Source organism: Bos indicus x Bos taurus, chromosome 19 (genome assembly GCF_003369695.1).
Source record: "Bos indicus x Bos taurus breed Angus x Brahman F1 hybrid chromosome 19, Bos_hybrid_MaternalHap_v2.0, whole genome shotgun sequence".
NCBI lineage: Eukaryota > Metazoa > Chordata > Mammalia > Artiodactyla > Bovidae > Bos > Bos indicus x Bos taurus.
In genome coordinates, this window is record NC_040094.1 from 15,362,922 (window position 1) to 15,433,788 (window position 70,867).

The 70,867-nt window shown below is 43.8% G+C and overlaps 4 protein-coding genes and 1 pseudogene across 5 annotated transcripts; 3 read left to right on the plus strand and 2 right to left on the minus strand.

Moving 5' to 3' along the window:
- Positions 1-2,541: 2,541 nt before the first annotated feature.
- Positions 2,542-4,588, plus strand: LOC113877311 (WAP four-disulfide core domain protein 18-like). Its single transcript, XM_027517340.1, has 3 exons — positions 2,542-2,747; positions 3,367-3,515; positions 4,343-4,588. Exons 1-3 carry the CDS (start codon positions 2,663-2,665, stop codon positions 4,388-4,390), a joined length of 282 nt encoding a protein of 93 aa, XP_027373141.1. The 5' UTR covers positions 2,542-2,662; the 3' UTR covers positions 4,391-4,588.
- An 11,551-nt stretch (positions 4,589-16,139) lies between these two features.
- LOC113878291 (WAP four-disulfide core domain protein 18-like) lies at positions 16,140-18,038 on the minus strand. Its single transcript, XM_027519315.1, has 3 exons — positions 17,924-18,038; positions 17,218-17,366; positions 16,140-16,385 (listed from the first exon to the last, which is right to left on the minus strand). The coding sequence occupies exons 1-3, from the start codon at positions 18,006-18,008 to the stop codon at positions 16,338-16,340; spliced, it is 282 nt and encodes a 93-aa protein (XP_027375116.1). The 5' UTR covers positions 18,009-18,038; the 3' UTR covers positions 16,140-16,337.
- Positions 18,039-29,738: 11,700 nt separating this feature from the next.
- Positions 29,739-31,404, minus strand: LOC113878185 (C-C motif chemokine 4). Its single transcript, XM_027519097.1, has 3 exons — positions 31,156-31,404; positions 30,540-30,654; positions 29,739-30,141 (listed from the first exon to the last, which is right to left on the minus strand). Exons 1-3 carry the CDS (start codon positions 31,229-31,231, stop codon positions 30,054-30,056), a joined length of 279 nt encoding a protein of 92 aa, XP_027374898.1. The 5' UTR covers positions 31,232-31,404; the 3' UTR covers positions 29,739-30,053.
- Positions 31,405-36,910: 5,506 nt separating this feature from the next.
- LOC113877510 lies at positions 36,911-39,502 on the plus strand (annotated as a pseudogene). Its single transcript, XR_003506755.1, has one exon. The product of XR_003506755.1 is annotated as a protein RUFY3 pseudogene (transcript).
- A 10,617-nt stretch (positions 39,503-50,119) lies between these two features.
- On the plus strand, positions 50,120-52,183 carry LOC113878195 (C-C motif chemokine 3). Its single transcript, XM_027519109.1, has 3 exons — positions 50,120-50,384; positions 51,240-51,354; positions 51,657-52,183. The coding sequence occupies exons 1-3, from the start codon at positions 50,213-50,215 to the stop codon at positions 51,745-51,747; spliced, it is 378 nt and encodes a 125-aa protein (XP_027374910.1). The 5' UTR covers positions 50,120-50,212; the 3' UTR covers positions 51,748-52,183.
- The last annotated feature ends 18,684 nt before the right edge of the window (positions 52,184-70,867 follow it).

The window sequence follows — 70,867 nt, forward strand, 5'->3', positions numbered from 1 at the left end:
GCAGTCCTTATTATGTTCCAAATTAAACTTAACTCACAACTCTCAAGTTGTACATCTTTCTTAGGTTGGTGGTCCATAAAGTGTCAATAGAATAAATTAATGAAAAATAAATAGTCACACATGGACACACATAGAGAAATACAATAATGATTTTAAAAAAAATAAATAAATAGTAAGTTCTAAAAGTTTCAGAGAGAAAACCACGACTGCCTATGAAAGAATCAGATGAAGTTCAGAATTCTCAGCAGCAATTCTAACCATCAAGGTAATGAAAATATATTCTCAAAGCATAAAGAAAATATTTATGCATAGAATATTATATCCAGGTAAGTGATCACTTAAGTGTGAAAACAAAATTAAGATAATCCTCAGGCATCCAAGGCCAAAAAGTCCTTTTTTGAAAACATTCTTGGAATAAATATTTCAGCAAGGAAAGGAGAAAAAGTCAGAAGGATGATTCAGATTTATGGGGAGTAAGGGTGAGTTTACAGCTTACTAATAAACGGAAATTTTTTTAAGGTACAAGCATAAAACCCAGAACTAAAATTCTATATGTTATCTACGTGGCGATTGAGTAGGATGGTGTTGGGGGCACAAGCACAAAGAGAAATGAGGGCAAGCTAAGGTTCCCTTGTTCTGGAAAAGGTGCAAACATTAATAATGCTTAAAAAATCAACACAAAAGAACTGTACAAAAAAGATCTTCACAACCCAGATAATCATGATGGTGTGATCACTCACCTAGAGCCAGACATCCTGGAATGTGAAGTCAAGTGGGCCTTCGAAAGCATCACTACAAACAAAGCTAGTGGAGGTGATGGAATTCCAGTTGAGCTCTTTCAAATCCTGAAAGATGATGCTGTGAAAGTGCTGCACTCAATATGCCAGCAAATTTGGAAAACTCCTGGCCACAGGACTGGAAAAGGTCAGTTTTCATTCCAATCCTAAATAAAGGCAACGCCAAAGAATGCTCAAACTACTGCACAGTTGCACTCATCTCACACGCTAGTAAAGTAATGCTCAAAATTCTCCAAGCCAGGCTTCAGCAATACGTGAACGGTGAACTTCCAGATGTTCAAGCTGGTTTTAGAAAAGGAGGAGGAGCCAGAGATCAAATTGTCAACATCTGCTGGATCATGGAAAAAGCAAGAGAGTTCCAGAATAACATCTATTTCTGCTTTATTGACTATGCCAAAGCCTTTGACTGTGTGGATCACAATAAACTGTGGAAAATTCAGAAAGAGATGGGAATACCAGACCACCTGACCTGCCTCTTGAGAAACCTATATGCAGGTCAGGAAGCAACAGTTAGAACTGGACATGGAACAACAGACTGGTTCCAAATAGGAAAAGTAGTACGTCAAGGCTGTATATTGTCACCCTGCTTATTTAACTTCTATGCAGAGTACATCATGAGAAAAGCTGGGCTGGAAGGAGCACAAGCTTGAATCAAGATGGCCGGGAGAAAAGTCAATAACCTCAGATATGCAGGTTATGCAGATATGCACACCACCCTTATGGCAGAAAGTTAAGAGGAACTCAAAAGCCTCTTGATGAAAGTGAAAGTGGAGAGTGAAAAAGTTGGCTTAAAGCTCAACATTCAGAAAATGAAGATCATGGCATCTGGTCCCATCACTTCATGGGACATAGATGGGGAAACAGTGGAAACAGTGTCAGACTACTTTTTTGGTCTCCAAAATCACTGCAGATGGTGATTGCAGCCATGAAATTAAAAGACATGCTGAGATTCCCAGATGCTAACGTGAGCTCTCTGCCTGAGATGGACAGCCTGAGTCCTCCTTTCTTGGCTTGCTTAGTCTTTCTCTGCTCTTGGGTAGCGGGCTTCCCCACAGGAGGTCCTAAGGTGCTTACCTGAGCTCTGACCATCAACGATAAAGTCGCTTTCTCTTCATTCCCACGGTCATTCAGCTTTTACCTGCATATGCCTCTCTCAGAGATTTTGTAATTGGGATGGGAAAGTGGGCAGGCTCCTTCCACAGACCCCTGAGGAGGCTTTCGTGTCTTTCTCCTGTAGTTCTGCTCATGTAGGTCACCCACTCAGCCTTCTCTCCAGGAATTTCTTGGTATGGAGCAGGGTAGCCTCAGAGACCACCAGTCATCAAGATAGACCAGGGCTCCAGCCAGCTTGTGATCTTGCAACATCCATCCCCTTAGATGACTGATTTCACTACCATTGTGGTTCCACCCTCATGCCTAGCTGAGGCTCCAAAGCACACGTTTACCATCCTTGTGTAACTGGACCTGCTGGAGACCCCAGAAGGGCCCTGATAATGCCTAGCTTCAAAATTTCAGCTCTCACTGAGAAATTCTAAGTTACATGGAGAGAATTCTTTTCTTTGACCGTGGTTCCTAAAGGCACCAGAGAAACCAGAGCCAAGTTGTGATGGAGCAAGGAAAGAAAGGGTAAAAAAGTTTCCAGACTCTCCGGTTTTGTATTTGCATATCCAAGAAACCATTTCCTAGTCTGAGAAAACAGTTGTGAAATAGAACAAAGAAACTAGAATATCCTGGGACACTCCCTGGAGAGCTTACATTTTAGTACTCTTCCTGTTCTACTGCCTCTCACCTCACCCTCTTTTCTGGTGACACTGAGAGTATAAATTGGGGCTGGGCTCTGCCCCTGCACCACACCAGAGGCCAACATGAAGACAGGCACCGTCTTTGTTCTGCTGGCTTTCCTCGTCATGGGGCTGGAGATGGCCAGGACTCAGGTGTCTCTTGTCGAAGGTGAGGGTGCTGAGGGGACCCCAGCTGATAGCAGAGAAGGCTCAGAGCCCAGTGTTAGACCTGAGGGTGGTTTTGCCTGGAAGCAACCAGGTCCCCACAGCAGAGTGGGGATTGGCATTGATTAGATGCCTTTTCTTTGATCTAAATGAGCACTCATCCTGTGTGTCCCATTCTCCCTATCAGACTGTGTTGGGTCTGCTTAGAAATTGGGGGTAAAGGGTACGTTTTCTCTCTAGTTAGGACCTGGGCCTTGTGAGTGGGACCCCAGAGGAAGTTGGGGGACAAACCGAGTGTGTGATGCAAGGGATGGTGATCTCTGTAAACAGAGGCTTTTCTAGAATCTTCTTATAAAGTGGGAGGAAGAGGGTTATGACTGTGCAGGTTTCTTATCTTCTGAGACCCGTGCAGCCTTCAGAGAAAGGGGAGCATTCTCCTAAGACCCAGACTGTGGGCTCCATGGCAGAGGAGCAGTGGAGGCTCAGGGAGGAGTCCAGAGCACAAAGGAAGCAACGGAAGAGGTAGCAGTCCTGCCTGTGATGGAGGCATCAGGCCTCCAGCGTCTGTCCTCAGGCCTGTCTTAGTGACTGCGCCACACGCCAAACACCATCCTGTGTTTCAGGACAACAGGAACTTGGATTCTGCCCAGAGTTGCCCGAAGGTACTGTGGGAATTTGTGTTGAAATGTGCTCAGGTGATGATTCCTGTCCTGAGGGAATGAAATGCTGCAGCAATGGGTGTGGTCATGTCTGCAAAACTGCTGTCTTCAGAGTGAGTACAAATCAGGCAAGAGCTGGCCAAGGGGTGCACCCAACTCTCAAGTGGACTGTGCTTACATGTCCACCACATGGGAGAGTCTGGAAAACTCCCAGAGAAGGGGGTTGGAAACATGGCCAAAAGACAGCTGGCCCACATTATCTGAGGCCTCATCCTAAACGAGGAGCCCTGTCCCAGGACAATGCTGATCGGTTCAGTTGAGACAAGTATCCATGATACAGATTCACAGGTCATTCTTAACCAAGGTTTTCTCACTTTATTTCTCCTTCCTCACCAAAGGGATTTAACTCTTCCTGAAAAATGGAACACCCCGGGAGGAGGAAGGAAGGGAAAGGGAATCCCTAGGGATTGAGTATCTCCTGTGTCAGGCATGCATTGTTCAGGAATTGAAACAAAAAGACAGATACAACAGGATAAATGAGACAGACATAGATAAATAATCTAAACGTAGGGTGACCAGTGCCTTGTACAGATTTCTCGTACAATCTGTGGGAGAAAGAGAGGGGTTATGGGCTTTACCTCAAGGGAGAGAGATTGGGAAAGTTGTCAGAGAGTAGAGAACATATTGAGCGAGAGAATACAGGGTGCAGAAAGTTAGCAGGAGGAAGGCAGGGCAGTTGAGAGGGTGGGAGGAGTATGGGTCTTCCATTGGAGACGAGGAAGTGGTGGTAGCAGGAAGGGGTTGCAGCATCTCAGGGGGATGGTGGAGGGCCATCCATGCCAGAGTCCAGTGAGGAGAGAGAGCCTCCTGCTGAAGGGTTTGGTAAAGTGCTGGATGTTTCTAAGCACAGTTAATGTCATGATCAAATTTGTATTTTTAGAAGGTTGGCTCTGGTGGCCTTGGGAAAGCTGGACTGAACAGTGATTGAGCATGCCTGAAGAACAGCACCTGAAGATTTTTTATGAATCCACAAATTCGATGCTTGGCATAACAAGGCTTCCATATCCATTCCTTGCTCTTTCCTTTGCCTGGAATTGTAGCCCTGGAGGATAAAGATCTAAAATGGTGCAGTGGCTGCTTTCTAAAAACACTTGTGTTCAAAATAAACTAAATCTGTGGCATAGTTTGGGCTGTGTCTGTCTTTCCATTTAGGCATTCTGGTGGATCTTCTTTGGCTAGCAGGACCATATGTGTGCTCTGCAGTGGGTGCATGAATACAGGGCACTCAGAAAACCAATAGATCAGACTCAAGTTCCTCCCAGCTAGCTCCTTTCCTCCTTCCACATCTCTGTCTCTAGACAGGGCAGAAGGCTCGAGAATATTTTCTCAAGTGTCCTGTGAAGATGACTTTGTCAAACAACAAAATGAATGAGTATGTAGCACGTAGTAGGCCTATTGCAGCGGCTTGTATTAGGGCAAGACTCCAGAGGAGTAGGAGTGTGAGCAAGGGTGGGGATACCCCATTCTAAGGCAGCACACCGACATCTAGCAGGAAGCCTACCTCCGGGAGAGCCATCCTGTTCCCTGGGATGTGGGTGACAGGAATTGGAAAGTGCCAGCTGCTATCTTCAAGTGATTTGAAGTTAGGATACAGTTAGGAGATGAACTCTGAGGATGTAACCTTCCATTGAGACTTCCCTGAGACATAAGCTAAATCTTAGTCTCCCAAAGATTCTGACAAAAATGATGGATGGGGTTGACTTTATCTCTCCCGAGAATCGAGTTCTCAGTTTACTTCTTTCCATCAAGATTCCTCCAGTTAGCCTGATGAGTGTGAAATGTGGTCTTCCATATCTGTGTCTCGCTGTCACCAACACTGCTCTTGTACATCTCATAAGCCCAGTGTCATGTGGCCTCACCTGTCTGTGCAGAGGAATGAAGGAATATTAGCATTGAAATCTTCTGTCACTGTCTGGTCATCCTCATCCCAAACCCTTCCAGTCTCCTTTGGTTCATGAGTATACCTCTAAAAAGTTTCCAATCAATTTCACCATTTACCTGCCATTCTGATTGCCAAAGTATGACCTTCCCTGGCAAAGATACTGGAGGATGGCCTCCTACAACTTCCACTTATGTTTCTCCCCTTCAGGTAGTGTTCAGTTCAGTTCAGTTCAGTCGTGTCCGATTCTTTGCGACCCCATGAATCGCAGCACGCCAGGCCTCCCTGTCCATCACCAGCTCCCGGAGTTCACTCAGACTCAGGTCCATCGAGTCATTGATGCCAACCAGCCATCTCATCCTCTGTTGTCCCCTTCTCCTCCTGCCCCCAATCCCTCCCAGCATCAGAGTCTTTTCCAATGAGTCAACTCCTCGCATGAGGTGGCCAGAGTACTGGAGTTTCAGCTTTAGCATCATTCCTTCCAAAGAAATCCCAGGGCTGCTCTCCTTCAGAAAGGACTGGTTGGATCTCCTTGCAGGGACCAAGGGACTCTCCAGAGTCTTCTCCAACACCACAGTTCAAAAGCATCAATTCTTCGGTGCTCAGCCTTCTACACAGTCCAACTCTCACATCCATACGTGACCACAGGAAAAACCATTGCCTTGACTAGATTGACCTTTATTGGCAAAGTAATGTCTCTGCTTTTGAATATGCTATCTGGGTTGGTCATAACTTTCCTTCCAAGGGGTAAGCGTCTTTTAATTTCATGGCTGCAGTCACCATCTGCAGTGATTTTGGAGCCCAGAAAAATAAAGTCTGACACTGTTTCCACTGTTTCCCCATCTATTTCCCATGAAGTGATGGGACTGGATGCCATGATCTTCGTTTTCTGAATGTTGAGCTTTAAGCCAACTTTTTCACTCTCCACTTTCACTTTCATCAAGAGGCTTTTTAGTTCCTCTTCACTTTCTGCCATAAGGGTGGTGTCATCTGCATATCTGAGGTTATTGAGATTTCTCCCGGCAATCTTGATTCCAGCTTGTGTTTCTTCCAGTCCAGCGTTTCTCATGATGTACTCTGCATATAAGTTAAATAAACAGGGTGACAATATACAGCCTTGACGAACTCGTTTTCCTATTTGGAACCAGTCTGTTTACAGCGTACTAATAAACAGAAATTTTTTAAAAGTACAAACATAACATCCAGAACTAAAATTCTATAGTTATCTACACGGTGATTCAGTAGGATGGGGTTGGGGGCACAAGCACAAAGAGAAATGAGGGCAAGCTAAGGTAATGCCCTTGTTCTGGAAAAGGTGCAAACATTAATAATGTTTAAAAAATCAACACAGAAGAACTGTACAAAAAAGATCTTCACGACCCAGATAATCATGATGGTGTGATCACTCACCTAGAGCCAGACATCCTGGAATGTGAAGTCAAGTGGGCCTTCAAAAGCATCACTACAAACAAAGCTAGTGGAGGTGATGGAATTCCAGTTGAGCTCTTTCAAATCCTGAAAGATGATGCTGTGAAAGTGCTGCACTCAATATGCCAGCAAATTTGGAAAACTCAGCAGTGGCCACAGGACTGGAAAAGGTCAGTTTTCATTCCAATCCTAAAGAAAGGCAATGCTAAGGAATGTTCAAACTACTGCACAGTTGCACTCATCTCATACACTAGTAAAGTAATGCTCAAAATTCTCCAAGCCAGGCTTCAGCAATACGTGAACTGTGAACTTCCAGATGTTCAAGCTGGATTTAGAAAAGGCAGGGGAACCAGAGATCAAATTGTCAACATCTGCTGGATCATCAAAAAAGCAAGAGAGTTCCAGAAAAACATCTATTTCTGCTTTATTGACTATGCCAAAGCCTTTGACTGTGTGGATCACAATCAACTGTGGAAAATTCTGAAAGAGATGGGAACACCAGACCACCTGAACTGCCTCTTGAGAAACCTATATGCAGGTCAGGAAGCAACAGTTAGAACTGGACATGGAACAACAGACTGGTTCCAAATAGGAAAAGGAGTATGTCAAGGCTGTATATTGTCACCCTGTTTGTTTAACTTATATGCAAAGTACATCATGAGAAACACTGGGCTGGAAGAAGCACAAGCTGGAATCAAGATTGCCGGGAGAAATATCAATAACCTCAGATATGCAGATGACACCATCCTTATGGCAGAAAGTGAAGAGGAACTAAAAAGCCTCTTGATGAAAGTGAAAGTGGAGGGTGAAAAAGTTGGCTTAAAGCTCAACATTCAGAAAACGAAGATCATGGCATCCGGTCCCACCACTTCATGGGAAATAGATGGGGAAACAGTGGAAACAGTGTCAGACTTTATTTTTCTGGGCTCCAAAATCACTGCAGATGGTGACTGCAGCCATGAAATTAAAAGACGCTTACTCCTTGGAAGGAAAGTTATGACCAACCTAGATAGCATATTCAAAAGCAGAGACTACTTTGCCAACAAAGTCCGTCTAGTCAAGGCTATGGTTTTTCCTGTGGTCATGTATAGATGTGAGAGTTGGACTGTGAAGAAGGCTGAGCACCGAAGAATTGATGCTTTTGAACTGTGGTATTGGAGAAGACTCTTGAGAGTCCCTTGGACTGTAAGGCGATCCAACCAGTCCATTCTAAAGGAGATCAGTCCTAGGTGTTCATTGGAAGGAATGATGCTAAAGCTGAAACTCCAGTACTTTGGCCACCTCATGCAAAGAGTTGACTCATTGGAAAAGACTCTGATGCTGGGAGGGATTGGGGGCAGGAGGAGAAGGGGACGACAGAGGATGAGATGGCTGGATGGCATCACTGACTTGATGGACATAAGTTTGAGTGAACTCTGGGCATTGGTGATGGACAGGGAGGCCTGGCGTGCTGCAATTCATGGGGTCTCAGAGTCGGACACGACTGAGCGACTGAACTGGCTGACTGAAAAAATCAACAGGGGTAAATTCCTGAAGAATAAAATTAGAAGTATGAATTTTAAAGTACTAGATGAAAAATTTAACCTAGTTAATGGAAAGAGTAAAGAATAGCAAACTAGAAAACGCAGTAAGAAAGTATGATAAATAAGAAACAAGAAATATGGTGACAGGATAAATCCTAGTTTAACAGTTAGGGCCATAAACATAAATAGGTTAAACTCTCTGATCAGAACATAGGCAATATGCTAAGTACAGGCCTGTTCTATAGTTAACAGGGCTTCTTTGAAAAATAAGAACGACTTTCTCATTACCCCCAGGCGAAGGGCTGGGAGCAGTAAAAAGTACATAGTGGAAAAACATCTTGAAAACAAGATGTTGAAGTACTGATGTGACTGATGGAAAACCATTAGTGACTGTTCTCGTAATCAGAGCCTTGAGGGAGTTGTTAAGAAAGGTCGTCACTAGCTGAAGTGCTAAACACAATCATGAATGGCCTGAAGGTTTGACATTGAGGACTGTGCATTGTATATCTTTATCCCCCGATCTGAGATAGTAAAAAACAGATATCTCTAGAGCTCAAGGAAGTAGATGTTAGCAATAAAAGGCATGCAAGGATTAGGATCGGGCTTTTGCCTGCCAATGAGTCTTATTTTTCCTTATTCTTCTGTGGCACTGCTCCCTCGGGTTGGTTCGTTGTTGGGCTGGTCCTGATACAGAAGACCTCTCAAACTGAGTTTAAGTCAAGCAAAATACTGCTTTAAGAAATATATGAAAAAGGTCTAATAGTATGTCTTATAGAGATGGAAATTTTACTAGACAAATATGAACTAAAAGAATGCTGAATTATCAATTTTGATATTTAGCAAAAATATTTTAATATCAAATATATAAAGGGAAAAGGATATTATTTAATGTTAAAAGGAATGATAAATTAAGAGATGATTGTGAACACAAACACATATACTCTTAAAATTATTACTTGACATATATACAAAGAAATAACTGATAAAAGTAAAAGAAATACATGAATAAATTATTTTAGTTGGATATTTTATCAAATCCCTCTCAGAAATTAATGAATAATACAGACAAAAATAATGAAAAAAAAGACAAATTAAATCATAAAGATTAACAAATTCAAACTGTCACGCGAGTGTATGTTCCTCAGTTCTTTGTCTCGTCACAACAAAGAATTGGAGCAACGGACATTAAAGCCCTCGGCACGTCACAGCTCTCAGGTCTTGGACAAACCGTGTTATAGCTCTTAGGCAAATCAGTGTTACAGCTCTATTTTATTTAGAAGATAGCAGGAGAATCCATCCTTGAAGTGTGAGGGCATGCCAGCCCAAGGACTCGAAGAGAAGAGAGTGGAGGAGTGAGGGGGGGGGGGGGGGGGGGGGGCGGGGCACGGGGAGTGAGAGAGAGAGAGCGCGCGCGCTTTGGCTCCTCCTTTTATATGTTTTTTTCTCCACCTGGGCTTGCCCTATGCAAATTGGGCTTAGCCAGGAGTGCTGTTTGTTCTGCCTGAAGTCTTCACTCTGGTCCTCAGACCTTCCTTTGACCTTCCTTGTCTTTTAGCCACCGCCATTTTGGACTCCTTTTCCCTATTCTACCTACCTAACAAAACTAATGGATAATAGACAACTTTACACTCAACAACAGAGAAGACAATTTTTTTTTCTTTTTTAGTGTTTATAGGACATTCACAAAAATCAAACAAGTACTAGGCCACAAAGAAATTAAAAACCTATTCCTGATATTATAAACTATATTATCTAGCTGCAATGCAAAAAAATAAAAATTCTTAACAATTCTTAGAGTCTTCCAGAAAATAGAAGAGGAAACACTTCCTAATTCATTCTAGGAAGTCAATATTATGCTAATATCAAAGCCAGATAAAGACATTACAAGAAAAGAAAATTAAAGGCCAATATCCCTTATAAAAATACGTGCAAAAATCCTAAAAAAAAAAAAAACTAGCCAGGTGATTTCAATAACATAGCAAAAGGATTATACATCATGACCTGGTAGGATTTATCTTAAGAAGGCATTGGTGGTGAAAATCAATAAATATAATGCAGAACATTAATAGAATAAAGGAAGAAAAAACACATCAACATCTAAACTGATACACAAAAAGGATTTGACAAAACCTAACACTCTTTAATGATAAAAATACTAAGAAAACTAGAAATAGAAGTGAATTTTCTCAACGCAATAGATGGAATTCATGAAAAATTCATAGCTAACGTCATATTCAATAGTAAAAGACTAAAAGCTTTCCTTCTAAGACCAGGAAAAGACAAGGTTTCCTGCTTTCACTGTTGCTATTCAACTGGAGCTTCTAACCACAGAAATCATGCAAGAAAAAGAAATAAAAGGTATGAAAGTTGGGAAAAAAAGAAGTAAAACTACCTCTATTTGAAGATGACATGATTCTATACACAGAAAATCATAAAGAATTTACAAAAATTCTACAAGAGGCAAAAAATAGATTCAGTGAAGTTCAGGTCAGTACACAATGCAATTCATCAGCAATGAAAAATCCATAAAAGAAACTAAGCAAACAATTCCATCTACAATAGCAAACAAAAGAATAAAATACCTAGAAATATTTAACATAGGAGGTTATTACCTGTTTTATCATCGAATGCCAGATTTCCATCCTAGGAGACTAACAACATTCTCATTGCCTTTGGCTTCTAACTGGATCAATTCATGAAACCCAGATTCCTTCCATTTCCCTGAGCACAGTTGTCCTCTATCACTCCTGACACCAGTTTCCACCCACATTAAGCCCTTTTAGATACAGACAAAAGAAGGCAATTCTGCCTAAAGTTGAGACAACAGGAATTTTGTTATTACACAGCTCATAGAAAAAACAGACTGGTGAATCAGGTTTAGGAATGGATTAAGAAACAATGTAAGGCAGGTAGCAGAGGACATAACCAAGTTCAGCTCACAGCCACAATCTGGTTGCTGGCACTTCTGCTGCCGTGAATTGTTTTGGACTATCCCTAAGTCAGGAGGAGCAACCCTACATCCAAGGAGCAGTGGCTGCATGGGTGCAGGAGGGCTGAGAGGAGCTACTCCACGTTCAAGGTCGGGAGGGGCAGTGGTGAGGAGATATCCTTCGTCCAAGGTAAGAGAAACCCAAGTAAAATGGTAGGTGTTACGAGAGGGCATGAGAGGGCAGACACACTGAAACCATAACCACAGAAAACTAGCCAATCTAATCACACTAGAACCACAGCCTTGTCTAACTCAATGAAACTAAGCCATGCCATGTGGGGCCACACAAAATGGGTGGGTCATGGTGAAGAAGTCTGACAGAATGGGGTCCACTGGAGAAGGGAATGGCAAACCACTTCAGTATTCCTGCCTTGAGAACCCCATGAACAGTATGAAAAGGCAAAATGATAGGATACTGAAAGAGGAACTCCCCAGGTCAGTAGGTGCCCAATATGCTACTGGGGATCAGTGGAGAAATAACTCCAGAAAGAATGAAGGGATGGAGCCAAAGCAAAAAGAATACCCAGCTGTGGACGTGACTGGTGATAGAAGCAAGGTCCGATGCTGTAAAGACCAATATTGCATAGGAACCTGGAATGTCAGGTCCATGAATCAAGTGGTCAAACAGGAGATGGCAAGAGTGAACGTCGACATTCTAGGAATCAGCAAACTAAAATGGACTGGAATGGGTGAATTTAACTCAGATGACCATTGTATCTACTACTGTGGGCAGGAATCCCTTAGAAGAAATGGAGTGGCCATCATGGTCAACAAAAGAGTCCAAAATGCAGTACTTGGATGCAATCTCAAAAAAGACAGAATGATCTCTGTTCGTTTCCAAGGCAAACCATTCAATATCACAGTAATCCAAGTCTATGCCCCAACCAGTAACACTGAAGAAGCTGAAGTTGAACGGTTCTATGAAGAGCTACAAGGCCTTTTAGAACTAACACCCAAAAAAGATGTCCTTTTCTTTATAAGGAACTGGAATGCAAAAGTAGGAAGTCAAGAAACACCTGGGGTAACAGGCAAATTTGGCCTTGAAATATGGAATGAAGCTGGGCAAAGGCTAATAGAGTTTTGCCAAGAGAACACACTGGTCATAGCAAAATCCCTCTTCCAACAACACAAGAGAAGACTCTACACATGGACATCACTAGATGGTCAACACAGTAATCAGACTGATTATATTCTTTGCAGCCAAAGATGGAGAAGCTCTATACAGTCAGCAAAAACAAGACTGTGAGATGACTGTGGCTCAGATCATGAAGTCCTTATTGCCAAATTCAGACTTAAATTGAAGAAAGTAGGGAAAACCACTAGACCATTCAGGTACGACCTAAATCAAATCCCTTATGATTATACAGTGGAAGTGAGAAATAGATTTAAGGGCCTAGATCTGATAGATGTGCCTGATGAACTATGGACGGAGGTTCATGACATTGTACAGGAGACAGGGATCAAGACCATCCCCATGGAAAAGAAATGCAAAAAAGCAAAATGGCTGTCTGAGGATGCCTCACAAATAGCTGTGAAAAGAAGAGAAGTGAAAAGCAAAGGAGAAAAGGAAAGATATAAGCATCTGAATGCAGAGTTCCAAAGAATAGCAAGGAGAGATAAGAAAGCCTTCCTCAGTGATCAATGCAAAGAAATAGAGGAAAACAACAGAATGGGAAAGACTAGAGATCTCTTCAAGAAAATTAGAGATACCAAGGGAACATTTCATGCAAAGATGGGCTCGATAAAGGACAGAAATTGTAGGGACCTAACAGAAGCAGAAGATATTAAGAAGAGATGGCAAGAATACACAGAAGAACTGTACAAAAAAGATCTTCACGACCCAGATAATCACGATGGTGTGATCACTCACCTAGAGCCAGACATCCTGGAATGTGAAGTCAAGTGGGCCTTCGAAAGCATCACTACAAACAAAGCTAGTGGAGGTGATGGAATTCCAGTTGAGCTCTTTCAAATCCTGAAAGATGATGCTGTGAAAGTGCTGCACTCAATATGCCAGCAAATTTGGAAAACTCAGCAGTGGCCACAGGACTGGAAAAGGTCAGTTTTCATTCCAATCCTAAAGAAAGGCAATGCTAAGGAATGTTCAAACTACCACACAATTGCACTCATTTCACACGCTAGTAAAGTAATGCTCAAAATTCTCCAAGCCAGGCTTCAGCAATACGTGAACTGTGAACTTCCAGATGTTCAAGCTGGATTTAGAAAAGGCAGGGGAACCAGAGATCAAATTGTCAACATCTGCTGGATCACCGAAAAAGCAAGAGAGTTCCAGAAAAACCTCTATTTCTGCTTTATTGACTATGCCAAAGCCTTTGACTGTGCGGATCACAATCAACTGTGGAAAATTCAGAAAGAGATGGGAACACCAGACCACCTGAACTGCCTCTTGAGAAACCTATATGCAGGTCAGGAAACAACAGTTAGAACTGGACATGGAACAACAGACTGGTTCCAAATATGAAAAGGAGTATATCAAGGCTGTATATTGTCACCCTGCTTATTTAACTTATATGCAGAGTACATCATGAGAAACACTGGACTGGAAGAAGCACAAGCTGGAATCAAGATGGACAGGAGAAATATCAATAACCTCAGATATGCAGATGACACCACCCTTATGGCAGAAAGTGAAGAGGAACTAAAAAGCCTCTTGATGAAAGTGAAAGTGAAGAGTGAAAAAGTTGGCTTAAAGCTCAACATTCAGAAAATGAAGATCATGGCATCTGGTGCCATCATTTCATGGGAAATAGATGGGGAAACAGTGGAAACAGTGTCAGACTTTATTTTTTTGGGCTCCAAAATCACTGCAGATGGTGACTGCAGCCATGAAATTAAAAGACGCTTACTCCCTGGAAGGAAAGTTATGACCAACCTAGATAGCATATCGAAAAGCAGAGACATTACTTTGCCAACAAACGTCCATCTAGTCAAGGCTATGGTTTTTCCAGTGGTCATGTATGGATGTGAGAGTTGGACTGTGAAGAAAGCTGAGCACCGAAGAATTGATGGTGCTGAACTGTGGTGTTGGAGAAGACTCTTGAGAGTCCCTTGGTCCCTGCAAGGAGATCCAACCAGTCCATTCTAAAGGAGATCAGTCCTAGGTGTTCATTGGAAAGACTGATGCTAAAGCTGAAACTCCAGTACTTTGGCCACCTCATGTGAAGAGTTGACTCATTGGAAAAGACTCTGATGCTGGGAGGCATTGGGGGCAGGAAGAGAAGGGAACGACAGAGGATGAGATGGCTGGATGGCATCACCAACTCAGTGAACATGAGTTTGAGTGAACTCCGGGAGTTGGTGATGGACAGGGAGCCCTGGTGTGCTGTGATTCATGGGGTCACAAAGAGTCAGACACGACTGAGCAGCTGAACTGAACTGAACTGATCCCTAAGTCACAGTGCCATTCCCTGTAGATCCACATCATCAGAGAGAAGCAATACAATTCCAAGCCCTATTTTTCAGGGAGTAGGAAGGAAGTATCTGGGCCTTGCCAATCTCCAGAGGGAGAAACAGAGTTTCTCTTAAATATAAAGGCAGTTTAAATGCAGGTGAGGGACTTTCCTTGTGGTCCCATGGTTAAGACTTCGTGCCTGCAGTGCAGGAGGAACAAGCTCAATCCGTAGTAGGGGAACTAAGATCTCACATGCTGCAGAGCACACACCCCCAGCCCCTGCCAAAAAAGAAAAAATAAATGCCGGTGAGAAAAATGAGAAGTTTACTAAAAAGTAAAAAACTTTCTAGGGACATCTGGACTACCTGGAAGGGAGAAACCTAAGAGGAAGTTATAGGATGCCATCCTCAAATATCTTTGCAGTGGAAGGTCATTCAGTATGGCAGATAAATGTTTAAGAACATTTTAGTGGTATGGTCATGAACTTCCCTGAATGACCAAGGGAGACAGGGGCATGGAATCCTTTGAAATGGGAATGGCCAGCCATTCCATCACTGAAAGATGATTTCAGGGCTAATATCCCCTCATTCCGGTGCACAGACTGCTGAGGCCATGGGGCATTGGGATTCTACGATGTGCTATATGAGAAGCAAGAGCAGTGTTGGTGACAAGGACATACAGATATGGAAGAGCAGGCAAAGTAGGGGGATTCAGTAGGAAGAAGTGAACAGAGAGCTGGAAGAGAGAAAGCTCACAAGCAGACCGTCCAGACTATCATTTTTGCCAGAATCTTTGGGAGACCAAGTTTTATCCTCTTCCTCAGGGAAAATCTGAATCCAAAGCTCCATCCACAAAGCCTTTCTCATAACTGTATCCTGACTCCAAATCACTCCAAGACAAGAGCTGGCATTTCCCAACGCATGCCAGCCCAAGTTCCACATGCCAAGGATCAGGTTCCCTCTCCTAGAATTAGGCATCAAGTCCCGATAGATGTTGGCGCCTTGCCTTAGAATAGGGTATCCCCGCACTGTCCCTTCCAAGTCTTGTCTTAATGAAGTCTGCTGTAACAGGCCTGCTATGTGCTCCATAGTCATAGTTATTTATGTTTTATGCTCGACCAAAATCATTCACAGAGCACTTGAAAAAACATTCTCAGACCTTCTACCTTGTCTAGGTACATAGAGATAAAAGTGAAAGTGTTTGTTGCTCAGTCGTGACTAACTCACTGCAACCCTGTGGACTGTGGCTCACCAGGCTCCTCTGGAGGAATGAAACTAAGTGGGAGGGGACTAAAATTAGGTGGGGGGTGGCGGGAGGGGGACTTGCCTCTGGTCTATTTGTATCCTGAGTGTCCTGTATTCATGGGCGCATGTATACACATGTGGTCCTGTTAAGCCACAGAGGGGCCACCAGAATGCCTACATGGAAAGAAGGACACAGCCCAAACTATGCCACAAATTTAGTTTATTTTCCACACAGGCTCTTTAGAAAGCAGACATCCCACCATTTTAGATCTTCATCTTCCAGGGCTACAATTCCAGGCATAGAAAAGAGTCTGGAATGGATGTGAAAATCTTGTAGTTATGACAAGCATCAAATTCATTGATTCGTGAGAAATCTTCTGGGGCTGGTCTCCAGGCATGCTCAATAAACCTTCTGTCCAACTTTCCCATGGCCACCAGAGCCACCTTTCTAAAATACAAATTTGATCATGACATTAATTGTGCTTAGAAGCATCCAGCAGTTTACCAAACTCTTCAGCAGGAAGCTCATTCCTCTCTGGGCTCTGGTATGGATTTCCCTCCACCACCCTCTGAGATATTACAATCCCTTCCTACCACCATCGCTTTCTCTTCTCTTACTGGGGCAGGTCGACACTCCTCCCACTCTCTCAGCTGCCCTGCCTTCCTCCTGCTGACTTCATGCATCCTTTATGCTCTCCCTTGACGTTCTCTACTCTCTGACAACTTTCCCAATCTCTCTCCTCCCAGGCAAAGTCAATAACTCCTCTCTTTGATCCCACAGATCTCAGGCGAACTCTCTTTGGGGCACTCCTCACACTAGGTTGCAATTATTTATCGAGATCTGTCTCCTGACCCATGTTGTTCTTGTCTTTTTACTTCAATTCCAGCACAATGTGTACCCAACACAGGAGATACTTGGGGTTCCCTTTCCCTTTCTTCCTCCTCCCAGGATGACCTATTTTCCAGGAAGCATTAAGCCCCTTTGGTGAGGGAGGAGAAGGAAAGTGAGAAACTCCTGGTAAAGAGTGACCTGTGCTTCTAGGGTCACGGCTACTTTTCTCAACTGAACCCATCAGGGCTGTCTTGGGATAGGGCTCCTCTTCTAAGAGAAGACCTCAGATAGTGCAACCAGCTGTCCTTTTGCCATATTTCTAGCCCCTTTCTCCCAGAATCTTCCAGACTCTCACATGCAGCGGACATGTGAGCAGCCCTCTTCACCAGCAAAGTGCCCTGGGGAGTCATGTGCATCCTTGGCCAGTGCATGGTTGATTTGTACTCACTCGGAAGACAGGAGTTGTGCAGGAATGACCACATCCATTGCTGCAGCATTTCATTCCCCTGGGACAGGAATCATCACCGGAGCACATTTCAACACAAGCTCCCAAAATACCTCTGGGCACCTCTGGGCAGAATCCAGGTCTCTGTCGTCCTGAAACACAGGATGGTTTTGTGCAGTCTGGAATAGTCACCAAGACAGGCTTGAGAACGGCTGCTGGAGCCCTGAAGCCCTCATCGCTGGCAAGACTCCTCCCTCAGCCTTGACTTCTCCACTCTCAGTCTTCAGCCCACAGTCTGGCCTTAGCAGAAAGTTCTCCCTGCTCCAAAGTCTGCACGGTCTCAGAGGACAAGAAACCTTCCCAGTCATAAGCCTCTTTTTCCCGATTATAAGAAGATCTTAGAGAAGTCTCTGCTCACAGAGGTCTCCAGCTCCCCGTTCATGTGTGTAAGTCCACATGTGCTTGTCCCATAGCTCCCTGTGGAGTCCCACATCTGGGCAAAGTCCTAATAGAGAGAACACTACACTTGACTTCCAATCAGACCCAACCCAATCTGATAAGGACAATGGGAAACGCAGGGTGAACTCTCATTTAGATCAAGGGAAATGCATGAGGGGATGTGGTTGCTTCCAGGCCAAACCATTCCCACATTTAGCACTGGGCTCTGAGCCTTCTCTGCGGTCAGCTGGGGTCCCCTCAGCACCCTCACCTTTGACAGGAGACTTCTGAGCCCAGGTCACCTCCAGCCCCATGATGATGAAAGCCAGCAGAACAAAGATAGTGCCTGTCTTCATGTTGGCTTCTGGTGTGGTGAAGGGGCAGAGCCCAGCTATAATTTATACTCTCACTGTCACCAGAAAGGAGGGTGGGGTGGGAAGCAGTAGAGCAGGAAGAGTATTAAAATGTAAGCTCTCAAGGGAGTGTCCTTGTTCTAATTTCCTTGTTCTATTTCACAACTGGTTTCTCAGGCTAGGTAATGGGTTCTAGGAGAGGCGAATATTAAACTGGAAAGCTCGGGAACATGTTTAAGCTCTTCATTCATTGCTCCATTACTTCTTAGCCCTGATTTCCCCCGTGCCTCTAGGAACCATAGCCAAATAAAAGAATTTTCTCCTTGTACATTATATTATCAGAGTAAGAGCTTAAGCTAGGTGTTGTTTGTAAGGGCCCATCTGGGGTCTCCTGCTGCTCCAGTTACACAAGGATGGTGAACGTGTGCTTTGGAGCTGCCCCCATGGCTGAGGGTGGAACCACAGTGAGCGTGAAAAAGTCACTCATCTAAGGGGATGGATGTTCAAGACCACGAGCTGGGCAGGGGCCTTGAGAGTGGAGAGGCATGGTCGATCTTGGTGTCTGGTGGTCTCTGAGGCTACCCTGCTTCATACCAAGAAGTTTCTGGAGAGAAGGTTGTGTGGGTGCCCTACATGAGCAGAACTACAGGAGAAAGACACAAAAGGGTCCTCAGGGGCTTGTGTAAGGAGCCTAGCCCACTTTCCCATCTCAATTACGAAATCTCTGAGAAAGGTGCGTGCAGATACACCCCCAATGACAGTGGGAGTGAAGAGAAAGTCTGCTTTGTCCTTGGTGGTCAGAGGTCAGACAAGCACCTTAAGACCTCCTGTGGGTGAGGCCTGGGCAGAGAAAGGCGAAGTCAGCCAAGAGGGGGCTCAGCCTGTCCATGTCAGGCGGTGAGCTCACATTAGCATCTCAGAATCTCTGCAGACTCAAAGGGCAAAAGCATTTTTGAATGCTAAGAATGACTCCTTAGTCTGAAGGAGGGACCAGGGTCCCTAGAGAGAGAGCTCAGTCCAGGGTGGAGATCAATGGTGCCACGCAGCACAGACCAAAGCAAAGGGCAAGCCCAGATCCAAACCCATGATGGCTGGCTGGACCCCAGGCTGCTGCGTATTGTGGCCTCAATCGTGGGGCCAGGGCTGGACAGCTCCAAAGAGCTTGCAGGAGCATTCTCTGGAGCAGCACTGTTGGCAAGGAGAGGGCTTGCCGAGAATATCTCCCCAAAAGTGACTGAGATACGATGACTATCCCTGAGTTAACATCATCTGTCAAAGTTCATTTTCACACAACACACGATTGTGGTAAATAATTCCAACAATACAGATATATCCCGAGTAACCTTCCAGGAAGCAATCAATATTACCAGTTTGCTTTGTATTTTTCAAAGCTCTTTTCCTATGTTTTTGCATATATTTATGTGTGTATATAAACACATAATATTTTTGTAGAAATGAAGTTATATGCATTATTTTGCTTTATTCAGTTAATGTGATGTCTTGGAGAGCTTTCCAGGTTAGTATCTTCTCTTTTAAAAAAAAATAATAGCTACTATCTAAAATTCCATTTTATGAATGGTTTATAATTTATTTGGCCAGACTTTAATTGTTAAGACATTTAGCAGGTTTGGGGTTTTTCCTATGGTCATGTATGGATGTGAGAGTTGGACTGTGAAGAAAGCTGAGTGCTGAAGAATTGATGCTTTTGAACTGTGGTGTTGGAGAAGACTCTTGAGAGTCCCTTGGACTGCAAGGAGATCCAACCAGTCCATTCTGAAGGAGATCAGCTCTGGGATTTCTTTGGAAGGAATGATGCTAAAGCTGAAACTCCAGTACTTTGGCCACCTCATGCGAAGAGTTGACTCATTGGAAAAGACTCATGCTGGGAGGGATTGGGGGCAGGAGGAGAAGGGGACAACAGAGGATGAGATGGCTGGATGGTATCACTGACTCGATGGATGTGAGTCTGAGTGAACTCCAGGAGTTGGTGATGGACAGGGAGGCCTGGCGTGCTGCAATTCATGGGGTCGCAAAGAGTTGGACAGGACTGGGCGACTGATCTGATCTGATCTGAGCCTATCCCTTCTCCAGCGGATCTTCCCTATCCCGGAATTGAACTGGGGTCTCCTGCATTGCAGGCGGATTCTTTACCAACTGAGCTATCAGGGAAGGCTTAAGTACAGGTGATTTATAATGTTGCATGAATTTGCTGAATCACGGCAAAGTGATTCAGTTATACATTGCTGTTGTTTTAGTCTCTAGGTGCTGTCCAACTCTTTGTGACCCCATGGATTGTAGCCTACTGCTTCTCTGTCCTTGGGATTTCCCAAGAAAGAGTACAGGAGTGGGTTGCCATTTCTTTATCCAGGTATCTTCCTGACCCAGGGATTGAACCTGGGCCTCCTGCATTTGCAGGTGGGTTCTTTACCACTAAGCCATCAGGCAAGCCATTATACATATACATACGTATCTGTTCTTTTCAAATGCTTTTCCATTATAGGTTATTACAAGATATGGAACATAGTTCCCTGTGCTATACAGTAGGTCTTTGTTATCTATTTTCTATATAATAGTAATTATCAAACTCCTAATTTATCCCTCCTCCCTTAAATTTTTAATGGACTATCTCAAGCTATGTAGTCCTTTACTCCCCTTGGGATATATCCAAATTGGGAATATGAGGCAAAGAATTCTCACTCCAGTAAAAGAACTTAATTGGCAGAAATTATATAACACAATATAATTTGCTTGCTACTCTAGCACGTCAAGTTCCCAGTATGAAGCAAAGGATAATCATGGTCTACAATGTCTTGTTGACTACTCATTGTAATAACAGGTGTTGCAAGGTTATGAAGGAGGGACTTTCTCCAAGAATTATAACAATACTTGATCTTTGTTAAGCACATGATTGTCTGGTAGGTTCTGAGTTTATACTTTATACCCATCATCTCAATGAAGGCTCACAAGCCTGTGGGGTTGCTTCCACCAATATCTCCATGTCCCAGATGAAGAAATGAAACTCAAAGAAATGATGCCTTGTGAACACTTCAAACCCACCCCAGACTCACTGCTGTGGAATCTCCAAGGGTGGGGTCCAGAAAACCTCCCCAGATGCTGTTCATGAACCTGAAAACGAGGAGCATTTTACCTACCTGATTAAAATCTTGATTTCTTTGTGGAAAACAAAACAAAATGATGTTCCTATAAAAAGTGGATTTCTAGGACTCAAGTGACAGTCACAAATTTGGGGATTTGCTAAGTTCTCATGACATATTGTCATTTGAAAAGACCAGGTGTCTGCAGCCTTTGTAAGACACAAATGAACAATTAAAGGAGAAGACTGAGTGGAAACCTTGGGAATTCCTAGATGTCCTCCTGTGTCTGAGCCAGGACCCCGTGGGGGCTTCCCTAGACAAACCCTTCCCCCATATCCTCTGCTTTAGCTCCTCTCCAAGTAAGTGAGTGCTTAGTCACGTCCGACTCTTTGGGACACCATGGACTGTAGCCCACCAGGCTCCTCTGTCCATGGGATTTCCCAGGCAAGAATACTGGAGTAAGGTTGCTATTTCCTTCTCCTGGGGATCTCTCCAACCCAGGCATCAAACCTGTGTCTCCCGCATTGGCAGGCAGATTCTTTACCACTGCGCCACCTGGGAAGCCCCATCTCCTCTTCAAAGTACACAGATAATAGTATCTGACGCACATTTACTGAGTTGCTTTACACATGCTAAAATCACCACCAATGGGAAAAAATTAGCTACTTAATGACCGTGAGCACATAGTCCCCAGGCCTATGGGAGCCTCAGGGTTGTTATTAACCTCTGTAACACCCTCACCATTGACCAATGAATTGTGCACGAGCTGCTCACAACTCCACCCCTGGGACCCCCCTCCTCACCTTGCCTTTTAAAAGGCTTTGCTGATACCCATCGGGGAGTTCAGACTTTTTGAGCACTTGTTGTTCTGTCCTTGTATGGCACCTCACATTAAACACTGCACTTTCCCTTCCCTGTAACCTGGTGTCTGTAGATTCGCTTTACTACATGCAAGGGAGCCACCCAAGTTTTGGTTCACTTACTCTCAGTCTGTAAAACATGTTTGGGGAACCACTGACCAAAACCACTGCCCTGGCCAGGCACTACAGTAACCACTTACATAAGTGGTTGTTTTTTTTTTTAACTTTTTATTTTGTATTGGGCTATAGCCGATTAACAGGGCTGTGATAGTTTCAGGTGAACAGCAAAGGGACTCAGCCAGTCATACACTTGTATCCATTCTGCGTGAGTTATCTTAAACAGGAGATCTTGATGAGGAATGTGGAACTAACAAGTTACCACCAAACGGAAACATTTAAGAACAGTAAAGGAAGGGAGGAGATGTCAGTCCAAATGTCCTGCCAACTTCCCAGAATCCTTCTCACTGGAATCCATCTTGGCTGAGTGATATGCGTGCCACTAAGGACCTTGAGTCAGAGTGATTGGCCAGCAACAACCCAGAAATTAACGCAATTACCATAAAACCTGAGACTTCGAGCCATGTGGCAGAGAAATTCTCCTGGGTCCCTTACCCTGCTGCTCTCTGCCCAAAAAATCTCTCACTTTGTCAGCAGGTGTCTCCTTAGATAGTTCATTTCTGAGTGTTAGACAAGAGCCCAATGTCAGGCCCTGAAAGGGGTCTGCCTTTCCGGCAACAAATCTACCTGTTGTACTTGCAGCTATCAAAGTTGTGTTTCATTTTTCTTTTTTTTTTTTTCAGGATGACACGAGAGACCTTGAGACTGCAGCAGCTTCTTTGTTCAGTCTCCTGAATTTCCTGGAATTCTATTTTTCCTGCAATTTCATATTCCAGAGAGTCATTTCCCAATGCTGCCAAATCCTTTAAACACCCAACTGCACACTCAGCCCCCCAGCCCCAGATCTTGTTCATGTTATATCTTTGTCATCTTTATCCTGTTTCATGAAGAGCCAAGAAAGAAGAAAGAACACCAAGGCATTGTGTAACAGAGCATGAGACCTTGTTAAGTCACAGATGATGAAATTTAAAAAGTCAGATGGCACAGATCTGGCCAAAGACATCTTCTCAACACCTGTGGGCCTGCTGCCTTTCTGGATAACTTTAAGTGTGGAACAGACCATATTTGGAGGAATTTGCAAGGTGCCTTCCCACCCTCCTCTACTTCCTTATTCTCACACCCATTTCTCTGTCTTGCAAGCAGTCAATTATAAACTAGACTCCCTGGCCTTTCGGGGAGGGTGGACACAGCTTAGAGAAGCAAGTCAGCTGAATTCCTCAGGCGATTTTCCTTCAGACTCACTAGTTCTGAAAGCACAGGTTTCCTATTTCAAGATCTGGGCTTGGGTGGGAGAATAGGATTTGGGTGGAGGTGGGAGGATGGGAATAAGGCCAAGCCCTGAAAGAAACCAGACATAGGGTTGATAGCATAAATGTTTTTTAAATTCATGATTTAAGAGCTAGCTTTCCTCCCACATATTGGGAGAGAAAAATAAGATGTACACTAGTGAGAGGATAAAGGAAAGATGTGAGCTGAAAAGTGAGACATCTGAGAATAGCCTCAATAGGGTCTCATCCCTGCATGGGAAGAGGGTGGACTGTAGATAGAGTTGGCAGGGCGAAGGAACAACCCAGGAAGGCTGCCAGCCTTTCCAAGAAGCCTGCTGGGCTCAGAGGAGCTTAGGCTGCGTCAAATGGGGCAGAGACCTAGACCGGACCGGACCCGGAACGCTGTGACGGGACTCCTGGGTCTGTGAAGGGTGACTATGCAAAAAGTGACTATGCAAACTCAGGACAGCCCTGTGGCCGCTGGCCCTGTCATCAGGAAGAGCTGTGGTTTCTTTCACCCTCTGCAGTTCCAGTCACATCCTTGGCTCCTGTGAGCTCAGCTCCTGGCCTCCTAGGAGGAAAATGCCTGTGTCATGAGAACATAGAAGATTATCGAAGATTCTGGGGACTGGGGTGAGGTAGTGAAGGGACACAAAATTTGCCTAAATAAGAACAGGAGGTGACTGCCTTCCTGCCGTCTAGAAAGGGAGACGGGGGTGAGAGGGGGCAGGGACTGCAGGAAAGCAGAAAGCACAGGCTAGGCATCCAGTGGCTCCCCACCCCCATCCTGCCTCATCTGTTCTGGCCCCTACCCAGAAACCCAGAGAAACCTCCACCAGACAGTCTTGAAAGCTGATACAAACTCCCTGGCCTCTGGATGAGAAAAGGAAGTTGTATGAAAAAAGGGGGGAAAACACAAGTCTGATATTGCACAACAGGTGAAGCCCCACGTTGCCCCAGCACGAGGAGTCTGTGCTCTCATCTGTAATTCCCTGGTAAAGCATTTCTTCACGAGGGTGTTCAGGCTTCCTGCCGTCTTCCCTGCTGATCCGGCCTCAGTGGAGTGGAGTCTCCTCCCTTCCAACTTGCTCAGGGGCAGGGAGGTGCGGGGAAAGGGCTCCAAGGGGAGGGAGGAAATCCGGATCCTGGCCCTAACCCTGCCTTCTCTCTAATAATGAACCGTGAAGAGCCATGGCTCTGCTCTGGGCTTTATTAGACAAAGGAGAGGGTGGATTCCTCCCAGTTAGGAATGCAAGACACCCAGAGGCCCCCCTGAGTCTGGAGAAGAATCAAGACTCCTCTTAATGTGATGGGTGTGGAGTCACTGGTGAAGCTTTGGCCCTCATACTCAGCTGCTGAAGCAGCACTTCTGTGTTAGATGCCTCACCTCATTATAGTTCTTCACCCTAGAATGTGTCCACTTTACCCTGGGTTTCTCCTCTGGGGAAGTTTGTCTCACTTTCAGTCTTCAAACTTGAAACAAACTTGAAGTTTGTTGTTCAGTCGCTCTGTTGTGTCTGACTCATTGCAACCCCATGGGCTGTAGCACACCAGGCTTCCCTGTCCTCACTATCTCCCAGAGTTTGCTCAGACTCATGATTCAATGATGCCATCCTACCATCTCATCCTCTGCTGTCCCCTTCTCCTCTTGCCCTCAATCATTCCCAGTATCAGGGTCTTTTCCAGTGAGATGGCTCTTCATATCAGGTGACCAAAGTATTGGAGCTTCAACTTCAGCATCAGTCGTTCCAATGAATATTCAGGGCTGATTTCCTTTAGGATAGACTGGTTTGATCTCCTTGCAGTCCAAGGGACTCTCAAGAGTCTTCTCCAGCACCACAGTTCGAAAGCATCAATTCTTTGGCGTTCTGTCTTCTTTATGCTCCAACTCTCACATCCGTACATGACTACTAGGAAAACCATTGGTTCTTTCTAGAATGTTTCATTCCCTTCCACACTGAGCTGGGGTGGGGGGTGGGGGGTCATTGTGAATGACTCTGATATTGGTGATTGTATTAGCTTCCTACTGCTGCTGTAACAAATCACACACATTTAGTGTCCTAAAACAACACACAGTTATTCCCTTAAGCTTCTGGAAGTCAGAAGTTCACAATCTGATTCACTGAGCTGAAACCAAGGGGGCTGTGCTCCTTTTGGAAGTTTTAGGAGAAAAACCTTTTTCTTTCCTTTTCCACCTTCTAGAATTGTATCCTTTTTGTAGTCTTTGGCTCATGGTCTCTTTGTCCATCTTCAAAGTCAGCAGCATGGTATCTTGCTTTTGTTTTCATATTGCCTTCTCTTCTGTGGTTAGATCGTCTGTCCCTTTTATAAGGACACATAAGACTAGATTTAAAGTCCAGACAAATAACCCAGGATAATCTCCTCATCTCAAAATTTTTAACTTGATCATATCTACAAAGTCCGTTTTGCCATGTGAGGCAATATTCACAGCTTCTGGGATTAGGATGTGAACAGCTTGGGGACCATTATTCCGTCTACCATGGTGATCTAGACCTTGTCTTGGGCTTGGGGATCATGGATTCTCTCTCCCAACCCCTTCCCTCAGACTAGTGTTGTGTATCTTTTGCCAAAGACCATGTCCTTTCCTTCCAGGCCACCCCAACTTCTCCTTTCATTCTCTTTAGGCCCTGAGAATATCTGTCCAATGGAAATTTCTACGATGAAGGAAATGTTCTGTGTCTCTACCACTCGACATGGCAGCCATAAGGCACACGGCTCAGGTGCTGGCGAGCACTTGAGATGTGACTAGTGTGGACTTTCCTGGTGGTCCAGTGGTTAAGAATTCACCTGTCAATGCAGGGGACACGGGTTCGGTTCCTAGTCCGAGAGGATTTCACATGCTGTGCAGCAGCTGGCCTCATGAGCCACAACTGCTGAGGCTGCGCTCCTTAGAACCCAAGGCCCACAGCAAGAGAAGCCGCCACAATGAGAAGCCCTCATCCCACCACTGCAGAGTAACCCCCACTCACCGCAACTAGAGAACGTCTACCCCAGCAGTGAAGACCCAGAACAGCCAAAAACTAAATAAAGTAATTAATGTTTAAAAATGTGACAACTGTAACTGAGGCACTGAACTTTATTCGTTATTTTTATTTTTGGTTGTGCTGGGTTGTCATTGCTGAGCGAGGACTTTCTCTAGTTTCAACGAGCAGGGGCTGCTCTCTAGTTGTAATGTGCAGGCTTCTCATTGCAGTGGCTTTTCTGTGGCAGAGCATGGGCTCTATGCATGCAGACTTCAGTAGCTGTGGCTCTCTGGCCTAGTTGCTCCATGGCATGGGGAATCCTCCTGGACCAGAGCTCAAACCATGCCTTCTGCATTGGCAGGCATATTCCCATCCACTCCACCATAGGAAAGTCCAGACCTTTAGTTTTCTTTTAATTGAAATTACATTTAATTGACATTTAAATAGTCACTTGCAGCTCGTGGTTACATACCGGACAGCTCAGATGTAGGAAGATCAAAAGTAGAAGGGAAGACCAGATCAATTCAGCCCCCAATATCCTTCTCTCAGTCCCTGCAGAATCCGAAGGAGGTTTCTACAGGAACTCTGGGATGATGGGAGTGACTGAGGGCAGGCAAGGCAGGGATTTGTGTCTGTTGGCCCCAGAGAGACACACAGTCTCAGTTCTGCTTTTCCATCGCACTAAGAACACTTAAACAAGAAATGCAAATCAAAACCACAATGAGGTATTCCCTCACACTGGTCAGAATGACTATCATCATGCAGTCTACAAATCATAAATGCTGGAGAGGATGTGGAGAAAAGCGGACCCTCTTACACTGTTATTGGGGATGTAAATCAGTGCAGACACTATGGAATACAGTACGGAGGTTTCTCAAAAAACTAAAAATAGAATTGCCATATGACCTAGAAATCTCACTCCTGGGTGTATGTCTGGAAAAGACAAAAAGCTTAATCTGAAAAGATACATGCACCCCAGGGTTCACAGCAACACTATTTACAGGTTCTGTAGATTAGGATGTGAACATCTTGGGGGACATTATTCAGCCTACCATGGCTATTTACAATAGCCAAGACATGGGAGCAATCTAAATGTCCATCAACAGTTGAAGGGAAAAAGAAGATGTGGTACATAAATACAATAGAATACTACTCAGCCATGAAAAGAATGAAATATTGCCATTTGCAACAACGTGGATAGACCTAGAGATTATCACACTAAGTGGAGTCAGATAGAGAAAGACAAATACACCATGTGATCACATATATGTGGAATCTAAAAAATAAATAATAATACAAATGAACTTATTTGTAAAACAGAAACAGACTCACAGACATAGAAAACAAACTTATGGTTACCAAAAGGCGAGGGAAGAGAGAGGAGGGATAAATTAGGAGTATGAAAATAACATATACTACTATATATGAAATAGCTTAACAACAAGGATTTACTGTATAAGACAAGAAATTATATTCATTATCTTGTAATAACCGATAATGGAAAAGAGATATATATATATATGTATAAATGTATATCTATCGTGCTGTGATTCACGAGGTCAAAAAGAGTCGGACACGCCTGAGCGACTAAACTGAACTGACCTGAACTGATATAACAAATTATATATATACATATATGTATATATATGTATAATCTGAATCGCTTTGCTGTACACCTGAAACACAATACTATGAATCAACCATAGTTCAGTAAGAAAGAATACAAGCAATTTTGAGGTAGCCCCCTCTTTACCCTACTTATACAATGAGTTGTCCTTTTGGGGACCACAGTGGCATATGACAGAGCTCAGAAAAGGGAACTAACCTGGGATTGGCACTGGCCTTGACACTTTCTGAGTGGCCTTGACAAATCACTTCTCATTTCCTGTTCCTCAGTTTCCATAATATGATAGGGCTGGACCAGATGGTCTGAGAGTTTCCTCCCAGCTTATGGATCAAGACTTAATTGTGCATATAATTCTATTTCAGCCCATGATCTCTCTGACTCATGTCATGGGAATGCTTGATTGAAGGACTGTCAAGGAGAAATGGCCTTGGATTATACCCACCACACTGCAGAACCAAATCTGACATTTATTCTTTTGTCCTCGTGACAACAGTTTGCATTTGCTTTGGCTCTAGGTTCACTAATTTAATCTGCCTGATGACCCTGGGAGGACAGACATCATGGTCCTTTTTAAGTGAAAAATCTGAGACTCAGAGAGGGAAAGAGAGAATCTTCCAGGTAGCAGGGCCCCTAATGCGCCCTTTGCACATCACCTCATAACAGCCCTTCAAAGTGAATAATATCACTCCCATTTTACAGGTGTGAAAACTGAGGTCCAATAAGACAATGAAACAGGAAACTGAGTTCTTGTTTGCGGGGCTGAAAATTGAACTTCACAAATTCACAAACACTCACACAAGGCAAAATTTTAGAGGATAGAAATACAAAACTCTCAGCATAGACACTGAGATGGGGTGTGAAGAGCTCCCCATAAGTGGGAATAATAACTGTTTATATTTTATTAGAATTGATCTGTTCATTTTTGGTTGGCTTGGGGCCAGATGTATGTAATTTCTGACCAATCAGTTTGAAAGTTGGAATGTCCAGGTTGTCATTTTTATGGCTTTCTTTTGGGCCCCACTTTCTCAGTCTTCCCACACATTGCCATCCCTCGACCCTTTTCCAAGACCCCAGACCATTATTTAGGGGCCAGAAGTATGTTTAAGAATTAATGATCCACCTGGAGGTTTTTTCCCTTGATAAACTGGATAAGCAGTTAATGATTGTCTTGTCCTGGGTCTGAATGTTTTATAACCCTCCAGACCAGGGAGGCCTTCCCCTGAATGACTAGAAACTGGTACAAAGAGTTTAGCTTTATGTTAAAGAAGTGAGATGTTTACTTTAGAAGAAAAAAAAATTGAAATTAGAAAATAAAAGGAATCGAGGTCTGAGAGTCCTATCCTGTCTAGCAATTTCTGCTTCAACAAGATGACTTTCTTAATCCTAGTGAGGAACGGAGGCCCATTTTTCTGACTCCGAACTACTTCATCTTTCTATTTACAACTTCCCTGCAAGATGTTCCGCGCAGCACAGAGATCTTTTTGAGTCATCCTTTCACGGTGCTCCCCAAGCAGATGTGCAAGCCTGAACAAGTCACCTCACCTTTGAGCCTTTATGCCCTCATCAGTAAAATTGAGAATAATAGTCCCTACTTCATAAGGGTGTTAAAACCCTCCTTGCTCAAAGTATTAAGTGAGGTTTATATCTTTAGACATTTTACCCCATATTCCATCCTCAGGAATAGTTCATTCTTATTGTGTTTGGAAATTGGAGTTTGTCCCTCTTCATAATACCAGGCAATTCCCTTTACTACAAATCAAATTAAAGCACAAAGAAACGGTCTATGTTTAAAAAAAACCATTTTATTACAAAAACACTTGAAATCAGTTGCATTATCCATGTATTCACAGTAGCAGAGGGACAGTGATGGCAGACAATCCCCATGGGGGACATGGGTCCTCTGGTAAAACAAACATAAATAATGGGGAACAATACCAAATACAGTAATAGCACAGCACAGAATAAAAAAATTAAATTAAGAGAAGGAACAGGATCTGCTGAGGGGAGTCGTGAACATGGAGAGGGTGCATCTCGCTGAGAAGCGTCGGGTTCAGGTGATCTTTCCTGCAGAACACCTGCCCCGGAGCTCGGAGCAGCTCAGTTCAATTCAAGGTCATCCACGTACTCCTGGACCCAGGGCTCACTGGGGTTGGCGCAGACCTGCCTGCCCTTTTTGGTCTGGAATCTGTGGAACCAAGAGTGGCCAGGTCAGAATCCCTTGGGGCCTTGCCTGTGTTGGGTGTTCCCCATCCTTAGCTCATGTTGCACAGCCTAGTGGGGGGCTGCTGGAACCTGATTCCTTGTAACTTCCTCCCTGGGGTTTAGCTCTGGCCTCTTGGGTTGCCCAGATTAGGAACCCATGAGTTTTGCAATCAATGCGGATGTAATCTTCCCATTCATTTCCTGCTGTCCCCATCAATGACTTTTCCACATGTTTTCTAAGCATGCTTTAAGGAAACAGCCCGTATCTCCTATCATCTTTTTTATTTTACTGCTTAATCGCCCCCCCAACCCCAAATAGATCCCCTTCTTTAATCCTGCCCTCACCCTTGCCTCCCTGAAAAGCCCAGGTTTGATACTCACACCACAGCTGGCTGGGAGCAGAGGCTGCTGGTCTCGAAGTAGTCATTCACAAAGTTGCGAGGAATCTTCCGCAGAGTGTAAGAGAAGCAGCAGGCCGTGGGAGGGTCTGAGCCCACTGGAAAGAAAGGCCAAGGTAAGACCGAAGTTCTACAAGGAGCTCTTCGTTTTAGCTTCTAGTTATAGATATTCAAGGGACATTCCTGTACATCTACCAGATTCCCCAGTGCAGTCCCTTATATTCAAGCCTGCCCACTTGGAGTAGGAGTCTTATTCTGAAGAGAGGATCCTAGAGATGAAAGAATTCTACAAGGTTGAGGCTGGATTGGGTCTCAGATCACATGTGTTTAACTCCTTTCATTTTACAGATGGAGAAACTAAGGCACTCAGAGAGACAGGGACTTGCTTAAGCCAGCCTATGAGTTGGTCTTTCTTATGAAAACAGGAACTTGAATATTACTGAGTGTTTACTAGGCTCTGCATTTAACAGCAGGCTACTTAGAGATCTCCCTGGCTCCTTTTTGCCCCATCCCTGAATGCTACTGTTGGACCAGCACCAACTAGAAAAGTCAGTTCTCTCTACATCCTGACTCAGGGGCTGCGGGAAGGGTGGACTTACTTGGTGCTGAGAGCGCTGGAGAACAGAAGGCAGCCATGAGCACGAGGAGGGACAGGACAGTCACGCAGAGCTTCATGATCTTGGCAGAGGAGAGATTCACCCGGAGCTTGGACTGCAGCACCCAGGAGCTTCAGAACCCTTCTGTGCCCTGTGCTGATCCTGAGCTGGGAACCCCTCTTTATAGGAACTCTGAGGCCTGGGACAGAGGTGAGGGCATTGGCGGGCGAGTGGAATTTCCAGGGTATAGATGATGTCATGGTGCTGAGAGGGAAACTAAAGCTAGCTGACAGGGAGGAGCTCTGCACAGCTTTCTCTTCCTCAGTGGTGTCATCACGGAGGAAAGCGGAGGGAGGTGGGGGAGAGAAGAAGTGGGTTGAACCCTAGAGGGAAGTGGTACACCAGAGACAGTGACTGAGGCCTGGGGGGAGAATTGCAAGCCCAAGAGGAAAGATGGAAGCTTCACACCTGCTAGCCGGGGCTTGTAGATGAGAACCATCCTGCTCTCAGTGGTTAGCACCTCCAGAAGCTACAGACTTCATGTCAGTTCTTCCAGGGCGATCGCAGACCTGGCCCCAAGAAGGAAGAGGAAGCCAAGATTCCATGTCCCGTTGCAGGGCCTCTTTCGGCTGGGCTGAGTGACTTTAGCCCCCTGTATATTTCCTTGGGCATAAAGAAGGAGTCCAGCATTGAATGTGCAGAAGGCTGCAACAGAAGTATAGCTTCCGCACAGCGAACATTTACTATGTGCCAGGCACTGGGCAAGCTGCCCTTTACACACAAGACATCTTTAACCATATAGTGAAGTGAGTGAAGTCGCTCAGTCGTGTCCGACTCTTTGCGACCCCATAGACTGTAGCCTACCAGGCTCCTCTGTCCGTGGGATTTTCCAGGCAATAGTACTGGAGTGGATTGCCATTTCCTTCTCCTTACATATAATATCCTTATATGGATGTTAACCATATAACATCCACCATAACCCGGAGCAGGGGTGTGATGATTCCCCAGGCAATGAAGGTCAGAAAGCTGAACAGAAACCGCTGATAATCTCAAGGCCACACAGCTATTCAGTGGCAGTGCCACGATTTGGACTGAGATTCATCTGACCCTAAAATCTATTTTCTTTCCACCCTGCCACCTCCAGGACACATCTCGAAGGTGACCACAGAGAGACAGAAACTGCTAGCCACCTTGCAGCCATGCCACACGCAAAGACTCAGGGTTGAATGCAGGAAAGAAGTGTGGGTCATCTGTCCTAGAACAAGAATGGAATGCGAAAGAAACCAAGCTTTCCTTGTGCTCCCTTGAGCCAAGAACAGAAAAGGAGAAAGAATTTAGGAGGAACCAAGAATTTAGGAGGATACTCAGATAAAGAAAGTCCCTCCATTATTGGGACTTCCCTCGTGGTCCAACTGGCTAAGACACCACGCTCCCAATGCAGGGGGCCTGGGTTCAATTCCTGGTCAGGAAACCAGATCCCACACGCTACAACTAAGGCCTGGTGCAGCCGAATAAATAAATAAATATTTTTTAAATACATAAAAAGTTTTTAAAAGAATATTCCTACATTATAAAAAAGGAACTGGATATACTTGGCAATGAATTCATCTATGTTACAGATAAAGTATATAATCTAATCGTGTGGGTGTTCCACAGTCATCCAATTCCTTGTATTTATGTAAAGCCCTGCCTGGTGCGGCAGCTGCTGTGGGCCTGAAGGTGACTATGTGAAGTTTCCGAAGGCCAGGAATACAGTAGTGCATGAATTGGGAAAGTTAGAGTCATGGGATCAAGACCACTACCCACCTCTAGCTCAATCACCTCTGACCCCCTGCTCACCCCCTCTTCCACATTGCCACCTGACTCCCCCTGCTTTGAAAAACAAGGAAGAGTGAAAAGAGGGAGCCAGGCCTCCTGGGAACTGTAGCAATATGGGAGAGAAGAAGTCAGAGCATCTTGGAGAATCTCAGGATCACTAAATACAGTTCAGTGTCAGCCTACTTCATCACTGTCCCTGCTCCCTGTCCCCACCACCTACACAGGCACACAGCCTGTACTTCTTTCCTTTAACCTTTCTCTCCTCACCCCTTTCTTTCTGTGAGTCTTGCTTCAAATGTTCTGATCTTCACCAAGACCCCCATCCCCAGCTCTAACAGTCTATGATCCCTGATATCTATTGCAAGTATCTCTCAAGGTCTCTCCCTGGTTGATGGAGTTTCATCTTCACACATCTTTTTTGCTTCAAGAGCAGGCAGATGTGTCTTATAGCACCTGGAATCTACACAGACTTTGTTATCCGTGGCATTTCCATTCACCCCAAGCCACCTGCTCTCTGTCAGGGCAGACAGAGCTGAATGAAGCCCCACCCCTGCCCTCAAAGAGTTCTTAGTCAAGAGGTGATGACAGTGATAGAAATAACTATCTCTTAAGATAGAATATGGTACATCTCATGTCAGAGGTAGAAACAAAATGTCAGAGAGCCCAAAATGTGGAGAAGACTATCCCTTAGGTGTAAATGAATCATTGCTGGTCAAGGCTAAATCCACTGTGCACTACGAAAGAGCCCTTGATGTGGAGACCTCAGTGTAAACGAGTGGGGAGTGCTAGTCTTTAAGCCATGCAGATGCATAAGAATGATAAGAATAGGTGATTAGCCACACAATGAATTTGACCGTTGATTTTTGCCTCCTAGCCTTGATTTGATCTTTGGCTAATGCAGGTAAAAAATGTTTTTATTCATTAAGGTCTTAACAATAATACTTCGTTCACACCAGTGAAGCTTCACAGAGAGAAAACAAAGGCTTGTGTCAACATGTTTAGCTAAATTAATGGCCTCCAAGATTTATACACTGAGGTCTTTTCTAAGCAGTAATCGACTATACAGTCCATGGAATTCTCCAGGCCAGAATACTGGAGTAGGTAGCCTTTCTCTTTTCCAGGGGATCTTCCCAACCCAGGGATCGAACCCAGGTCTCCAACACTGCAGGCAGATTCTTTACCAGCTGAGCCACAAGGGAAGCCCAATAATCAATAGAGAATGATAACAAATGCCTTTGGTATGCACAACCAAAAAATTACTCTTCTCCTCTAGAGAACCTTCCCTGACCTCTCTTGCAACTGAATTCTGTATCTCCCTTTGGGGACCTCCATTGCATCACCTATAATATGTCTGTCTACTCGATTGTCTCCTCCGCTAGAAAGGGAGCTCCTTGAGGCAGAAGTTGTGTTCTGCTTTTCTCTGTGTATACAGTATATGTTCAATAAATACTTGGTTAAGTGCCCAAAGGCAGCCCAAACTGTTTTAATTTGAGGGGGTGTTCCTGGGTGTTCTTTGGAAGGACTGATGCTAAAGCTGAAACTCCACTACTTTGGCCACCTCATGCGAAGAGTTGACTCATTGGAAAAAGACTCTGATGCTGGGAGGGACTGGGGGCAGGAGGAGAAGGGGATGACAGGATGAGATGGCTGGATGGCATCAGTGACTCGATGGACATGAGTTTGAGTGAACTCCAGGAGTTGGTGATGGACAGGGAGGCCTGGCGTGCTGCGATTCACGGGGTCACAAAGAGTCGGACACGACTGAGCGACTGAACTGAACTGAACTGATGGGTAACATGAACTCAGGATGTGAATTCAAAGTAGCCAAATGACGTACTAATGAACTGGATGTTTTACACTTTATCCAGAATGTTTCTGGGTTTTTTTGTTTTGTTTTCTAATTTTATTTATTTATTTATTTTTGGCTGTGCTGGGTCTTCACTGCTGGAAGGGCTTTTTACTTCTAGTTGAGGCGCATGGGCTTCTCACTGTGGTGGTTTCTCTTGTTGCAGAGCACAGGCTCTAGGGCTCACAGGCTTCAGTTGCAGTTCCCAGCTCTAGAGCACAGGCTCAGTAGTTGGGGTGTGCAGGCTCAGATGCTCCGCGGCACGTGGGATCCTCCAGGATCAGGGATCAAACCCGTGTTTCCTGCATTGGCAGGTGGATTCTTTACCACTCAGCCACCAGGGCAACCCCTATTTAGAATGTTTTGATGGAATAGTAACTCTCCTGCTTCCCCTCCTTCAACCCACATGCCCAGTGGTTTTATGGTGAAAGATACTACTCCAGGACTCAGCCCTTCCCAGTTCAGGCATGTCAGAAGTGACAGTGAGAGTCAACCACGGTTCCGGGGGACCCCATGTGCATACTGTGAGCCGCCCCCTCACTCCTGAGCAGGGAAACTTTCCACTTCCCCCTCACTTGTGCTGATAAGCAGTTTCCCCTCCCACACCCCCCACTGCTTCCCTCCACTGCCACTGTGCTCGAAACTCCATCCTGGGAACTTTCACATCTGTTTTGTCATTTTGTCCTCCAGCTTCCGGAGGCTGAAAGCAAGACCGCTGACCCCAGCCATCACATGACCTTTCAAAAGTCCTAGTACTTTTTGTGTTGATTTCCCTCAACACTTTTGATTTCCCTCAGCACATCCATGTCTGTGATTTTATCTGAGTCCAATCTGTTTTTCCTTGCCTCAGATTAGGAAGCAAGACCTAGAGAAGTAAAAAAAAAAAAACAACTTGATTAAGGTTACATAGGATATATGTCAAGACTTAGTTTCTTATAACTCCTGGTCCAGAGATGACCAAATTTCTTTGACAGGCGTGACCTTCTGAGATCACACGTGGCAAGTCTCTGTAGGTACCAGACTCTCAGGAGAGATTTCAAAAGCTCCTTCCTGCTGAGTAACCAGAAGGAGAGGTGGTCAATCCCGACATTCTCTGCTTTTGTTAAAAGGGAAGGCCAAGATGCAAGTGTAGGGGAGACCACTGGGTGTGAAGACCAAGAGCACTAGCCGCTAGGACGCAGAGTGCCCAGAACTAGAGAATTCCGTGTGAGTGGATGTTGAGACTGCAAAGCCATCCTGAGCTAAGATATATGGTCGTTCCGCCAAGATCATAAACCAATAAGAGGTGAATCCTTTGGTCTGGCCAACACGGTAGCCCAACTCCTTGGTGGGAATGGGAGCAGAAAAGGGATTGTAGATTGAAAAAGTTTAGGGACACAGGGTTCAGGGTGGAGTCCACAGAATAGTGAGCTGGTTGAAGCTGCCCATCAGTGCCTCTTCTTAAAGTGGAAAAGTGCCTTCACAGCCATCCGCAGCCTGCTTTTTAGCCATCAGAGGTGGATGGCAGTGACTTCAGGGGATGTCAACTTCTGGAGAGGAGTTTATTTGGTGGGTTTGTGAAGAAAACTTTCAGTATTCGTCCTGAAGCATCTTTCTTTCTTCAGACGACACTTCTACATCTGTTTCAAGTTCTTTCCAGGCTGGTCACGGGGCACATCCAGAAACAGAATAAAATGATTTAGTAAAACTTTGTTGGGGACCTACTATGTGACAGACATTGGGTATACATGTTAAAGGCTTTCAAAAAAGATGATGCTTGATTTTTCAAAAATTCATGTCAGTTTGCTTTTCTTTTTCAGGGAATATACATGGTTACTGTACAAAATTTAGAAAATATTGGAAGGCATAAATAAGAAAACAAAAATTATCCAGCATTCTGTACATGGTTTTGTATTTTATTATTGTTACTTAATATCCTTTATGGAACCAGTATATCTTATTGTTGTTACTGTGTATTCTTCCGTGTTATTAAAAAGTTATTCAAAATTAGTATTCATGATGTTTCATTGTGTGAGTATATCAAACTTTTATACCAAAATTTATATTTAACCATTCTGTTACTTAGCCCCCTCAGGTTGTTCTAACTTTTTTTTTTTTTTTTTTGGAATTAACGAATTTTATTTCTCCCTAGGACTCTTAAAATTCAGATCCACCATGTAACAGGTCAGACTTCTGGAATAACAACTTTCCTGGGCTGTCACTCTTTTTAGGAGACAGAATTTATCAAATATCATAGTTCCAGGATGTTTCCACCCCATAACTCTAAACCAGTTAACAGAATCTTCTTAGGTCTTAATTGGAATCAAACAATCTATGTACATGCAACATAATCAAAGGAAAATAGACCATTTCCTGCCTTCCCCTGCTGAATGCACATCTTTTTTTTTTTTCCCCAAAGCGTTTGTTGCTAAGAACTGTTTTGAGTATATTTTCCAAAAAACCTGTCTACCAGTTCTGAATCTTGGCTTGGAATAAGGAATCCCTTATTCACGAAAGAATTTAACAAATATTCTCAGCCATGGACAAATAAAATTTCTTCACTCTACACCTGACATGGCTTTGCTTTAGTACTTCCTGTTTGCAAAAGTCAAACCCTATCTTTAAAACCCCTTATAATTTCCATGACCCAGAGAGGAGGGAGACTGGGGAAGAGCTGGCTTGCTGCGTAGCAGATTCTGAAAAGGGCAGGTATTTACTTTTGAAGTCAGTAAGTGGAAAAACGGCAAACATTCTTCCTCCTTATTCTGATAGTGAAAACGTGTAGGCCAGAACTAGAAAATTCTGGTCCTAAAACTAGAATACATTATAATATTAAGTACATTCAAAATTTATATTACTCTTTAATTTCTTTTCCCTGAGTTTGGGTTCACAGTTTGGTAGAGATCCTTTAAAGAAGAGGTAGGTGGGAGGGGTAAAGAGGAAATAATGTTTGTCTAGCAGCACCTGAGAGAACATGTAACCTCTATCATTTCAATCTCGGTTAACAATGATCTTTCCCTCTTGAATCTCCAAATATAATAAAGGGATGATCGTTTTCCTTTTTATTCTTATTCACTAAGGACCCTCTCTCCTTTAACATGCAGCTCAGTATTAATATCACTATTCATAAAAATGAATAGCCCTTCCAAAGACAAGCTAGCAGATCAATGCTTCAAAGTGAGGTTGTTTAGATTTAGCAGAGAGGCTCAAATGAGTAACTTTTATTCATACAGTTATTAGAGAAAACACACAAAATTTCCAGCACTGTTAACCACTGCCTTTTCTTCCTGGACCTGGTTTATTTAAAGCATTCCTATCAACTCGAGTTGGTTCTAAAGTCTGCTTTAGGGGATTCTGACATCTAACGTGGGTGGATACATTCTGGTCCAGATCTTGGCCTCCATCTTACGATGGACTGGTAGAATACTGTTTCATCAGATGCTCGTGGCAGGGATTGCAAACTCGCTCAGGCTTGATACTTGAAGGAAGAGGCAGTTCGTTTGTTGAACAGATGTTACAGAAGGTTCCTCTGCAGTTCCTACATACATTCTTTGTTAGGCTGCAGTCTTCCTGGCATAGCTGACAATACTTCGGTGGCTTTTCGGAGGGCAACGGCTGATCCTGTTGATCCACAGGGTGAGACTGCAGCCTGTGGCTTTCTTCCAGGGGCTTGTTTAGTTTAACATTTTCCTCTTGGATTTTGTGCTTCCCATCATGATGGAAGAAGAAGGAGCTATAATTGCTGGTCTGTTGGTGGGCCTGAATGTCATTGATGCCAATTTCTGTATGAAGGGAGAAGATTTGGACTCTCAGGTTGGAGTTATAGATTTTTCAATGTATCTCAAGGATGGGAACAGCAGTAAAGGTAGTGAAGGAGATGGCCAGATTACTGCAATTCTGGATCAGAAGAACTATGTAGAAGAACTCAACAGACACCTAAATGCTACTGTAAACAACCTTCAGGCAAAAGTGGATGCATTAGAAAAATCCAACACTAAACTGACAGAGGAGCTTGCAGTTGCAAACAACAGAATTATCACCTTGCAAGAAGAAATGGAACGAGTTAAAGAAGAAAGCTCCTACATATTGGAATCTAATCGGAAGGGTCCTAAGCCAGACCGGACTTCTGAGGGGCAAGCACTGAGTGAAGCCAGGAAGCACTTAAAGGAAGAGACACAACTGCGACTGGATGTTGAAAAAGAACTGGAAATCCAGATCAGCATGAGACAGGAGATGGAATTGGCTATGAAGATGCTGGAGAAGGACGTCTGTGAGAAGCAGGATGCCCTGGTGTCTCTGCGGCAGCAGCTGGACGATCTCAGGGCTCTTAAGCATGAACTTGCCTTCAAGCTGCAGAGTTCAGACTTGGGAGTAAAACAGAAAAGTGAACTGAACAGTCGCTTAGAAGAGAAGACTAATCAGATGGCTGCTACCATTAAACAACTGGAACAAAGATTGCGCCAGGCTGAGCGAGGCCGCCAGTCTGCTGAACTGGACAACCGGCTCTTCAAGCAGGACTTTGGAGACAAGATCAACAGTCTGCAGCTGGAAGTGGAGGCGCTCACCAGGCAGCGGAATCATCTTGAGTTAGAGCTAAAACAGGAAAGAGAAAGAAGGTTACCAAACAGCAGGAGCATCCCAGGAAAGGGATCCCAGAAGCCAGAAGAAGGTTGTTCTAACTTTATTCTAAATTTAGCTGAGACTTGAAGGATGATTAAACAGGAAAAGAGTGTGAGAGTGGGGTCATTCAGACAAGAGACTTGTACTTTTTAAAATATATAAAATAGATTACTTGAAATATTTTAGTTATAATGATAATAGTAACGAACACATAGCACTTACCATGAGCCAGTGATGTTCCAAGCCTTTATACACACTAATATATTTCACTGCTGCTGCTGCTGCTAAGTCGCTTCAGTCATGTCCGACTCTGTGCGACCCCATAGACGGCAGCCCACCAGGCTCCGCCGTCCCTGGGATTCTCCAGGCAAGAACACTGGAGTGGGTTGCCATTTCCTTCTCCAATGCATGAAAGTGAAAAGGGAAAGTGAAGTCGCTTAGTCGTGGTCCGACTCTGTGCGACCCCATGGACTGCAGCCCACTAGTAAATCCTAAAAGAAATCAGTCCTGAATATTCATTGGTAGGACTCATATGACAGCTGTAACTCCAATACTTTGCCACCTGATCTGAAGAACTGACTCATTGGAAAAGACCCTGATGCTGGGAAAGACTGAAGGCAGGAGGAGAAGGGGACGACAGAGGATGGGATGGTTGAATGGCATCACCGCTCAATGGACATGAGTTTGAGCAAGGTCTGGGAGTTGGTGATGGACAGGGAAGCCTGGAGTGCTGCAGTGCATGGGGTCGCAAAGAGTCCGACACGACTGAGCAACTGAACTGGGTGTATTTCATCCTCACAGTAGTTCTCTGAAGTACGTACTGTTATTATCCCCTTTCACACATGAGAAAACTGAAGCACAGAGAGGTAAGTAACCCAGGGAAGAACACACAGCTCACACCAGATAAATTTGGAAATGACACGGAGGAAGTGTGACTCCAGAGCATAAATAAACCAGAAAACGAGTGCTTATTATAAACGTGTCAAAAGCTTAACTGCCGGAGTTGTGTTATTATGATGTAAAATGTCTTTCAGTTTTGCCTTTTGCATGTCTTTAAACAGTGCGAGTCATGGATTTCTCTCTTTTCCATAGAAAATTAAGGGAGTTAAATAATGGTTTCCTTTATTTGTTCTAAATACTAAGCTCTGCAGCTGTCATGGGATATAATCGAACATATAGTATTTCACTCTGCCCTGTGATCTACAAGAAGGGGGAATTGTGCTTTACCAAGTGACACTTCATTCATAAAAAGCAGAGCAGAGACCTGCACTTTTAAGGAATCGCATGCGGTTCAGAGAACTGAGTCTTTGTTTCCAGGAAGTCTGAAGGTGGCAAGAGATGAGGCCAAAGGGGAAATAGAAGTCAGGTCAAAGAGGGGAAGCTTCCATTTCATGCTGGAAACAGTGTAGACTCTTTGAAGGGTTTTCAACAGAGACAGAGACTGACTTGAACAAAATCACTTTAAATGCCTCGTGATGGACAGATTGAACAGAGGCAAAAACTGGAGGGAAAAAAACAATTGACAGGACACTCTTACAGCTGTCATGGCAAGACGTGATGAGGGCCTGCCTAACAGCAGAGGCAATGAGAAAGGTGAGACGTAGATACACTCAGTTTCAAGTATACAGCAGAGTCTGTGGCTGAATGGATGGAGGAGATGAGGAGAAGGGAGGAGTCAAGGGTGACTTCCAGGTTTCTGGTTTGGAAACTTGGTAAGAGGGCATGCTTTTTACTGAGTTACAGAGGGAGGAGCAGGCAGACAGGTGGAAGGATCTAATTCAGTACCAAGATGTGTACCCCGCTTTCTATGCACGTGTACATACACACACACACACACACACACACACACACACACACACACACACGATGGCCAGAGGAAAATGACAAGAAGAACTCAAGATAGGATAGGGTCTGGCTGCAGAAAGAAGGGACTGCATCGATAAGATACTGTCTCTCTAGGATGCTAGAAAGGGGCCCTCAGGATACTGTCTCTGCCCACGTGAAAGGCAGGGCCAAGCCTGCTGCAACCTGACTGTATGGACCACAGCTGAAAAAAGCAGACCAAGGCTAGGCGAAACACGGGTGTCATTATCAGTGAGCCCCTCCATGGAGCCACTGCCGCTGGAGGGAAAGAGCTGAGATTGATATCTGGGGATGTAGAGCTGTGGGGCTGGAAACCAGAAGGAAACCAATCCGTCGGGGCCAGGGCACGGGAAACACTGAGGAGGTGAGCAGAGAAGGATGAGGCAGAGGTGTTGCAGAACCTGGATTATTCAGCCAGAATTCCCTGTACTCTTGGCTGGGGATGTTCTGCTAGGCCGAAGTGGGGCCTCAAAGAGGCTGGAATGAGCTAGAAACCTCACACTCAAATCAAACCCCTCCATGCTGAAAGATCCACCAGTTTGATTGTTGGCTACTTTCTGACTTCATCACCTATGAGATCTTGGGTAGCCCCCAAAAATCAAGACCTTGACACCACGGCCTTTCTGAGCCTTTATATAATATCAGTATTTCAATTCCATAGTGAGACTTTGGGCATAATACATGCTGTCAGTCAAATCAATGAATCATTTGTTCACCAAATACGTATTAAGGCATTGTGTTTACTGCTGGAGATGCACTGTTAAATAATGCAGATACTGAAATGTAAGGGCTTACTGGTGGCTCATTGGTAAAGAATCTGCCTGCCAGTGCAGAAGACATGTGTTTGATCCCTAGGACAGGAAGATCCCCTAGAGAAGGAAATGGCAACTCACTCCAGTATTCTTGCCTGGAAAACCCAAAGGACAGCGGAGCCTAGAGGGCTACAGTCCATGGGGTTGCAGAAGAGTTGGACATGACTTAGCAACTAAACAATAAAAACAGCTGAACTATAAAGCTGACTGATTCTAACTCTGTGATCCTGGACAAGTTATTTCACCTGGGAACATCAATTTACCAATTAGGAAATTTCTGAGACCCTTCCAGCTCAATCTTCCTACAGCTTCCTTACATTATTCATTCAATATGTACATATGAAGCACATACTTTGTATACAAGTATATTTTTTTCTGATTCAAATAAAAACATATATGACCAAGAACTATGGTTTTAGGATTGTATGAAAAATCTTACAAACATATAATCACTAAGAGAGAATTTTATATTCAATAAATCACCTTTGAACTGAACTGAACTGAATTAAAAAGAACAAAATTATAAGAATTAGAGGTTATGTCAGAAAATTAACCATTTTATAATCACCATGTGCTAGAATTTTATTTAAATCCACAAAGACATGGCATGAATTTGGTTTAAAATCAACAGGACATGCAATAGGCGCATGAAAAGATTCTCAACATCACTTATTTTTAGAGAAATGCAAATCAAAACCACAATGAGGTATCACCTCACACTGATCAGAATGGTCATAATTAAAATGTCTACAAATAATAAATGCTGGAGGGAGTATGGAGAAAAGGGAACCCTCCTATACTGCTGGTGGATATAAATTGGTGCAAAACTATGGAAAACAATATGGAGTTTCCGTAGATAATGAAAAATAGAGTTACTGCATGATCCAGCCATCCCATTCCTGGACATATATCAGGAAAAGATGAAAACTCTAATTTGAAAAGATATGTGAACCCCAGTGTTTAAGCAGCACTATTTACAACAACCAGGACAGGAGAGCAACCTAAATGTCCATTGACAGATGAATGGATAAAGAAATAAGGCCATTTGCAGAAACATGGATGGACCTAGAGACTGTCACACTAAGTCAAGTAAGTCAGAGAAAGACAAATATCATATGATGTTACATATATGTGGAATCTAAATATGGTACAATTGAACTTGTTTATAAAACAGAAACAGACTCGCAGACATAGAAAACAAATTTATGATTACCAAAGGGAACAGGAAGAGGGACAAATTAAGAGTTTGGGATTAGCAGAAACAAACTACTCTATATAAAATAGATAAACAACAGGACCTACTTATAGCACAGGAAATTATATGCAATATCTTGGAGTGAACCTTAATGGAAAAGAATATGAAAGAATATAAATAACTGAATCTCTTTGCTGTACATCAGAAATGAATGCAACATTGTAAATCAATTATACTTCAGTAAAAAAAAATTTTTAATTTTAAATTTCTCCAAAGAAGACATACAGATGGTTAACAAACACATGAAAAGATGCTCAACATCACTCACTATCAAAGAAATGCAAATCAAAACCACAATGAGGTACCATTTCACTCCAGTCAGAATGGCTGCGATCCAAAAGTCTACAAGCAATAAATGCTGGAGAGGGTGTGGAGAAAAGGAAACCCTCTTACACTGTTGGTGGGAATGCAAACTAGTACAGCCACTATGGAGAACAGTGTGGAGATTCCTTAAAAAACTGGAAATAGAACTGCCTTATGATCCAGCAATCCCACTGCTGGGCATACACACTGAGGAAACCAGAAGGGAAAGAGACACGTGTACCCCAATGTTCATCACAGCACTGTTTATAATAGCCAGGACGTGGAAGCAACCTAGATGTCCATCAGCAGACGAAAGGATAAGAAAGCTGTGGTACATACACACAATGGAATATTACTCAGCCATTAAAAAGAATACATTTGAATCAGTTCTAATGAGGTGGATGAAACTGGAGTCAATTATACAGAGTGAAGTAAGCCAGAAAGAAAAACACCAATACAGTATACTAATGCATATATATGGAATTTAGAAAGATGGCAACAATAACCCTGTATACGAGACAGCAAAAGAGATACAGATGTATAGAACAGTCTTTTGGACCCTGTGGGAGAGGGTGAGGGCGGGATGATATGGGAGAATGGCATTGAAACATGTAAATTAACACATGTGAAATGAATCGCCAGTCCAGGTTTGATGCATGATACTGGATGCTCGGGGCTGGTGCACTGGGATGACCCAGCAGGATGAGATGGGGAGGGAGGTGGGAGGGAGGTTCAGGATGGGGAACACATGGGGAACACACCCATGGTGGATTCATGTCAATGAATGGCAAAAATCAATACAATATTGTAAAGTTAAAAAAAATGATAATAATAAAAAATTTTTTAAAATAAATAAAAATAAATTTGCTTTAAAATAAAAAATCAGTAAAATCAACAGAACATCTTCTAAGTTTGTGAAGAGACAGCTACCTAGGTAACTAATTATTGCCCAACATGGAAAGTACAGTAATGGTAGAGGTAGATAATAAGGTCCGTTATCAGAAATGTGATTGATTCAGCAGTTTCCATTTCCTCCTTCTCACCCTCCTCAACTCAAATTCATCCACTTGCAGAAACTGAATCACGAGTGTGAAGGGGGTTCCCTGAAGAGTAAAGAAGGGAATGCAATTCGAGGAATTGATTGAGGACTGGAGCAGAGCGGGGTGGGTGTGAGGAGGAGGCATTGCCTATGACTAGGTTTCCAATGAAGCAGGTGATAGACTCCATTTGTTTTTAATTGACAGTAACAAAGAAAGACAGCTGAATGCTACAGCCCCAGTGAAATCTGCTATTGCCCCAAATCTTGCCTTTGCTTCACCTCCCTCAGGACCAGCATCAGGAATCATAGAGATGGATGGAAACACAGCTCACGTGTTTTAAGAGAAGTAACTGTACAAAGGAAGGACAGAATTCCTAAGGTGTGGTCTCACTTGGCTTATGTCTTATTTCCTCCATTATTCTAGCTCCTTTGGGAGAATTCAAAGCCCTCTTGGACTGGCCCAAATTGAACTTCTTCGCTCTTATTTGCTCCTCCATCCTGCAGCTGAATCAGAACAACCCACTTCTCTCTCTGATGCAGCAATCTCACACCTGTGACTCTGTATCAGCTGGTCAAGTCATCTATTGCCACACTGTCTGTATGTTGAAATCCTGTGTCACTTTCAAGACCAATAGTTCTATCCCTTCTGGGACACCTTTCCCTGTCCTCTCAAGGAAGCCTATGACTGCCTCCTCCTCTTGTTCTGAACTTTCTTCTATTTATCTCCTAAGAATTTTAGTGCTTTCTGCTAAGTGCTATGGTTGCCTGTTTATACTCTACCTGCTCCTATTGGACTGGGGGCATCTAGAGGATAAAGATTGTTAGAAAATATAAACCATAATTTAAAAGAACATATATATATAGTATGTATGCTATATATGCACATATATATTTGTATATATAGTCAGCAAAAACAAGATCAGGAGCTGACTATTGCTCAGATCATGAACTTGTTATTGCAAAATTCAGACTTAAATTCAAGAAAGTAGGGAAAACCACTAGGCCATTCAGGTATGACCTAAATCAAATTCCTTATGATTTTACAGTGGAAGTAACAAATAGATACAAGGGATTAGATTTGATAGAGTGCCTGAAGAGCTATGGATGGGGGTTCATAACATTCTATAGGAGTTGGTGATCAAAAACATCACCAAGAAAAAGAAATGCAAAAAGGCAAAATGGTTGTCAGAGGAGGCCTTAAAAATAGTTGAGAAAAGAAGAAAAGTGAAAGGCAAAGGAGAAAAGAAAAGATACACCCAATCTGAAAGGAGAGTTACAAAGAATAGCAAGGAGAGATAAGAAAGCCTTCCTCAGTGATCAGTGCAAAGAAATAGAGGAGAGCAATAGAATGGGAAAAACTAGAAATCTCTTCAGGAAAATTAGAGATACCAATGCAAAGATGGGCACTATATAGGACAGAAATGGCATGGACTTAACAGAAGCAGAAGATATTAAGAAGAGGTGGCAAGAATACACAGAAGAACTGTACAAAAAAGATCTTCATGAGCCAGATAACCACGATGGTGTGATCATTCACCTAGAGCCAGCTGTCCTGGAATGGGAAGTCAAGTGGGCCTTAGGAAGTATCACTATGAATAAAGCTAGTGGAGGTGATGGAATTCCAGCTGAGCTATTTCAAATCCCAAAAGATGATGCTGTTAAAGTGCCACACTCAATATGTTGGCAAATTTGGAAACCTCAGCAGTGGACACAGGACTGGAAAAGGTCAGTTTTCATTCCAATCCCAAAGAAAGGCAACACCAAAGAATGTTCAAATTATTGCACAATTGCACACATCTCACACATTAGTAAAGTAATGCTTAAAATCCTCCAAGCTAAGCTTCAACAGTACATGAACCGAGAACTTCCAGATGTTCAAGCTGGATTTAGAAAAGGCAGAGGAACCAGAGATCAAATTGCCAACATCTGTTGGATCATAGAAAAAGCAAGAGAATTCCAGAAAAACTACTTCTGCTTCATTGACTATGCTAAAGCCTTTGACTGTGTGGATCACAGCAAACTGGAAAATTCTTAAAGAGATGGGAATAGCAGACCACCTTACTGGCCTCCTGAGAAACCTGTATGCAGGTCAAGAAGCAACAATTAGAACAAGACATGGAACAATGGACTGGTTCCAAATTGAGAAAGGAGTATGTCAAGTCTGTATATTGTTACCCTGCTTATTTAACTTAGATGCAAAGTACATCATGCGAAATGCTGTGCTGGATGAAGTACAAGCTGGAATCAAGACTGCTGGGAGAAATATCAATAACCTCAGATATGCAGATGACACCAACTTTATGGCAGAAAGTGAAGAAGAACTAAAGAGCCCCTTAATGAAAGTGGAAGAGGAGAGTAAAAAATCTGGCTTAAAACTCAGCACTCAAAAAACTAACATCATGGCATCCAGTCCCATCACTTCATGACAAATAGATGGGGAAACAATGGAAATAGTGACAGACTTTATTTTGGGGGGCTCTAAAATCACTTCAGATGGTGACTACAGCTATGAAATTAAAAGATGCTTGCTCCTTGGAAGAAAAGCTATCACAAACTTAGACAGCATATTAAAAAGCAGAAACATTACTTTGCTGTCAAAGGTCTGTATAGTCAAAGCTATTTTTTTTCCAGTAGTCATATATGGATGTGAGAGTTGGGCCATAAATAAGGCTGAGCACTGAAGAATTGATGCTTTTCAACTGTGGTGTTGGAGAAGACTTTTGAGAGTCCCTTGGACAGCAAGGAGATCAAACTAGTCAATTCTAAAGGAAATCAATCCTTAATATTCATTGGAGGGACTGATGCTGAGGCTGAAGCTCCAATAGTTTGGCTACCTGATGTGAAGAACTGACTCATCAGAAAAGACCCTGATGCTGGGAATGATTGAAGGCAGGAGAAGGGGATGACAGGGGACAAGATGGTTGGATGGCATCACCAACTCAATGGACACGAGTCTGAGCAAGTTCTGGGAGATGGTGAAGGACAGGGAAGACTATGCTACAGTCTATGCAAAGAGTTGGACATAATAACTGAGTGACTAAACAACAACGATATACACGTCTGTATCAGTGGAGCTTACCAGGTGGCTCCGTGGTAAAGAATCTGCCTACCAAGCAGGAGATGTGGGTCTGATCCTTGGGTCGGAAAGATCCCCTGGAAAAGAAAATGGCAACCCACTCCAGTATTCTTGCCTGGGAATTTCCATGGACAGATGAGCCTGGCGGGCTTACAGTCCGTGAGATCACAAAAGAGTTGAGCAGAACTTAGCAGCTAAAGAACATCGTATGTATAACCGAGTCACTTTGCCATACAGCAGAAATTAACACAACATTGTAAAGCAATTATATCAGTAACGTTTTTCAAAAGGTCATTGGAAAGAACTAAATCTATTTTTCAATGTAAAAATGTGATTTATACAGTAAGTACCCACTAGTTATCCATTTTATGTGTATGCGTGTGTGCTCAGCTGTTTCAGTCATCTCCGCTCCAGGGGAATCTTCCCGACCCAGGAATCGAACCTGTGTCTCCTGCATCTCCTGTGTTGCAGACAGATTCTTTACCATCTGAACCACCAGAGGTGGCCTATGCCCACTGATAATAATAAAATAATAAAAGACAGAAAAGAAAATATATGTCTGGCTGAGAAAGTAGGCCCTTTCACACCATTGAAATTATGAGTTGAAAAGAATAGGAAAGGAAAACTGCCCTGAATTGGGCATTACTTATGTTCCTCAAGTAATGCCAAATTCAGACTTATGTTCCTGAAGGGCTTCCCAAGTGGTGCTAGTAGTAAAGAAACCCCCTTCAAAGAGACGGACAAGACTGAAGCGACTTAGCATGAGCACGATATTCCTCAAAATAATTCAGAGAAATGGAAATCAAGACTTCATTTCAGCAAAGGTATTCGAAAGAAACCTTAGTGTATTCATCCAAAAATTCTTTTAAGTTGAACCACTGACAACAATCTGCTTTCCAACTGGTTGTATTGTAAATGCTCTAAGACAGAATGTGTCCATAAATGTGTGGGCTGGCCAGGAAGGTAATACATTTTTAGTACAAAACAATGAGAAAATTCCAGAAAAAGAGGAAAACAAAATTAATCATCCATTCATCTGTCACACAACTATAAGTACTATTGATGCTTTGAGCATTTATTTCTAATGCTTTTTATTTTTTCCATTCCTAGATCATATTTATGTGCGTATTTGCACACACACATATTTGGTTACACTATTTACCATATATGTGTATGTACACATATATAGTGAACAGTGAGGTCGCTCAGTCGTGTCCAATTCTTTGCGACCCCATGGACTGTAGCCTACCAGGCTCCTCTGTCCATGGGATTTTCCAGGCAATAGTCCTGGAGTGGATTTCCATTTCCTTCTCGAGGGGATCTTCCCAACCCAGGGATCGAACCCAGGTTTCCGCATTGTAGACAGATGCTTTACCGTCTGAGCCACCAGGGAAGTAATTCTGTATACAATTAGTACATTAATACTAATGTACAATTAGTATATTAATACAATTAATGTGTATTACAATTAATATGTATAATACACATATACTAATACCATGTATGTGTATGTACACATATATATTTGTATGATTCTGTATATAATTAGTACATTTAGTACTAATGTACAATTAGTACATTTAATACAATTAGTACATTTTTTATCTTACTTTTTGACAACTGAGGTTTTGATTATATTTTTGCTACTTCATTTAGTTTAATGGTTTAATAAGAAACATTACAGTGGATATAGCCTAACTTACTTTATCATCCCCTGATAGGGAAAAATTTATATTTCTTTATTTCAAGTTGTGACGTGGGGTCAGCACCTTCCTCTCTGAAGACACCTCCGTATTTGGGCTTGTTTCTTCAGAACTCTTTCTTAGAAATGTGGTCTCTAGATTAGTGGGCATAAATATTTTTAGGCTCCTGACATATTAACAACACCCACATCTAATTTCTCTTTATGATTTTCAACTATCATTTAACCCAGTGGCCCTGGTCACTTGGTGACTGTTTGATGAATGGGCAAATGACAGAAACATGACCTCAGGCTTCCTGGTCCTCTGGCGGGAATTCCTTAATTCAGTTCCTTCCATCCAAAGGAGGCTTGGGCCACTGTCCCGGGCAACATCGCGCCTGCCCTATTCGTGTGGTTAGAGCAACTGAAGAAGCACAGCACTCTCAGTTCTGTGGAAAAGTCTGGGATACAGAATGTGTTAGAGGCAGGGACCAGACAGGAATAGCCCTGGGTGGACATATACCCCTCTCCAGACGCTCACAGGGGAAACCATTTCCTCACATGAAACCAGAGTAAGTCATGTGTTGCGGGCTGACACTTATAGCAGAAAGAAGCTATTCTTGGATATCCTGAAGCCCTGTGGTTGTCGGGGACCCTGAGTTGTGCAACACTCCGCGTGAAAGCACCGCTATGCTTAAAATTTTCCCTCCTCACCCCCAGATTCCACTTCCCCATCTGCCAGGGCTGCCTTTATAAAGAGCCAGGGAGATGGTCTCCCACTGCAGAAGGACAGAGGCAGCAGCAAGCACCAAGTCCCACCTCGGCTCCACTGACGCTCAAGCCCACACTCCGTCTCACAGCATCATGAAGGCGCCCGTGGCTGCTCTCGCCGTTCTCCTCTGCGCCATGGCCCTCTGCAGCCAGGTCTTCTCGGCACCATGTGAGTCTGGGTAGTAGCTGAGGGGGGCCCCACGCCAATCTTGTGGCCTTGAGAGCCCCCAAGAGAAAACAGAGAACCTCTTTAAGGGTTGCAAAACATCTTGGCTGTTCTCTTCAAGATTTTTAATCTTTTTAAAGGGAACCTCAGATCTAGAGCCAGGGTGAGGGAGTTATAGTCCCATTTTACAGATGGCAAAACTGAGACCTAAACAAATGAGTTTGTAAAAGGCAGAGTCCAAATCTGGTTACTGCCCAGTGGTGTTAGTTTTCCAGTAACCCCTCCTAGGTCTCCGCAAGAATTTGCCCTTTGGATGTCTTATGAGAGACAGCCAAGCTTTTTTCTTTTGCTGGGATGTGACTTCTTATTTAGTCATTAAGTGGTGTCTGATTTTTTTGTGACCCTGTAGACTGTAGCCCACCAGGCTCCTCTGTCCTGGCATTTCCCAGGCAAAAAATACCAAAGTGGGGTGCCATTTCCTTTTCCAGAGGATCTTCCCGACCCAGGGATTGAACTCGCATCTCTTGTGTTTCCTACATTGGCAGGCGGGTTCTTTACCACTGAGCCAAAGGCTAATGATTTTCTGACCCAGACACAAATTCCTGAAGGGAGATGTGATAAGAGAGAGCCCACAGTGAAGAGTCAAAAAGGAAGAAGTGTTCAGATAGAAATAAAGGACAGAGACAGGGAAATTTCTAGGCAAAAATCCCCAGCGCCTCCCAATGACTGGTCTCCCAGTCTGCACCCTGAGTGGGGCTGTTTCTCTTCCTGTGAGTCTTCTTCACACTCTCACAGATCACGGGTCTTGCCTTTTCATCTGAACTATGACTCAGGCTCAATCTGTCCCTTCCTCCACAGTTGGCGCTGACACCCCAACGGCCTGCTGCTTCTCCTATGTCGCCCGGCAGCTTTCTCGCAAAATCGTAGCTGACTATTTTGAGACCAGCAGCCAGTGCTCCAAGCCTGGCGTCATGTAAGTGCCAGTCTTCCTGCCCGCCTCTGGGGAGATGGGGGATTTGGGGGTGGGGAGTAGGGGTGGGGGTCAGCACCCAAAGGCACAGACAGGTCAAGGGAGCCATCGTGGAAGGCCCAGCCCTCCAGGGCTTATCAAATATATAGGACCTGTGTCTCTGAGGAGTGACCTGACCTGGCCAGGCTTACAGAGTCTGGGAGGGCTGAGCTGCTCAGGACAGAGAGTTGGGGGTGAGCGGGCCCCCAGGATCGCCTCCCCCTACTGCATTCCGCAGTGTGTAATCCTTCCACTCCTCTCCACAGCTTCCAGACCAAAAAAGGCCGGCAGGTCTGTGCCAACCCCACTGAGGACTGGGTCCAGGAATACATCACCGACCTGGAGCTGAATCCCTGAGTGGCCTGGAAGCTTTGAGGAACGAAGTGACCTCAGGGGCCTGACTGAGCAGCGGGGGTCTGAGCCTTGGGAGCACCCCTGTCGCCTCCATAGCTACCTCTCCTGTGCGCTGGTTGTTGTCAAACAGCCACACTCTGGGACTCGTCCCTAACTGAAATTGCAACTTATTTATATATACTATTTAATATTTGTAATTTAATTTCAATGCCCCACTGGGGTCTGGGACTGTTTGCTCCAAGAGGTCCCAAGATACCTTTTCACCAGCCTTCCTGCCCCACCTTCACTTGCACTGTGGAGACAGTTGAGTGACTGTCGCCAGCTTGTTAGAGGAGGAGATGGCGCCAATGCTGCAAGACCGACACTGTGTACTGGAGGTTTCTGTTCAGTGTTGTGTTCAGCCCAGCGAAATAATAAAGATGCTCCTTCAGAAAGTAAACTAGCTTCGAGTTTGGTTTTGTTTATCTGGCAAATCCGAATGACTGGTTGACTTTCTCTGAAAGACAAACATCATATGATATCATTTATATACGGAATCTAAAAAATATGGTACACATGAACCAATTACAAAACATGAACTGAGTCACAGATACAGAAAACAAACATGATTACCAAGGGGAAAAGGGGTAGGGGACAAACTGGGAGATTGGTATTGATAAATACATACGGCTGCTGCTGCTGCTGCTAAGTCTCTTCAGTTGTGTCCGACTCTGTGCGATCCCATAGACGGCAACCCATCAGGCTCCGCCGACCCTGGGATTCTCTCGGCAAGAGTACTGGAGTGGGTTGCCATTGCCTTCTCTGAAATACATACTACTATATATAAAAGATAACTAGTAAGATCCTACTGTATAGCACAGATAACTTTTATTTTGTGCTCTGTAATGACCTGTATCTGGCTCTTTGGAACCTATGGACCCATCCGGCTCCTCTGTACATGGGATTTTCCAGGCAAGAATACTGGAGTAGGTTGCTGTGCCCTCCTCCAGGGGAATCTTCCTGACCCAGGGATCGAACCCGCATCTTCTGTGGCTCCTGCATTGCAGGCAGATTCTTTATGGCTAGCACCCCCTGGGAAGCCTGGATATGTGTATATGTGTGGCTACTTCACTTTGCTGTACAGCAGAAACTAACACAGCATGGTAAATCAACTATTCTCCAATTAAAAATAAGTTTTAAAAAAAGAATCACTGGTTGAAAGAAATAGTAAGTTAAAGAATAGGAAGATGGGAAATGGAGGGAACTTGAGAAAGATGAAGAGGGGGCTACATGCCATACAGCTACTCCGTTTGACAGTTGTGATTGAACAATGGTGACTGCCATATCGATAAAGGAAGGATGCTGCAACCATCAAGCCATCACTTTACAGCTGCCCTGACAGTGAGCCCTGAGGGAACTCAGGATAGAAACAGGATGCCCAGCATCTAGCCGTCAACCACTACAGTCACCCCAACAGTTCACCTTGAAGACACTCAGACAGCAGAGGTGTACATCACAGGAATATTTCAGTGACCCCACCCTCTTGCCTCTCCCCATATGTACAAAAGGGCTAAATTCCTTAACTTGAGATATCTGGTTTTCTTTAATTAGCAGGAATCTTTGGATGTCCCAGCTACCTGGTCTTCATTGCAAAAACTCCTTTATGTCTATCCTGGCTCCTCACCTTGCCTCTACAGAGCAGTCTCTCCAAGTTATCTGAGATACTGCATCCTGGGCTTAAGTGCTCAGTTTTGCCCACCAATAAATCTTAACTCTCAACTTTTAGACTGTGCATTTTTTTTCAGTTAACACACTGGAATGTGTGTCTCACATTTCCAGAACACTGAAATTGTGAGTATTTTATGTATCAAATCATAATGGATACCATTAAGAAGAGTACCTGTAGTATATATTTATGATAAATCAAACTTTCTTAATAACAACAGCTAACATGAGATTTACCCCAGGCTGAGGGCTTTTTCTGCTGTGTTCATTTGATCCTCACAGTGAAATAATATAGTCTAAGTGCTATTAAATTATCATTTGATGGAACAGTAAACTGAGGCTGTGGGGTCAGAGAGGTTAAGCAACTTGGACAAGATCACACAGCAAGTGAACAAACAGCACCATTGAGTTCTGAAGCTAGATTCTGACATAACGAGAGACTTTGCTCTTCATCACCAACCAGGTTATTTCCCCAAATGCAATTCACCTGTATTCAAGTCGCAAGCAATGATTGTTTAAGCCCCTTACATCAGAATTTTCCAGGTATGTCCCTGAGAGTTGATATTCCACCAAGCTTATCAACCATTCCACATGAATGTTAACAGCTGAGAACCACGGAAATAGTCACTAGAATTCACCTCTCTTTTCCAAATGTGCTGTATATCTGCATAAGGTAACAGATATAGTGTACATTCTTTTCCTAGAATCCGTGCTCCACAAAATAAATGATTAATGTTAGAGAAGGAAAAGACAACCAGCCTACATGTGGAACAGGATTCTGTTTATAGGTTTACTGTGAAAGCTCGGTTATTTAATAGATTGCCTGTTTTATAGTTAGAGTCCTGTTTGTAGAAGAAAGAGAAATTCAGAAGACTTGTACGAAAATCAAACAGATATTAACTTTTATGAACCACAATTATTTCATTTTGTTGAAAATAATCTAATTTTCATACCCAAATTAGTTTAGATTTGTAGTGATCAAACTCTTTAGAGTACAATTCAACATTCAATTCAGTTCAGTCGCTCAGTCGTGTCCGATTCTTTGCGACCCCGTGAATTGCAGCACGCCAGGCCTCCCTGTCCATCACCAACTCCCGGAGTTCACCCAGACTCACGTCCATTGAGTCAGTGATGCTATCCAGCCATCTCATCCTCTGTCATCCCCTTCTCCTCCTGCCCCCAATCCCTCCCAGAATCAGAGTCTTTTCCAATGAGTCAACTCTTTGCATGAGGTGGCCAAAGTACTGGAGTTTCAGCTTCAGCATCATTCCCTCCAAAGAAATCCCAGGGCTGATCTCCTTCAGAACGGACTGGTTGGATCTCCTTGCAGTCCAAGGGACTCTCAAGAGTCTTCTCCAACACCACAGTTCAAAAGTATCAATTCTTCGGCGCTCAGCCTTCTTCACAGTCCAACTCTCACATCCATACATGACCACTGGAAAAACCATAGCCTTGACTAGACGGACCTTTGTTGGCAAAGTAATGTCTCTGCTTTTCAATATGCAAACATTAAGATGCCTATCCTGTTGGACCAAAATATTGTTTGTGCTGATTCCATTTCTAAGAATCTGTTTTGAAGCAACACAACCAGAGGTCAGGAATATATAGACACAACGATATTCTTTGCAGCATGGTTTACAAACATCAAACAAATGGAAACAAACACTTAAACAATCAGAAGATAAAATCAGTAGAGAAATGAGGTGTCCACCAATGCAATATTCAGTGGTTGGTAAAAAAGATAACACACATCTATATCTGTGGAAATTGTCCATAATATTAGGTGCAAAAGATATCTGTTTACCTCTAGTAAATGCAAGGATACTCTACACATGTTCTACAGAACTACACATATACAGCAATATTATTTTTACTTTCAACAACTATAAACACATATTTGCAAAGGCATATTTAGAAAGATACATATCAAATAGCTAACTATGGTGGTTTCTTAGAGGAAATTGAATTTTTATTCTATTTTCTTTAAAGGAATAGAGACTATTTTCTGTACTTTTTAATGTAGAAATTTTTATTTTAAAGTTTTTATTTCATTTGTTACAAATTGCTTCTGTTTTATGTTTTGGTTTTATGGCTATGAGACATGGGGGATCTCAACTTCCTGACCAGGGATCGAATGAACCCACACCCCTGTACTAAAGGCAAAGTCTTAACCACTGGACCACAAGTCTGTCATTTTAAATTTGGTTTACTTTTTGATAAACATGTATTGCTCACCTTTCCATTCTCAACTTTGATCATCAAAGTTGAGATCATCAAAGCTACCCTTTGATGGATGATATTCCATCTATCAAAACTACTTTCTGGCTGGGGCTCTAAGTTGGCATGAAGAAAATAGAGCTCAGGTGAGCTCACAGTCTTGATGTCATAATAGTTTTTTTTTTAATTAATGTATTTATTTTTAATATAAATTTATTTATTTTAATGGGAAGTTAATCACGTTACAATATTATATTGGTTTTGCCATACATCAACATGAATCCACCATGGGTGTACACGTGTTCCCCATCCTCACCCCCCTCCCTCCTCCCTCCCCATACCATCCCTCTGGGTCGTCCAGTGCACCAGCCCCAAGCATCCAGTATCATGCATCAAACCTGGACTGGCAATTCGTTTCTTATATGATATTATACATGTTTCAATGCCATTCTCCCAAATCATCCCACCCTCTCCCTCTCCCACAGAGTCCAAAAGACTGTTCTATACATCTGTGTCTCTTTTGCTGTCTCGCATACAGGGTTATCATTACCATCTTTCTAAATTCCATATATATTCATTAGTATACTGTATTGGCGTTTTTCTTTCTGGCTTATTTCACTCTGTATAATAGGCTCCAGTTTCATCCACCTCATTAGAACTGATTCAAATGTATTCTTTTTAATGGCTGAGTAATATTCCATTGTGTATATGTACCACAGCTTTCTTACCCATTCATCTGCTGATGGACATCTAGGTTGCTTCCCTGTCCTGGCTATTATAAACAGTGCTGCGATAAACATTGGGGTACATGTGTCTCTTCAATTAATGTATTTATTTATTTATTTATTTGGGTTGCACTGAGTCTGCACTGCTGCCTGCAGGCTTTTCCCTAGTTGCAGCAAGTGGGGGCTAACTCTTCATTGCCGTGCACAGGCTTCTGATTGCAGTTGCAGAGCACAGGTCTAGGCGCACAGGCTTCAGGGCTTGTGGCCCATGGGCTCAGTTGCTCTGTGGTGTGTGAATCTTCCTGGACCAGGGATCAAACCTATGTCCCTTATTTTGACAAGTGGATTCTTATCCACTGTATCACCAGGGAAGTCCTCATAATGGCTTTCATCAAATGAGAACAAAGCAAGGAACAAATCCTTTCACCCAAGGCTTTCCTATCACACACACACACACACACACATACATGTACACACACATGGAGCTCCTTCCCAAAAGCGTTTTACAATCCCCTTCCTTTAAGAAATGCCCCATTCCCCTAAAACCGCACCAGTCAACCCGTGACAAGTGTGAAGATTCTATCAGGAGAATGGGAGGAAGAGCTTTGTCCCCAAAGAAGCAGTGGAGGTGTCACCATTTCTTTTCTGTTGGTTTCCAGCATCTTAGGACAAACAAAATCTGCTCATTTATGCTGAACTGCTTCTCACGGTCTGGAAGCCCAAAGGCAAACAGAAGCACAATTGTGCCCACTACCCCCTCAATACAAGTGTTGTGAACAAAGAGTGTGAGAGCAAGGAGAATGGAGAGCATGGGAACTGCACTGCTAACTAACATATAGGGCATTTCAGAGTCCAAGGCTTGACTGAGGTCCTTGGTCGGTCTTTCTGGTTGACCTCCCTGGGGACTGTCCTCCTTGGACACACACGCGTGCTGAGGAGAAGCCCTTTCCCGGGGGGCAGCCAACTTCTTGACCATGTGAGTTAGGAGCCTAGAGTTTGTCCTAGGTGTTGAGCAGCTTACAGCTATTTTGGAGTGATCTTGTAGTTTCTCTGGCAAGTAACACCCTTCTAGTAACAGCAGGCTTCTGATCTCTTTGCTTCCGATCAATTCCATGAGCTTGATAACCCAAAAGACAGAGCTTGTCTAGTCATATATCTTGCAGTTTTTCTGGGGTTGAGAACGTGTGTCTCCTAGCACGGCCTTCAAAACCACAGTCACCCCTTACACCCCTACCTCTAGCCATGGGCTGGGAGACCTCTGCTTCTATCTTGGCCCCTGCAGAGACGGGGCAACATGCAGAAGTGATGAATATTTGATGCCCAAAGCTACCTCTTACCTGCTCCTTTACAAGCAGGTGATTGTCTACTTCAAATAAGCAAATATTTCACAGGAGAGGTGAGGAGGGGGACTTAGGACCCAGTCAGAGCCCAGGTTGCTCTCCTGTTAAGTCTCTCATCTCCTTGTCTCTATTCACATTAACTTTTTTTAAAACTTCTTATTTTGCATTGGGGTAAAGCCTGTTAATAATATTGTGATAGTTTCAGGTGTACTAGAGTCAGCAGAGTGACTAATGTATTCGTTCTCCCCAAATTCCTTTCCCATCCAAGCTGCCACAAAACACTGAGCAGAGTTCTCTGTGCTACGCAGTACGTCCTTGTTAATTATCCACTTTAAATATAACAGTCTATTCACATTGATTTTAGATTGAAGTAGAAATATCTGCATTCACAGCCCTTTGAGACTCCAGATTACTGACAACAGTTGTCGGGTTTTAAAGCCCTTTCTGGGCTTCCCACTTGGCACTAGAGGTAAACAACCTGCCTGCCAAAGCAAGAGACGTAAGAGACACGGTTGGATCCCTGAGTCAGAAAGATCCCCTAGAGGAGGAAATGGCAACCCACTCCAGTATTCTTGCCTGGAGAATCCCCATGGACAGAGGAGCCTGGCAGGCTCCTGGGGTCACAAAGAGTTGGACACAACTGAGCAACTAAGCACAGCACAGCAGAGCACATACATATATTCCCTCCCTCTTAAGCCTCCCTCCAACCCACTCCCCCATTCCACCTCTCTAGGTCATCATGTTACATGAATTCTTGTTCATTTTCTTCAGGGAAGAAAGAGGCTGTGTCTTCACTGGAAAAAAATCACTGGGTTCTCTTGGATTTGACTGACATGTCAGAAATCCAACTCCTAACCAGTTGCTGTGGCTGAGGGGATGCATTTCATTGATCTGCTTAAGCTAATTAAGGTTGTTATTGTTCAGTCACTAACTCATGTCCGACTCTGCGATCCCAAGGACTGCAGCACACCAGGCTTCCCTGTCCTTCACTATCTCTAGGAGTTTGCTTAAACTCATGTCCATTGAGTCGATGATGGCATTCAACCATCTCATCCTCTGTTGCCTGCTTCTCCTGTCCTCAATCTTTCCCAGCATCAGGGTCCTTTTTAATGAGTCTGATCTTCACATTAGGTGGTCAAAGTATTGGAGTTTCAGCTTCAACATCAGTCCTTCCAATGAATGTTCAGGACTGATTTCCTTTAGCGTTGACTAGTTGAATCTCCTTGCAGTCCAAGGGACTCTCAAGAGTCTTCTCCAGGACCACAATTCAAAAGCATTAATTCTTTGGTGCTCAGCCTTCTTTATGGCCCAACTCTCATATCCATACATGACTACTGGAAAAACCATATCCTGGATTGTGGTTAGATGAATTTCACAAAAACTTAAAATCTGAGAACTTTGCGATAGAGTGGCTTCCCAAAGGAATTGTGGGTTTCTGATATCAAGAAGGACGTAGAGTAGATGGTGGTCAGGAAAAACATGTCTTTTGTCTTTTTCCTGTCTTTTTTTTTTCTCTTTCTTGAGATAACAACACTAACACTTAAGGTGTGATAAATATGTTTTTCCTTTGCTGTCTAGATAATAAACTGTTAGTCTTCCCCCTTCCAGAATGACTTAATTTTCAAGAAGATGCTGATTTGTGTATTTCCTGTTGCTCTGTAAATGACTATTACCCAAATCTGAGACATTAAGCTCTTCATGGTGGCAAAGTCACAACCCCAAAATAGGCCTAGTGTTCATTCCAGAACATGCTAAGAGGGTTAGAACTGGTCCCGCCACAAACACTACCCACCCTGCTTTGTAAAAGCAGAAGATGGGGGAAGGTGGCAATCAAGAGAACTCTCAGAATAGTGAGTCATCATTACTGAAACTGCCCATATTGAGGAAGAGAGGAGAACCCTTTATTATTAAATCGACCAAGGGTAGATGACGGGAGACACACTATCCTTGCTCCTTCTATTCTCCCTTTTTCCTGGGAACAGTATCCACAAAAAATACTGAATGGAACTGACCACCTCCCCAGTCCCAAAATGGGTCAATCTTCATCTTGGATTTTTTTTTAAGCTCATCATTAGAATATAAGTATTTCCCATGTCATCATATTGTTTGAAAAGGTTGCCTAATAGCAAACCAAGTGAAGATACCATAATTTTCTTTACCATTTTCATATTGTAAACAATTTAAATTAGGTCTATTTTTCTTTTTCTCCTTTCAAACTTTTTTTAAAATTTATTTTTGATTGGTGGATAGTTGCTTTACAGTGCTGCACTGGTTTCTGCCTTACGACAATGTGAATCAGCCGTAAGTATACATACATCCCCTCCCTCTTCAGCCTCCTTCCTGCCCCGCCCCCATCTCACCCCTCGGGTCGTCACAGAGCACCAGGCTGAGCTCCCTGTGCTACTCAGCATCTTCTCACTAGTTAGCGATTTCACACACCGTAGTGCATATATGTCAGTGCTATTCTCTCAACTCGTCCCCCCCTCTCCTTTCTCTGCTGTGTCCACAGTCCATTCTCTACCTCTGTGTCCATATTCCTGCCCTGCAAATAGGTTCATCAGTACTATTTTTCTAGCTTCCATATATATGCATTAATGTAGGATATTTTTCTCTTTCTGACTAGGTCTAATTTTAAATTGTTATCAATATGCTGGGGACAAAATATTCTTATGCATAAACTTTTTTTCCATATTTAAATGTATGTTTTCATTTTTTTAATTAATTAATTTATTTTAATTGGAGGATAATTTACGCTGCAATATTGTGATTTTTTTTTTGCCATCCATCAACATGAATCAAAAGAGAAATTAACAGTAACACAATAATTGTTGGGGACTTTAAAACCCCACTCACACCTATGGACAGATCAACCAAACAAAAAATTAGCAAGGAAACACAAGCTTTACATGATACAGTGGACCAGTTGGACCTAATTGATATCTACAGGGCTTTTCACCCCAAAATATTAGATTTCACCTTTTTCTCAAGTGCACATGGAATATTCTCCAGCATAGATCACATCCTGGGGTACAAATCTAGCCTTGGTAAATTTAAAAAATTAAATGGGTTTACATAGGAAATTTATTCCTCAACATGGATTATCTTGGTCAAAGTTTAAGATCATTTTAAGGTTCCTTATGTATGTTAGCCAGAGAAGGCAATGGCACCCCACTCCAGTACTCTTGCCTGGAAAATCCATGGATGGAGGAGCTTGGAAGGCTGTAGTCCATGGGGTCACTAAGAGTCGGACACGACTGAGTGACTTCACTTTCACTTTTTACTTTCATGCATTGGAGAAGGAAATGGCAACCCACTCCAGTGTTCTTGCCTGGAGAATCCCAGAGATGGGGGAGTCTGGTGGGCTGCTGTCTATGGGGTCACACAGAGTTGGACACGACTGAAGCAACTTAGCAGCAGCAGCAGCAGCATGTATGTTAGCACCATTCCCAGATGATGCTAGTGGTAAAGAAATTCACCTGCCAATGCAGGAGATGCAAGAGAAGTGGGTTGGATCCCTGGGTCAGGAAGATCCCCTGGAGTAGGAAATGGCAACCCACTTCAGTATTCTTGCCTGAAAAGTTCCATGGACAGAGGAGCCTGGCAGGCTACAGTCCATGGGGCCACAGAGAGTCGGACATGACTGAGTGACTGAGCATATACATACATACGTAACATGTTTTTGCTTTGTGCGTATTGAGGCCCTTGATAAGCCTCTCTTGAACTAGTGAGTGTCTGAAAGGCGTCCCACCCTCTCATCATTTCTGCAGCCCAATTTGGGATCATGCAACTCTGTCTACCTGGGTGTGGTTTAAAGTGAGGCGTGCTGCTCAAGACTCATGGAGTCACTGCAAAGGCCACGTCTTTGCCGTGAGAACAGCTGTGGAATAACAAAAGTTTCTGCTGGGGGAAACTATGACTGCAGGGCTTCTAATGAGAAGGAACCAACTAAGTGTGGTCCCAGGATGACACCCATCTCTCACCTCCTCTCGCTGTGGAAACCACTTCCCTGTAAACAGCCCAAATTAAGTGAGCACTTGAACTATTCTTGCAAATACCCTGAGCCCTGTGGTTACCCAAGACCCCTCTTGCATATACAAGTCAACAAAGCACCACTGTGCTTAATAACTTCCTCTCTCGTCACCCCCAGTTTCTATCTCCCCATAACCCGTGGCTTAGGTCTTAAGAGTAGGGGACATCGCTTGGCCCCCAGAAGGGGGCAACAGCAAGCAGTTCTGGCCCTCACTGCCCCCTCGCCATGGCCCTCTGCTCCCAGGCCTCCTCTTGTGGGTGTCCTCCTGCTGCCCTTTGCTGTTGACCTCCAGGTCCTGGCTCAGGTCAGACCACATCACCAAAGCCCTACGTACAGAGGTACCAAATGAAATACAGGACGTCCCAGTGGATTTTCAAAATGCCTTGGGCTATCTGTTTAGAGGGGCTTTTCTTTCTGGAGGAGCTGTAGATTTCTATTCTATACAATTCTATACACCCAGAAGATGGGGTGGGGGCTTGTCCTATTGTGGGACTGAGAAAATTGAGTGGGTTTTCAACAGGAGGCGGAATCCAGGCTCAGTTGCTTCCCCGTCATCAGCTGAGTAGTAAAGTCACCTCATTGCTACTTTATAGGTGATTTACAGAGTTAGCCTCTCACTGGAAAAATCTTTTCTTAGACCAGGAAAAATCTCTTCTTAGATCAGATTGAAAGTGAAAGTGGTAATCACTCAGTCGTGTCCAACTCTTTGGGACCCCATGGACTATAGCTCACCAGGCTCCTCTGTCCATGGGATTCTCCAGTCAAGCATACTGGAGTGGGTTGCCACTCCCTTCTCCAGGGGATCTTCCTGACCCAGGGATCGAACTCAGACCTCCTGCATTGCAGGAAGATTCTTTACCATCTGAGCCACCAAGGAAGCCCCAAACAGAACTGAAACAAGAGGCAGGCCATTCAGTTAGCTGTCTTCCCTGCAGAGGGAGATAGAGACCAAACCTAAGATTCCAAGATGGTGACTTAGGGAGATCCTGAATGTACCGCTTCCCTCAGACACACTGAATCTATAGGTACATATTGAACAATTTCCTCTGCAAAAAGACCTGAAAACTAGCTGAGCAGCTACTTCACATCAGCAAACAGGAAAAGAGCCACAGTGAACAGCACAGCAAGATGAGGACTAAAAAGACTTTGTGCTCACCTCCTCTCACAGGAACACCAAAATTACAACTATTTACAGAACGCCTATCAATGAAAAAGACTGGAACTTACCAAAAAAGATCTTCTACAACTATATATATAAAGAAGGAACCACGACAAGACAGGAAGGGAGGAGTCACAGTACAGTCAAGATGGGCACCCAGGTGGGCAACCCACAAACAGGAGGAGAATTACAGTTACAGAGGTTCTCCCCAAGGAGGGAAGGGTCTGAGCCCCACCTCAGGCTCCCTAGGCCAGCGGTCCTGGGCCGGGAAGATGAGACCCCAGAATGTTTGTCTTTGAAGGCCCGTGGGCTTACTTTTGGGAGTCCCAGAGAGCTGTGGGAAATAGAGTCTCCACTTTTAAAGGAGACTCTTTTTGGCACACAAAAGTCTCACCTGTTTCAGGATCAGAGCAGAAGCAGTCCTTTGACAGTAGCCTGAGGCAGACCTACCTGCTTATCTTGGAGAGTCTCCCAGAGACGCAGGAGGCAACTGCAGCTCACCCTGGGGACACAGACGCTGGCAGCAGCCATTTGGGGGAGTCCATTCTACCTGGACTGCTGCTGGTAAGTAACATTTTGGAATCTTCCCTCCAGCCTATTAGCCTTAGGATCCAGCCCCATCCATACCCACCAGCCCATAGGCATCAGTACTGGGACATCTCAGGCCAAGCTACTAACTGGGCAAGGATGCAGCCCCACTTACCATCAGATAGGCTGCCTTAAGACTGCCTGAGCACATGGCCGTCTCTGAACATGGCCCTGCCCACCAGAGGGCCCAGGACCCAGCCCTACACACCAGTGAGCAGGCGCCAAGTCTGGGACCCCCAGAGTCCTATAGCCAGAGACCCCGGAACCCAGCTCCACCCCACAGTGGGCAGGCAATAGCCTCAGAATCCCCAGCCCCTCCCTCCAGTAAGCCTGTTCTAGACCTGTCTCACCCACCAATGGGTTAACACAAGCCCCCGGAAAACCTCAGCCCTGGGCCTGTGGGTTCAGCCCTGGGCCTGTGGGTCCAGCCCACTCACCAGCAGGCCAGCACCAGACCTCAGACCAGCTGGGCCCTGGCCCCGCCCACCAGAGAGCCAGCCCTAAATTCAGCACCAGCCTTACCCACCAGTGGGCCAACATCAGCCCGGGGACTGACCAGCCTCAGGCCCTGCCCCCAGCATGGCCACACGAGCCTCAGGATACCCTAGACCCCACAGCCAGCTGTGTCAGAATTCAGTTGCACCCACCAGCACTCAGACTCCAGTTCTGGAACTCTTGGACCTGCAGCCAGACCCGAGGACCCAACTCTGTACACTTGTGGGCAACCACTAGCCCTAGGATCTGAATTCACCCACTGGTGGGTGGGCACCAGCCTGGGGACCTCCTGCACCCCAACTTTTCCCACGAGTGAGCCAGCATTAACACCAGGGTCCCCCAGCCAGCCTGACACTTGACTCTGCCCTATGACTGGGCCCCACCAAGAACTGACTGTCAACCTCTACACAAGGCAGGGCCTAGCAATCAACAGACCAGGAGCCAACTAAGCCTGCTAGACTACCACCGCTACTGACTGGTAGCCCACCACAACAGGAGGATCCAAGCAGCCCATATAGGGGAGATCCCTATAGAACATAGCTCTAGTGACCACAGCGGGTGTGCTATGGGGACTCCTGGGACATCTACAAAAGGCCACTTCTTCAAGGTCAGGAAACATAACCAACTTACCAGATACGTGGAAATAAGAATAGCAAGGTAGACAAAATGAGGTGAAAACGGAACATATTCCAAATGAAGGAACAAGATACAATTTCAGAAGAAGAAAGTGAAGTGGAGATAGCCGATCTACTCAAGAAATAGTTCAAGGTCATGATTGTAAAGATGATCAAAGAGCTTAGGAGAAGAAGGGACAAACAGAGGGAGAAGTTAGAAGTTTTACCAAAGAGAAATATAAAGAACAACCAGAGATAAAGAATACAATAGCTGAAATGAAAACTACACTAGAAGGAAGCAGCAATAGACTAAATGATGCACAGGAATGAATCAGCCATCCGGAAGAGAGTGGTGGAAATCACTGAGGATGAACAGAAAAAAAGAATAAAGAGAAGTTTAAGAGACCTCTGGAGCAACATCAAGCACAATCACATGTGCATTATACGCGTCCCAGAAGGAGACAGAGAAAGAAAAGGGCAGAGAACATGTGTGTTCAGTGGCTCGGTCGTGTCTGACTCTTTGTGACCCCAGGGACTGTAGCCTGCCAGGCTCTTCTGTCCATGGGATTCTCCAAGCAAGAATACTGGAGTATGTTGCCATTTCCTTCTCCAGGGGAACTTCCTGAACCAGGGATCGAACCTGTGTCTCTTGCATTGGCAGGTGGGTTTGTTACCACTAGCGCCACCCAGGAAGTACCGCAGATAACATATCTGAAGACATAATAGCTGAAAACTTCCCTAACCTGGGAAAGGAAATGGACACCCGAGTCCAGGAATCACAGAGTCTCAAACAGGATCAGCCCAAAGAGAACCACATCATAACACATTGTAATTGAAATGGCAAAAATTAAAGAGAATATTAAAAGCAGCATTGACAAAGCAAAAAGTTAATCACAAGGGAACTCCCATAGGCTTTCAGAGGACTTCTCAGCAGAAACTCCACGGGCCAGAAGGGAGTGGAATAATACATTTAAAATGATGAAAGGGGAAAATCTACAACCAAGAATCACTCTACTTGACAGTCTTTCATTTGGATTTGATGCAGAGATCAAGTTTTACAGACAAGCAAAAGCTAAAAGAGTTTAACGCCACCAAACCAGCTTTACAAGAAATGTTAAAGGGACATCTGTAAGTGAAAAGGCCATAACTAGAAGCATGAAAACCATGAAAGGAAAGGGTTTATCAGTAAATTAACCATGCACAAAGCTAGTTATTGTTGTTTAGTCGCTAAACTGTGTCTGACTCTTTTGCAGTGCCATAGATTGTAGCCCACCAGGCTCCTCTGTCTATGGGATTTCCCAGGCAAGAATACTGGAGTGGGCTGCCATTTCCTTCTCCAAGGGATCTTCCCAACCCAGGGACTGAACCCATGTCTCTTGCATTGGCAGGTGGATTCTTTACCACCAAGCCACCAGGGAAGCCTCTACTAAGCTAGTAGGAAGGTTAAAAGACAGAAGTAGTAAAATCATCCATATCCAGAATAAGCAGTTTAAGGCATAAACAAAACAATTAGATGTAAAATATGATATCAAGATCAGTAATCATAAGGGGAAGAGAATAAAAATGGAGGGTTGCTAAAATGTGCTTGAAACTAAAAGATCAGCAACCTATAATATATATATATATAGATTGCTATTTATAAACCTCAGAGTAACCACAAAATCTATAATACACACACACACACACAAACACACACACACAAACTACTAGACCTCATCATTGAATTCAGTAAAGTTGCAGGATACAAAATTAATATACAGAAATCTGTTGCATTTCTATACACTAATAATGGACTATTAGAAAGAAATTAAGGAAGCAATTCCACTTACAATTGCATCAGAAAGAATACGATCCCTGGGAATAAACCTACCTAAGAAAGTAGAAGATCTGCATTTGGAAAACTGTAAGACGCTGATGAAAGACATCAAAGACAACAGAAACAGATGAAAAGATACCATGTTATTAATGATTAATTGGAAAAATTAATATTGTTAAAATGACCATGTTACCCAAGGCATTATGCAGATTCAAGGCAATCCCTATGAAAATACCAATGGCAATTTTGACAGAACTAGAACAAATATTTTTAAAATTACATAGAAAAAATTAAGTCTCGGAATAGCCAAAGGAATCTTGAGAAAGAACAGAGCTGAAGGAATCACACTCCCTGTCTTCAGACTATACTACATCACTACAATAGTCGAAGTAATATGATCCTGGTAAAAAGCAGACACAAAGATCCATGAAACAGAACTGGGAGCTCAGAAATAAATGAATACACTTATATTCAATTTAATCTATGACAAAGGAGGCAAGAATGGAGAAAAGATTGTCTCTTCAGTAAGTGGTACTAGGGAAACTGGACGACTACATGTAAAAGAAAGAAATTAGAACATTTTCTCACACCATATACAAAAATAAACTCAAAATGGATTAGAGACCTAAATATAAGACTGGAAACCATAAAACTACCCTTTCTGAAAGAATGTGTGGGGTCTGGCTGCTTGCTGCTCAAAAGCCAATAAACAGGCCAGGTTGGTGGAAAGGAAAGTTTGCTTTATTTCAGAATAAAGTAGGGGCGTGGGAAGTGAAGGTGCGCATCTGTCCAAAGGCCAGCTCTCCCCTCACTGGCAACCAGCGGGGCAAGAGCTCTCGTAGACAGGAGAGGGCTGCAAAGCAGCTCCGTCAGCTCTAACAGTCATCTTCAAATTGCTCATCAGGGGTCTGCCAGCATCATCTTGGTTGTTTCAGGTACAGTTAACCTTCTGTTCCAGGGTCTGCTTTTTCCCATTTCTTCGAGGCCAGCTCTCGGAGTTGTGGCAGCTTATGTCATAGATACAGTCTGGTCATTATCTAGTTAACTTCTTTGGTATCTATAGGACAGCTTCCAGGATATGGCTCAGAAGATTATCTACAGCCCTTGAGAAGGAACCAAAGGTCCTCGACTATGCTCGATGACTACGTTATTAATTTTTGGTCTCCTTTGGCTGTTTTCCTTTGTTTCTGCATTTCTCACTTCTCTGATTAAACTTATTCTTTGCCTAAAATTTTCCACAGACTACAGGCAGGGTGGCGGGGGAGGGGAAGGTCAAAGACCACAGGGCCCTGCTCTGTTTCCCTACAAGAAGAGAACAGAGGCAGAGCACTCTTTGACATAAACCATAGCAATATTTTTTGGGATCTGTCTCCTTCAGCAAAGGAAACAAAGCCAAAAATAAACAAATGGGACTTGATTAAACTTAGAAGTTTTTGCACAGCAAAGGAAACTATCAGCAGAATGAAAGGATAACCTACTGAATGGGAGAAAGTATTTGCAAGTGATATGACTGGTAAAGAGTTAATACCCAAAACATATAAACAGCCCATGCAACTCAACAATAAACAAACAACTCAATTAAAAAATGAGCAGAAAATGTTAATAGGCATTTTTCCAGAAAGACATCAGATGGCCTACAGGAACATAAAAAGACATTCAACATTGCTAATTGTCAGGAATGTAAATCAAAACCACAATGAGTTATCACCTCAAACTGGTCAGAATGGCTATGTTCAAATAGACCACAAGTAACAAATTTTGGTGAGGATATGGAGAAAAGGAGACCCTTGAACACTGTTGGTGGGATTGAAAATTGATGCAGTCACTGTGGAAAATAGTATGGGGGTTCCTCAAAAAACAAAACTAGAACTACCACACGATCCAACAATTCCACTCCTGGGTATACATCAGGAAAAGAGAAAACACTAATCTGAAAAGATACATGCAACCCAGTGTTCATAGCAGCTTTATTTACAATTGCCAAGGCATGAAAACAACCCAACTGCCCTCAGTCTTTAAATAGATGAATGGATAAGAGTAGGTGGTTATATACGTACAAGGAAATGTTAACCATTAAAAAAGAATGAAATTTTGCCAATTGCAATAACATGGATGAACTTGGAAGGCATGATGCTTAGTAAAATAAGTCAGACAAAGAAAAACAAATACTGTGTGTTATTACTTACGTATGGGATATAACAAATAAATCAGTAAATAGTAAGGAAAGGAAACAGATTCACAGATATAAAGAACTATTTGTCACCAGTGGGGAGTGGGAGCAGAGGAGGAGCAAGATGAGGGAGACGATGAAGAGATGCAAGCTACATGTAATGAGATGCAACTATATGTGAAATAAATAAGCTGCAGGTATACACAGCATAGAGAATGCAACCGATATGTTACAGTAGCTACGTGCTTGCTAGGTCGCTTCAGTCGTGTCCGACTCTGTGCAACCCTATGGACTGTAGCCCGCCAGGCTCCTCTTGCCTCTCCAGACAAGAATACTGGAGTGGGTTGCCAATTCCTCCTCCAGGGGATCTTCCCAACCCTGGGATCAAACCTGCGTCTCTTATATTTCCTGCATTGGCAGGCAGATTCTTTACCACTAGCACAGCCTGGGAAGCCCCATAATAGCTATAAATGGAGTATAATTTATACCAATTTTGAATCACCACGTTGCTCATCTGAAACTAATGCAGTATTGTAAAAAAAAAAAAAAAATCTCAATTTTTTTTTTTTTCCAAAGTGCCTCATGAGAGGGGGATAGGAGAGTCTGAAATGTGGTCTGGCCATTAACCTCGACCTCAGCGTGACCACCCACAGTCAGAAGGGAACACACAAACCAGGAGCTTCTCCCCAAGAAGCAAAGGACTTGCAACCCAACAACTGAGAACTTTTACCTGAAAAGTTCTTTGCCCGACTTTTAAGAACAGCCCTTGAGAAATGAGCTCTCTAAACATCTGGCTTCAAAAACCAATGGGGCATGTGTCCACGAGACCCAAAGGGCTGTAGCAAACTGAGAAATGCCTCTTAAGGGGCTCCTGAGGCAAGCTCACTCGCCCCAGGAACCAGCACAGAAGCGCCAGGCTTGATGACAAAGACTCACATTCACTCATCGTAAAGCAGCGGCCTGAGGGGCCGGCCGCTGGGATAGTCTCCAGGAATGGGCATGGTAGAACCATTTTGCTCTTTTCCTGCTCTCTACCAAAGCCAGTCGTCAGCACTGGGTTTTTTGTGGTGGTGGTGATGGTTTTGTTTTTTCCTCCGCCCATGACATCTTTATCCTCCAAGCAGCGGGCACTGTCTTTGTGTTCATCCCCGCCACACTCCAGGACATGTGCGTCCCTCAGAGAAGGGCTTTTACACACACCTGGAGGAGCAAGATAAGGCCCAAGTTTTTCCATCTGGTGTCTGGGCTTTGCAGCTGCTTCCGGGGGATGCCCAGTGAACGCCTGACTCCAGTGGCCACAGGGGCTTGCATTCCTGGGTCCCTCCGGGCTGTAACAATCAGGGAAAACAGGCTACCAGCCTCAGGGCACAGCATGAACAGCACGCTGAAACAGAGCAGCCTCTCTGTGAAACAGGCCTGTTGGCTTCCCCTCGTGCCCCAGCCTGAGGGCCGGGCTTTAGGTTTGAAACACATCTACAGGCAACATACCCCTGAAAGTTAAAACTGGAAGACGATTTTGCAAAATAATGATTCTCTTATAAAATGCTAGCACCTGGTGCATCATATATATGATTCAGGTAAATTCAATCTTGTAATATATTCATGCACTGAAGTCTGTGCTGTGTGCTGTGCTTAGTCGCTCAGTCGAGTCTGACTCTCTGTGACCCTGTGGTCGGTAGCCCACCAGGCTCCTCTGTCCACGGGATTCTCCAGGCAAGGATACTGGAGTGGATTGCCATTCCCTTCTCCAGGGGATCTTCCTGACCCAGGGATCAAACCCAGGTCTCCTGCACTGCAGGCAGATTCTTTACCATCTGAGTCACCAGGGAAGCCCAAGAATTATATATCGTTCTTTAAATCCTAACAATTCCACCAAGAGCTAAGTATCCCCGTTTGATAGAAGTAAACATGTTGTTGGATCAGAGAATTGAAACAATTCACCCACTGTCATGTAGCTAATAAATAGTATAACTGAAATACAAGCCAATATCAGCATTTCTCCAAGCAGCTCAGAACCATCTGGCAAGATTGTTTAAAACAGTCACAATCGAATTTCTTGAATTTGGACCGGGGAATCTAGATTTTTTCCCCAAATTCCCAAGTGATTTACATGAAGCCAAAAAACCAAAAACCACAGAATTAGTCAATAGAATTTACCACTCTTCTTAATAAAATGCATGTGGCAATAGACATGTTACCTGAATATGATTTTCTTAGAATCCATGGAGCCACAAAATCAATGGCTAACATCAGAGAAGAAAAAAA

Excerpts from the sequence above, each read along its gene's own strand:
- LOC113878185 (XM_027519097.1), bottom strand. The coding sequence starts at position 31,231 with ATGAAGCTCTGCGTGACTGTCCTGTCCCTCCTCGTGCTCATGGCTGCC. Across the intron at positions 30,655-31,155 it reads TCCAGCGCTCTCAGCACCAA|TGGGCTCAGACCCTCCCACG; the intron begins GTAAGTCCACCC and ends CTTTCTTTCCAG. Across the intron at positions 30,142-30,539 it reads TGCTCCCAGCCAGCTGTGGT|ATTCCAGACCAAAAAGGGCA; the intron begins GTGAGTATCAAA and ends TTGGTTCCACAG.
- LOC113877311 (XM_027517340.1), top strand. The coding sequence starts at position 2,663 with ATGAAGACAGGCACCGTCTTTGTTCTGCTGGCTTTCCTCGTCATGGGG. Across the intron at positions 2,748-3,366 it reads TCAGGTGTCTCTTGTCGAAG|GACAACAGGAACTTGGATTC; the intron begins GTGAGGGTGCTG and ends CCTGTGTTTCAG. Across the intron at positions 3,516-4,342 it reads GCAAAACTGCTGTCTTCAGA|AAGGTTGGCTCTGGTGGCCT; the intron begins GTGAGTACAAAT and ends TTGTATTTTTAG.
- LOC113878291 (XM_027519315.1), bottom strand. The coding sequence starts at position 18,008 with ATGAAGACAGGCACTATCTTTGTTCTGCTGGCTTTCATCATCATGGGG. Across the intron at positions 17,367-17,923 it reads TCAGAAGTCTCCTGTCAAAG|GACGACAGAGACCTGGATTC; the intron begins GTGAGGGTGCTG and ends CCTGTGTTTCAG. Across the intron at positions 16,386-17,217 it reads GCACAACTCCTGTCTTCCGA|AAAGGTGGCTCTGGTGGCCA; the intron begins GTGAGTACAAAT and ends TTTGTATTTTAG.
- LOC113878195 (XM_027519109.1), top strand. The coding sequence starts at position 50,213 with ATGGTCTCCCACTGCAGAAGGACAGAGGCAGCAGCAAGCACCAAGTCC. Across the intron at positions 50,385-51,239 it reads CCAGGTCTTCTCGGCACCAT|TTGGCGCTGACACCCCAACG; the intron begins GTGAGTCTGGGT and ends CTTCCTCCACAG. Across the intron at positions 51,355-51,656 it reads TGCTCCAAGCCTGGCGTCAT|CTTCCAGACCAAAAAAGGCC; the intron begins GTAAGTGCCAGT and ends TCCTCTCCACAG.